This window comes from Papaver somniferum, chromosome 11, assembly GCF_003573695.1.
Source record: "Papaver somniferum cultivar HN1 chromosome 11, ASM357369v1, whole genome shotgun sequence".
Taxonomy (NCBI): Eukaryota; Viridiplantae; Streptophyta; class Magnoliopsida; order Ranunculales; family Papaveraceae; genus Papaver; species Papaver somniferum.
The window spans coordinates 100,646,780-100,718,868 of NC_039368.1; the positions used below are offsets into that span (position 1 = coordinate 100,646,780).

Here is a 72,089-nt window from a genome sequence, read left to right on the forward strand (position 1 = left end):
TACTAGTTTATCGTAGTTGTGTGATCTGATCTTGTTGTTTCTATCGTACGAGTACAATTGTAATAATTGGCTTGATATTTCCATCTCCGATAGGCAAGATAAAAAGTAATCACAAACATCTTCGTCTCATCGTTTGTGATTCCACAATATCTTTTTTCGCTGCGTCGATTAAGACTATTGTGAGGTGATTGATAATACTAGGTTGTTGTTCGGGAATATAAGTCTTGTTTATCAATTGGTTCCTGTTCACCTTGATTTATCAAAAGACAGAACAAAACTCGTAGGTATATTCGTGGGAGACAGATTTATTTATTACCATAGACTTTTCTGTGTGATACAGATTTGTATATTAAAGTCTTCGACTTTGGGTCGTAGAAACTCTTAGTTGTGGGTGAGATCAGCTAAGGGAATCAAGTACGTAGTATTCTGCTGGGATCAGAGAGGTAGGAGCATAACTGTACCTTGGATCAGTGTGAGATTGGTTGGGGTTCAACTATATTCCAGTCCGAAGTTAACTTGGAGTAAGCTAGTGTCTGTAGCGGCTTAATACAGTGTGGTGTTAAAATCTAGACTAGGTCTCGGGGTTTTTACTCATTTGCGGTTTCCTCGTTAACAAAATTCTGGTGTATGTGTTATTTCTTTTCCGCATTATATTTTGTTATATAATTGAAATATCACAGGTTGTGCGTTGTTCAATCAATTAGAATATCCCACCTTTTGGTTGATTTAAATTGATTGACACTTGGATATTGGTCTTTGGTACCATCCAAGTTATCTCTCTTTGATAAAGACTCGCAGATTTCTATTTGCTTGAGTATAGATCAAATCGAGAGAATGAGATATTAACTCTTTGATATACTTTTTATCTAGATTGAGTCTGATTGTCTAGTTGATTCTCTAGAAAGTATATTGGAGTTTTTCTATACAGATTGCTAAGCGAAATATTGGGTGTGGTTGTTAAACCCCCACTTTTTCACGAATCCACCCTCCAAGCGATTCAGTTACAGTCGCACTCCTTATGTCTCTTGAAACTCGCAAGGCGCTACACAGTTTATTCCCTTATTTGATATCATTTACAACATAAGAGTTTCTTCAGCGGAAGTGTAGACTTTTGATACCAATCTTCCTCTAACAGATAAGCCTATTTGGTTTTTGTTTAGATCAAAAATCAAGGTGAGGAAATCTGTTTGCAATAGACAAATCTAGCAAACCTCACAAATACAGAACTTACGACTCCCGAAGAGCAGCCTAGATTCTTAACCACCTCCCGAGAGCAATCTTCAAAAGATCAATTAAGATCAGTTTTCAGATATCTATCTTGAGGAATCACAAAGTCTGAGACAAATAGAAATTTGTGATTACTATCAATCTTGCCTGAAAGATATTACGAGAACCTCGATAACAGAAAAGCAAGATCAGGATTCACGAACTATCAAGGTAAAGATAGTCGGACACGAATCCCCAAAGTGAAGTCTTTTAATCATATACATAATTATGTTTCTTAGAGGAAACTTAGGTCTATAGAGGATGACTCTAGAATCAACTTAGAAACAAAGTATCGGGGATTGATTTTCCCATTCGAAAGAGCATCTCTATTTATAGTTTTCAAAGACCAAGGGTTGCTTATAATTCAAGCTAAGATAACTACAGAATCAAGCAAACACTTCTAGTTCTTGAAAAATACAATAAAAGAATATATACTATGAACCGGTTCTAAAATTGTGTATGATGATTGTTCGGTTTGGAAAGTATGCCAAAAAAAAACTAAAGTAATTTGATGTTCATTTAAATACCTAAGAATTTAATCATGATGCACACACATAAGTGTTTGAGTAACCAGTGAAGTCTCAGAAGTGTTTGGAAAGGGTAGAATGCTAAACATATTTAAAAAATAAGTCTTTGAGTATCTGCTAAAATATTAAACTGGGACGGCTGATACAATGGTTCGTAAACCTTAGGTTCGTTTACGAGTCAGGGTACAACGGTTCGTGAAACGAGGTCGCCAACCCTACAAGACTACCAAACTCATTTGACCACTGTTGGTGAACCGGGTTCGTCAACTGCTATCTTATAATTCCAACTCTAGTAATTCAGTTCACAGAGGTTCGCAAATTGTTCCCAACTTATGTCACGTTTTCGAACTGGTTCACGAACCTTCTTGTATTTCTGAAACTCAAATATCCAATCAGTCATGAGGAGAAATATCAGATAGTTCAATATTTCTCTCTTATGATGTATGAAACATTCCTACGTGATAAAATCACTTGCACGGGAAATTTTCAATTGATCCACAAATTAATTCACACAATAAATTGCTTAAAATCAATGTTGTTAAGGATCGTTGAACATCTTTGATAGAATCATATTTCGAGATTTTTAACAAGACAATCTTGACTCGAACTTTTTTCTTTGTAAATCTACTAGAAGTCATGCGACATCGTCTCAAGTGAAAAAACGGGGGTACCCAAATACACCACAATCTTTTATTATCAACCTAGAGGTCCAGTATCTTAAGTGATCATCTATGGACAGAGTCGAGACAATAAAACTTAAGTCATATACCTTGTGTGATTGTTTATGTACGAGGTCGAGACAATACGACAACAAGATATTTACTTGACAATAGTTACAGTAATAACTGATTGACTATTTGTTAAAGCACTTCTCGGTCGAACTCGCAAGCGTTGATATCTCAAGCTTGTTGTCAAGTTTAGTTGCCAAAACTATAAGTCTTGATTTCTAGTCTACTTATAGCTATGTCTCGGATTGGGATAGAAAGTGTAGTTGAGCATTAAACTTCATCGCGTTCATCGATTGAAGGAAAAAAACTACTAAAGGGAGCTTGTGGAAATTCATCAACAAAAGGTATGTTGAGACTTGAACTCATCTATCACTCAAACATCTATCTACTCTATATCCTATTTGAGAAAAAAGTCGTATAGCTATATAGAGTTCAATTATACACATTTGATATTCCGAGATGAGTTTAACTCGCTTAGATATTTCTAGAAATATGTGTTGGTAAGATTTTTATTTAACCAAGTTCATCTTATATTCTTGACGAAAGTCAAAAGATGATCGTGTGAAAATCGCCTGGTAACATCTTACATGATTTGTGTGAGACTGTCATTTGATGTAGACTCTGAATGTTTCTTATTGATCATTCAATCACTTGAAAATTGCTTTGAAGCTAATAGTTTGTGTAAGACAACTATTCCCATTTTCTAATAATGTTTCAATTGTTGAAATGAGAGTTTAGAACAATTGGATTTAAGCATAGTGTGCGTACTTGCATATATGTAATCCATGTCCGGGAACCATGGTATGCATACCCGTATGCGTACTGGTTGGTTTGAAAAGTCGGGGAACCTGGTACGCGTACCGGCATAAGGTTCAGGTCCGTAAATTTCTGCTGAGTTTGGATGGTATACGTACCAGTTCGCGTACTGGCGAAACCCAAACTTGGTCTGGTTACTTAGGTACGCGAACCCGTATGCATACCTAAGTGGATGATGTTCTAAAATCGGTTTGTTCATGAACTAATACATTAATATAATAAGGAATGTTATCTTTTTCAAACCGTAGCTATAATGTTCATGACTTGATTTGAGTGAATCAAAATCGATTTTGCTTCAATTGTATCTTGTATATTTCTATGAGAATATAAACAATTGAACAACTATATAACTAGTTTTATTTGAGTCATTTGAACTATTTATGGTTAAGATGAATAAGGTTGATATGACAGTGTTCATATGACTAACTTCGGTTAACTATTGTTGAGACAAAAAGGTGTACATGTTTAGGTACGGTTACTCATATCTAAATGAAGGTACATTTCACTTGCGTATAAAAAGCTAAGTTCGATCTAACGGTTGAAAGATATTAGCTTGAGTCTAATCAAGTTTTCATCTAACGGTGAATATTGAATGCTTTGTTACCAAGGTAACATTGATTGCAAATCCTGATTTGGAGATTATATAAAGGAGAACTCTAACAACTGGGAAACCTAATCCCCACACCTCCTGTGTGACATTAGTTTCGACTAGAGTCGATTTCCTTTAACCTTAGATTTTTCACGAAACCCTTTAGGTTAACGACTTAAATACTTCTTTGGGATTATGAAGCCAGACCGAACTATTTTATCTGTAGTTGCGTGATTTGATCTTGTATCTTTTATCGTATTGAGTACTATCTTCTTTAAGATTGACTCGAGATTTATTCTCCGATAGGCAAGATAAAAAGTAATCACAAACATCTTCGTTTCATCGTTTGTGATTCCACAATATCTTGCTTCGCTACCATACGATTAAGATTATTGTGAGGTGATTGATATTTCTAGGTTGTTCTTCGGGAATATAAGTCCAGTATATCAATTGGTTCATGTTCACCTTGATTTATAAAAATACGGAACAAAACTCATAGGTTTATTGATGGGAGACAGATTTATCTATACAATAGACTTTTCTGTGTGATACAGATTTGTTTATCAAGTCTTCGACTTTGGGTCGTAACAACTCTTAGTTGTGGGTGAGATCAGCTAAGGGAATCAAGTGCGCAGAGTCCTGTTGGGATTCAGAGACGTAAGGAGCGCAATTGTACCTTGATCAGTGTGAGATTGGTTAGGACTCAACTATATTCCAGTCCGAAGTTAACTTGGAGTAGGCTAGTGTCTGTAGCGGCTTAATACAGTGTGGTGTTCAAATCTGGACTAGGTCTCGGAGTTTTTACGCATTTGCGGTTTCCTCGTTAACAAAATTTCTGGTGTCTGTGTTATTTCTTTTCAGCATTATATTTTGTTATATGATAGAAATATCATAGGTTGTGCATAGTTCAATCAATTAGAGAATCCAACCTTTGGTTGTTGATTATATCGATTGACACTTGAACATTGGTCTTTGGTACCGTTCAAGTTTTTTCACATAATAATCAGGCTCACAGATTTCTATTTTCTTGATTTGTTGATTACATTGTGAAACAAAGATACAACTCTTGGATATATTTCCATTGATTGAGTCTGACTGTCTAGTTGATTCTCTTGGAATTATATTGGAGTTTGTCCATACATATTGTTAAGCGAAATATTGGGTGTGGTTGTTAGACCCCCGCTTTTTCAAATGGCATCATAGCAGGCAAATACATTTAAGACCTCATAAGTCTGTGTTTGTAGCGATCTGACTCTATGTACTGAAGTGTTATCTCAATAAATGCACCACCAGATCCAGGGATTTCAGAATTCTCTTCCATGACTGATTTAGTAAAATCTGTAGAATAGATTCTATATAAACCTCCATCAGGTTTAAAATCTAGTGTTTCCAGGGCTTGAGAAAAGATTTGAGAGCTTGTCTTTTGATGTTGAGTTATATGTACAAAAAGAGCAAGAATCTCTTGATAGGCTAAATCAAGTTACGATGAATAATCTTCATGTTAAGGTTGATGTTGATCTTCGTATCAGTGAGGGTATTCCCCCTGTCACTTGTGTCTCTGATAATTTGGGTATAATACAAGAAGTATCTAAACCCCATCTATCAGTTAGTTCCACCTATGAACTTAAATATGATCATCAGTCAAACCCTGATACACCTTCTCAAGATAATGATACTGCCCTCTTTCATGAGAAAGTCATGATATCTCTTTTTATAAAAAGAGTTTACCTGTGCAGTACCGGACATTATCTGCAGAGACTATGTGTTACAAGTTGGAAACAAAGAAATCAAGAATGCAATGTTTTTTGTATTCTTCTTAAATTTTTTGAAAACTTGTAAAGATTGTTCTTTAGGTTTCACTCAATACTGGAGGTTGTAAGAGTTGTTGGAAATAAACTCTCTCTTGGTGCAATGGTGAGAAAAGTGTTTTTCTTGTGAGTCGTTGGATATATATAATATTGTTGAGCTCCGCTCCAATCCTTCTTATTGTTTATAATAGTTCACAAAAAAAACGAACCCTTACTTCACACGTACAGTTCAAGTATCTTGAACTCATGTGAGTGGATCTCGTTCCAGTTCGAACATATTCGGTTCGGGTACCACCACTGGTCACTTAAAAAAGGAGAAAGTTTTTCTTCGTTCACTTCACCTTTCTTCCTCAGTTCGAGTACGCTAGAGAAACTCAACTATTCATGTACTAATCCTTCTTTCCTATTTCGTTTCTTAACCAATTTATGTTTGGTTTGCACCATTAAAATCAGAGGAAGATTTTGCACGTTGGGCCGAGAACCTTTTTCGTTTTCATCATCATTTTGGAATTTCACCATTAATGACAATTTGTGTACCAAGTAAGTTTCTTAAGTCTTCTTTGTGTATTAGTTATACACTATGAGTTCTAGGAAGAGGCCTAGTAGTGGAGAAAGTTCAGGTACTCAAAATCGTGGAGATACTTTTTATGACCCAAGCCTGAGAATTAGGTTCGTTGACACTAAGGCTCATGATTACTATGTGGAATATAGTACGAAGAGACCTATTATTGAAAGGATCTATAAACCCTCTGAACTTAGAGTCGAAGGTCTTTATAGGTTCTTTGAGAATCATGAATGTGAATTGTTCATCGTCCCATGGGACATCCTATATTGAGTTGACAGCTCAATTTTATACAAACCTGCATGAGCCGGATACTGTAAACTGCACCTTCAAAACCATTGTTGAAGGAAGAGTTCTTCTTGTGAATCGACAAGTCATTGCTGAACTGCTAAACTTGTCTCGTGATGGTGATTTTCTATTACCACCCTCTGAGCATTTGAGACCTTCTCCGAATATGCTCTCAAACTTCCTTCTTGCAAAGAATGTCACCTGGTGTGAAGGTAAAATTGATGTTGATGTTGCTGCTTTGTTTCTCAAAGTTCCTGGAAAGATACTGGTGGCCAACTTGATGCCCAGCAGAATTGATACATAATTATGGACCAGACCTCTTGCTGAACTGGTTTACTACGTTGTTGAAGAGAGGAAGATTGACTTTTGTGGCCTTATTATTCGTCAGATGATAAGTGTCAGAAAAATTTCAAATAAGGCTCTTGGCTTTCCTTGTCACATCTCAAGTATTTGTAGTCAATTTAGTATTGTTGCTATTGGAACCAATATTGGAGGGCCAAAGGTCCTGACCATGAAAAGCATTGGAAAAATGTCCAGAGCCCCCGCAACATCCAACTTTGAACTCATCCGTCTCCAGCAAGAAGTTGAGGTTTTGAAAGAGCATGTGGATTATGCCAAGACAGCTTATCCTAATCCGGGTAAGAAGATTTATGAAATTTCTAGGGATTCTTATGAGTTGAGTGATTAGTTTCTGTATCTGCAACTTTACTTAACTTCTCTGTTGAACTTCTTATGTTGAGCTTATTAAAAATGTTATTTTTGATGGTTGTAATGAATTTAATGGTTTTTTAGCCTTGAATGATTCAATGCTAAATATATTAAATACATGAGAAGTTCAGCTATTTATATGTCAAAAATTAAGTCTTTCGTATGTCATTATGCAAATACTGATGAAAGATTTTTGACAACAAAAGTTAAGCCTGTAATACCCCGATATTCGGCAGTGGTTGTCCGAATGGAATATAAGTAATGGTTTGTCCTTTCCTAACACCGAGGCTTGATGGGTTCACTTGACTGAGTTGTGGGAAAAATTTCTTAGTTAAGCGTGCTCGGCCGGGAGTAGTCACATGATGCGTGACCTCTCGGGAAGCTGTTGTTGGATAACCGCAGTAGTGCCGTTAAAAATCCCACACTGCTGGATAACCGCAGTGGGTAAGTGGGAACAATATCGGTGGAGGGACAAGTCGTTACAAATGGTATCATAGCCGACAACGGTCACCTGCCCAAGGTGGGAAGGTACGCTGGCGGGATTGGTCCAGGTACGCTGGTGGGATTGGTCTAGGTACTTCTCATGAAGGGCAGGGAACGTCGGAGATTTGGGTTTGACGATATATTTAGGAGCCGAGGACGGCTCCAATTTAAGGTGGTGGTATTGTAATACCCCGATATTCAACAGTGGCTGGTCGATTGGAATATAAGAACGGCTTGTGTTTTCCTAACACCGAGGCTTGATGGGTTCACTTGACTGAATTGTGGGAAAATTCGACAGTGGCTGGTCGATTGGAATATAAGAACAGCTTGTCTTTTCCTAACACCGAGGCTTGATGGGTTCACTTGACTGAATTGTGGGAAAAACTTCTGAGTTAATCGTGCTCGGTTGGGAGTAGTCACAGGATGGGTGACCTCTCGGGAAGCTGCTACTAGATAACCGCAGTTATGCCGTTAAAAACCCCATACTGCTGGATAACCGCAATGGGTAAGTGGGAACAATATCGGTGTTAGTTGGGATACAACTAGGGGTCGCTCGCTTGTGCTCGGGTGGGAGAGTATGCTGGGGGATTATACCAGATACTGCTCTCATAGGAAACAAGGAACATTTACATCATACCGAGGCCTTTTCAGCACAATTGGCTCCAGAGTTGTCAGAAAAATCTGCAGTTAAGCGTGCTCGGGCGGGAACAATCCAGGGATGGGTGACCATCTGGGAAGTTTCTGCTGGATTACCGCAGTGATGCCCGTTCAAAACCCCATACTGTCAGATATCCGCAGTGGCTAAGTGGGGACAATATCGGTGGAGGGACGGGTCGTTGCAAAGCCTATTATGTCATTATGCAAATATTTATGGAAGATAGGATGAACCTTTGTTTACAAAGATTAAGTCTATCATATCTCTATGCAAATAGTGATGAAGAATAGAATGAATCTTTGTTTATTCCACAGTATTGATCTTCCCTGATCCACATCTTTGTGTAAATAATGTGCGGCTCTGTAAGTTCTCTTATGTGTGCATTTCCGATTAGATTAATCATGGGTTCTCTTGTGGTTAATTTAATTGATTATTTTGGATACAAATTCATGTTTCATGTGATTTGTTAATGTCCAAAGAAATCCTTTTTTTCTTGTGAAAGTAAGGTCGCTCTTGTTGTTCTTTCGGGAATGACATTTTATGGGGAAGAGTTCTTAATTGAACTTGTGCTTAATTAATTGCCAAATCTTTGTGGGGAGTGCGGCTGTGGAATATTGTAGGGATTACCTTGTATCTTTATAATCTCTTTGATGAATGCATTTAGTTTTGGCTATATGATGGCATCTAAACAAGTTGATATTTTGTTCTCTTTTGGTCATGAAGTATCTCTATGAAAATTTCATTAGGATCCCACTAGTTTTCGTGCCTTTGCCAATTTTTAGCTGACAAAAAGGGGGGGAATTAATGTGTAGTTCACGCTACAAATACATATGGTTTACGGATCATTATGTAAGTGGGAGTGGGTTTCATGTGAGATAAAGTATTGACTAGGGGGGGGGGGGGGTGATACATATCACCATAGTATTGTTGTTAAAGTTGTGATACAATTGAACTTTTATGTTGTGTAATAAGTACTATGACACTGTATAATAATGATTGAGAGCAACTGTTTTCTCATTGTTATAGCAACAACTATGATGCTGAGTTGAACACATTGAGAATCATTGGAGTACTTGGAAGTGACGAAGATTTTGACTAATGTTGAAGAACCGAGGAAATCAAGCATTTGGATTGAGAGATACAAAGTTTATCTATTTTGTATTCCATGTGTATTGATAGTTTTGTCAATAAAATTGACAAAGGGGGAGATTGTTAGAGCACTACTCGGTCGAACTCGTAAGCGTTGCAATCTCAAGCTTGTGGTCAATTTTAGTTGCCAAAACTATAAGTCTTGATTTCTAGTATACATATAGCTATGTCTCGGATTAGGATAGAAAGTGTAGTTGAGCATTAGACTTCACGGCGTTCATCGATTGAAGACGAAGAACTACTAAGGGGATCTTGTGGAACTTCATCAACAAAAGGTATATGGAGACTTGAACTCATTTATCACTCAAAAGTCTATCCACTCTATATCCTATTTGAGACAAAAGTCGTATAAGTATATAGACTTTAATTATACACATTTGATATTTCGAGCTGAGTTTTACTCGCTTACATATTTCATCTTATATTCTTGAAGAAAGTCAAAAGATGATCATGTGAAAATCGCCTGGTAACATCTTACATGATTTATGTGAGACAGTCGTTTGATGTAGACTCAGAATGTTTCGTATTGATCATTCAATCACTTGAAAATTGCTTTAAAGCTAATAGTTTGTGTAAGACAGTTATTCCCATCTTCTAAGAATGTTTCAATTGTTGAAATGAGAGTTTGGAACAATTGAATTTAAGCATAGTGTGCGTACTTGCATATATGTAATCCATGTCCGGGAACCATGGTATGCATACCCGTATGCGTACTGGTTGGTTTGAGAAGTCAGGGAACCTGGTATGCGAACTGGCGTAAGGTTCATGTCCGGAAATTTTTGCTGAGTTTGGATGGTATGCGTACCAGTTCGCATACTGGCGAAACCCAAACTTGTTCAGGCTACTTAGGTTCGCGTACCCGTATGCATACCTAAGTGGATGATTTTCTAAAATCGGTTTGTTCATGATATGCATACCCATATTGAGTACCATCTTCACGAAACCCCGTGGGTTAACGACTTAAAGACTTCATTGGGATTGTGAAGCCAGACCCAACTATTTTCTCTGTAGTTGCGTGATCTGATCTTGCATCTTCTATCGTATCGAGTACTATCTTCTTTAATATAATGCGGTTCATATTTCCAAAAAGCTAAGTTCAAATAAGAACTCTTCCCCAGTTTGTTGTCATCCTCTTGCAAGAACAAAAGAACAACAACAAGAGCAATCTTTAGTAGAGAAAGATTGAATCGGTTTTAACTAATGCGCGCGAATAGCAAATGTTTAAACCCGAAACATATATGTTACGCTAAACGCAACTCATGTGAACATAAATTGATTATCAACATATTGTGACTTTCACATATGAGTTTCAATTGGAACACCTTATGATCCTTTGATAAAATATACCAACAAGGGTTAGAACTTAATCCCGATAAATAAAAAGGCCATATAAATCATAAGGGTTATACAATATAAGATCAAATAACTAGGTTAATAAAAACCTAAACCAGCATCTCATAACCGAAAGCAGATATCATAAAATATATTCACACAACATGCTAAGCAATTGGAAACTACCAAATAATGAAACAAAGATTATAAAATAAAATTTTATTCATTCATAAATAGATAATTTTATTAAAATAGACCTTATACAGAATATCGAAATAAATCAACAAATTAATGTTCATTCCTAGATCAAGTATTTTAGCATATGACTTAATCCATATGGGTGCCCTGATTGATACCTGAGGTGTCTTCGGTGTCAGACTCTTGAGTTTCCTCTTTTATTTCAATTGATTGAATCGCCTCTTCAAAAGATTCAGATCCACAATTATCTTCAGAATTTTTGATTCAAGTCATTCCTCATTCTTTACAGAATCTTCGAATTGTTCACGCGCAATTTCAAAGTCTCGCATTAGCATAAACATGAGCTCAAGAGATAGTTGATTTCTCTTATGTTCCTCTAAAAAATAACACTTAATTTCAGATGGAAGATAAGTTTCAAGCTTCTATAATTGAGAGCTGATATTAATAGTATTTTCACCCATCTTGAACCGTAATTTAATTGTTGGGAAGGAATCGATTTTTTAAGATGCTTTTATATATCAAATAAAACTTGATTTCCAAGTTTCGAAGAAACCCCAAAATGTATTTTATTTGATATTTAAGACTGGTGAGAATATGCTTAAATCCGGTAAATCAAGGAATATTTTCCCGAAACATTGATATCAAGAGATTCCAAAGATATCTTGTACAATTTTTTCGTGAAATTTCTTACTATGGACCGAAAATATTACTCCAAAAAGTGAATATGATTCTTTTTTTTAGAAAATACTCATATTGTTCATGACTCATATGTTCCCTTGTACTCTTTGAAAAATTCCTCATCATTTATTTAAGTTGAGCACGATTGTGAGGAAGTTCCAATCAACAACACTAATTGTTGAATTGAGCTTTCAATCGCTACAAAATCAAGTAACTAAATACAAGTATTACGTCGATGTCACATTTACGAAGTTCCAAAAGATAAGTGTTTATACTTCGGAATTGAATAAATTCTTTGACACTTTGATCATAATGATATGACCAAGTCTAATAACTAGAGTATTATATATACAATTTCGCATGTTATATTTTCAATATAATCCGACTTGAAAGATACATTAGGAATGGAAACAAGATCAAGTCAATATTACTAACCTCAAGTGGAAGGATGATGTCCTCGTTGTAGTCGTTACCTCTTCACATTCTTCAGGTCTTCGGAGTAATATATATGTATCAACATTCCTAAACTTTCTAGTCTTAACCTAAATGAACTTGAATCTAGTATTTAATCAAGCGACACTAGATGAGTTTTGATACTAAAATATGACAACAAAACTTGACATACCAACACTTGGTGGGTTCAACCGAGCTATACTATAACATCAAGAAGATAGAATGGTAAGATATTGTGTAAAATAGAATGGTTCAGTCTTCACATACCTGATCCAGAAGTTTTCTAAATGTCTTCATTGATCTTTAGTCTTCGAGGGTGAAGTCTGATACTTAACTACCAAATTCTAACGTAGTCCGATACTTGACTTAGTTGACTAAAGATCAAGATATAGTTTTGATCATCTGATATTGATAACAAGCTTGAGATAGCAAAACTTGTGGGTTCAACCGAGCATTGCTCTAACAATGTTCTTTATACCTAACCCTAAAAATATCTTTGGTCGTACATGAATATTAATCTTTGGATGTGCATTTTGAACGATTATTTTATTAGCCTTTAACATTAAACTTACACGTACATTCATATATATCCACATGCATGCTTAAATTCAAATTTATAGGTGGTTTCAAGATAGCAAACACGTAAATGATTTGACTAAGGAAGGATAACCGATGTTAACCGACAGTAACAGTTTGATTATTTTACCTCCTTGACTAACAGGTTAATGACCCAAATACTAAAACTACTAAAACAAATAAACTTACTACACAAGCTCAAAGAGATACCAAAATCTACGACCCAAACACTAATTTACCCTTCTATTAATGACATCATCAGTATAGTTCAGTTATGTAAAAAAAATAATGACTGAACATCCTCATGCTTTTGAAAGCTAGGCAATATAGATGTTAATGCAACTAAGGTATCTTTAGTACCTAAAAATTAATCATTGGAAAACCAATGCACCGCTGAGATACTTTCTTTAGGTTTGAAAACCAAAATCGTACAAGAGCTAAACCAAGAAAATGGATATTTCGTCTTGATTCAGTTATAAAGAGAGAATATGTGTTGATTTTAGGGGAGGGAAGCAGAGAAAGTTGAGAAAATCAGTAGTGATGAATTTTGTGTGTAAAGTGGTCGAACTGTGGAAAATCAGAGTTTAGAATGGTAAGCTTGTCCTATTCTGATTTCTGAATAGAAAAAGGAGTCTATTTGTAGTTGTTGTAGCCACACATTGTTTTCATCGTAAGCTATGGAGGTCGTGAAGAGATTGAGAGATAGAGATTGTGGAGGTAATGGTAAAGTCGTGCCCTTTATTGCTAGGGAAATCTCTGGAAACTTACAGACCATCACTGCATCACCTCTTCAACCGCTCTTAACCGTCACCATTACTTGTCACTTTCTCATCACGGGGTATTTCCAGCTATATGTTTCTATAAAACACCATACTAATACCCTATGAAGAATGTCCACATGTGGCATGTTTTGATGTTTCGTAAGAATTAGTGGAGTCATGGACTACCTCTTGTCTTGGTCAAGCCACGGATATGATGTGCTTTAACCAAATATCAACTATGACTAGTGTCATTTCTCATTATAGTGACACCGAGTCTCTGAATGACTCATATTCTTAGTGAATCTAAGAATAACCATATTGTTATGACTAGAGCATTGAGTTTTTCTATGAGTGAACTGATACTCAAAGATGTCAATATGACAATTGTTATGGCGATGATCCTGTGATAATGGCCAAGGCATTAGAGGCCACAGACTAGTGGACATGGCCAAAATAAGAGAGGTGCAAAAGATTTCATGACAGTGTAGTCACGATCATGTAACAGAGGCCATGACACTGCGACCGTGATTATGGCAAAGCAAGGAGCCATGACCAAGCAATAGAGGCCATGGTGTTGTGGCCATGACAATATGTCCATGGAAGAGCCGTAGAGGCTACAAAACCGTGGACGTGTCTATGGACAAGAGAGGGCCATGGCAGCGTGGTCATGGCCAAGTAGCAAAGGCCACGACACCATTGCCATGGACATGACAATGGACGCCATGACTCATGGATATGACCAAGCAACATATGTAAAAGAGACCACGACACCGCGATGTGGCCGTAGCCAAGTTGGCATCCCATGTACAAAAAGAGTTTAAATCCACGGCCACGACGTGGCTAGCATGATGGGGACATGGCATGGTCATGGATGAGAATTTAGGGAAGGCCATGGTGCTGAGAAGTTATAGAGAATCCACAACACCGTAGACGTGGCCGAGAGCTTATGGGAAGGCCGCATAATCGTGGTCGTGGACAATCTGTGATGGCCATGAACGAGATTTTAGAGAGTCCATGGTACCGTTGTCGTGTCTAGGCTAGTACGAGAGAAGCCATGGCCAAGATCACGAGAGAGGCCACGACACCATGGAGATGCTATTTTGGCGACGAGCATGTCATGGCGCCATGGAGATGTCATTTTAGTGCTGGGGCTTGTTATGGATTGGCACCATGAAGATGCCATTTTGGCCATGGGGCATGTCATGACACCGTGACCATGACCAAGATTGGAGATGCCACGACATCATGGTCGTGGCCAAGCTAGTAAAAGAAATACCATGTGGTATCGTGGCCAAACTAGTAAAGGACACGACAGCGTGGCTATGGCCAAGCTAGTGTTAGCACTGGTATTCGATTGGCATTATGTTTGGCCATGATGGTACCTTGGTGTTGCTTTCATTGTGAAGCCAATAGAAAATAAATATTGCTCAGATAAGGATCTAAACATAGAGTGCATATAACAAGTCCAAAGAATTCAATCGCGGAAGTTTGCGACTTGAGACCATGTTCAATACAACTCTTGTTGCTACGGATTTACCAGCATCGTGGAGAGAGGATCCAAGATGGATGGAGGTTCCATTGATATGTATACTGAACAAGTTCAAGGAATTCAGTCGTAGAAGTTTGGCGACTTGAGACAAGTTCAATATTACTCAATGGGAGTTTAAATATTGATACTAGAATTAATGTAGCTTCAATACATGGCGAGTACAATATAAACACTAGGATGCTCTGTAATACTAAGAGTTTAGCTGGGTGAATCCCTAACATATATATTTTTATAGACATGTCATTGAGGTCAGTTAAAAACTCCAATGACTATTGATAGGGCATATGAGCATAGACTCGTGTCATTGATACAGTTCATACACGAGTTTAAAAGTTTTTTTTTTACGCAAGAAGGGAAAAATTAATTAAAAGAACAACTGAACCACAAGGAAAGTGGATCAGATGAGCAAAAGAGAATGCAATAGACGTACATGAAAGAAAAGATTGAAGTGGGGGATGACTTTTAATTAAGTCTTAATGAGTTTTATAGTTTAAATTTAAGATTGAAGTGGGGTGTAGCAGTAAACACTCTTGATGGAACTCACCTATCTGAATGAGGAAGTGGGTCACTTCCAATGAGAATGGAGCCGATTCTCTAAAGCATTTTGAGAAACAGGATATGTCCAGGGCCAGAATGGACAAAACGACACAAACTTAGCAACACTTGGAAGATATCATGCATGGATGTTATTAGAATTACACCAAACGCTAGGAGTTCAAGACATAGTTCACTGTCTAGCTAGTTGTTCCGGTAACTTCTCTCTAAGCAAGGTTCAATACCTCATGGACACCTTTGCCTAAATGGTATTTTCCGTACTCTGATTTTTCGTTTTTTACCGAGATTTCATTCATGTGGGGGATTATTGGAGAAAATGAGTTATTTAATAAATGATTTTTTGGTCTTGGTGTGGTTTGATCTCATGACCTAAGGGTCTAAGGATACTCACTCATTTTTGAGTGAATGAAATGGAACCTTTAGTCCCACATTGTGGAAAACTAAAGAGGTGCTCCACTATATTACCATGTTCTCATGGATATGTTGTAAAACAATGTGGGTGGAGCGGGTGGGGCGAAAAATACATGTTTCGACCCATGCCCATGCGCGTGTACCAAGCACCAAGTCCGTGTCTACTTGAAATTATTTTTTGCAAGTTTTTAACTTGATAAATAATTTATTTAAGAGTTTTATTTATGGAAAAAATTCCTTTTTTGTGTTTAATTGTTTTACAAGAAACAAAACTCGTTTTATAAGAAAAAACCTAAACCTAACTTGATTTGCAAGTTAATTTTCCTATAAATACAACTCGAAAATCTCTTTTCAAAACACACAAGCATCGACCATCTCTAGGTATACTTTTCTTCATCTTCTTGCTTTTATTTTCGTGCGACGTTTTACTTTCATCCCCGTTGCTGAGTTTAAGAGTGGGTAACTTGTATTGTGCTAATACAAGTTATATCGGGCAGTCTTATCCTGGACACATCTTCGCACGTTGGGGTTTTACTTTAGAGTATACCCGCGAACTAATGTGTTAAGGACAACTTGTTGAACCTGTGATTCTGTCCTCATCACTTTGTTCGTGGTAGAGTTGTTTGATACGGTTCTTTATATTTATTGTTTGATACATCTGACGTTTCTTTTATTGTTGCAAGACTCCAATAGTACTTTATGGTTCCATAAAACTTTGTCAGGAAAAGATAATAATCCCTCCTCTTCAAGATGTTTGTAACAACGCGACACACACACACAAAAAAAATAATCCGCCTGCCATATACATGTATCATCATTACTGTTTCTAGTATCAAGCTCATATAATGAAGAAAGGAATTGGGTAACAACCTAGATTTCGTCCACTTTGAGAGCTCTAGAAAAATTAAAATTTCAAGCCCTATTATTTCCTGACATAGACCCCATTTCACTAACAATAGCATCCTTACCTTTTGAGATATTATAGTGCTGGAAAAGAGATTTGATTAACAAGTTTTTCCTTGTCATAAAACACCATCAACATATACATGTAATAATTATGTATGATCTTATTATTGATCGGTACATAATAATTTTTATTTTGTAAGGGAGACTGCAAACAATGTTTTTACCGTTTATCATATTCCATGTTTGGTAAAAATGTATTTGATGATGGAGTTAATGAAACATGGTTTCTTTATGTAGAAGTGGTATCCACCAAAATAATAAGTGGATGGCAAGGCCAGACCATGTTATTCTGCACGAGGGTGGGCTTGTACAAGGTGAAAAGTGGTTATTCAAAAATCAGCTGTTATTCAACCGGTCAAAAATTCCCTCAAACAACTGCTGAAAAACAAAACATCATTTTCATTCGATATCTCCTAATAAAGTCCCAAACACTGATTTTGAATCACCAAAAGAACCAGTGATATGATAAAACCTTCAATTATTAGTAGAAGTTACTACAGTAATTCATGGAATATCCAGTTGAGAGAAGTAGCAAAAGATGGATGTTTCAAAGAAGGTATAGAAATATACCGCCAAATGCTCCGTCATGGAGATTCTCCAGATTCTTTTAGCTTCCCATTTGCTTTGAAATCTTGTGCTTCACTTTCATTACCCATCTCTGGTTCACAATTGCATTCTCACGTTATCAAAACTGGATGTGAACCTGACCTGTTTGTACAAACTTCTTTGATTTCCATGTACAGTAAATGTTCGCTAATCGATAATGCACGTAGGGTATTCGATGAAAACGTGCACTCGAGAAGATTGACTGTTTGTTATAATGCTTTACTTGCTGGGTATACTCATAATTCTCAGCCACTGAAAGCTATGTTGCTGTTCCAGAAAATGTTTTCTTCCGATGTTCCTTTTAACAACATTACAATGCTTGGGGTGATTCCTGCCTGTGTGTTACCGGAAAATATTAGATTTGGTATGTCTCTTCATGGCTGTAATGTTAAGTGTGGAACGGATTGTGATTCATTTGTTGTGAATTCTCTTCTTACGATGTATGTTAAGTGTGGGTCGATTGAATTAGCTCGGAAACTTTTTGATGAGATTCCTCAGAAAGGATTGATATCTTGGAATGCAATGATATCAGGGTATGCACAGAACGGACTTGCTACTCAAGTATTGGATCTTTATGGTGAGATGAAAAAAATTGGAGTAGAACCTGATCCTGTTACCTTTGTTGGTGTTCTCTCTTCCTGTGCTCATCTTGGTGCCCAACGAATAGGTTTTGAAATTGAGCAACGCATTGCACGCAGTAACTTCGGTGCTAATACTTATCTAACGAATGCCTTGATAAATATGTACGCTCGTTGTGGAAATCTAACTCGAGCTCGGAAATTCTTTGATGAGATGGTTGAGAAAAATATTGTCTCATGGACAGCTATGATTGCAGGTTATGGAATGCACGGGCATGGTGATATTGCAATTGAACTTTTTAATGAAATGAAACTAACCGGTATTCGGCCCGATGGAACAGCATATGTAAGTGTATTGTCTGCTTGTAGCCATGCTGGATTGACTGATAAGGGCTTAGGGTACTTCAAAGAAATGGAGAGGGATTATGGGACTCGACCGGGTCATGAACATTATGCATGTTTGGTGGATCTTCTTGGTAGGGCTGGTAGGCTTCAGGAAGCTCAAGAGTTGATTGATTCAATGCCTGTGAAACCTGATGGTGCAGTTTGGGGGACTCTTTTGGGAGCGTGCAAGATTCATGGTGATGTTAAGATAGCAGAATTGGCTTTCGAGAGGGTTATCGAGCTTGAACCAACGAACGTGGGGTATTATGTGTTGTTATCAAATATATATACAAATGCAGAAAACATGGAAGGAGTAGCAAGGGTTCGAGTGATGATAAGAGAACGAAAACTGAGGAAGGAACCTGGCTGTAGTTATGTCGAGCTTAAGGGAAGAGTTCATTTATTTATGGCCGGGGATCGAAATCACCCTCGGACCAATGAGATATATGAGATGTTGATTAGGTTGGAGGAATTAATAGAGGAAAGTTATGGGACTGAAGGGAAGAATGAAAAACTAAGGAGAAGTGAAGAGACTACTAGTACAAGTGCAGGAGTGCATAGCGAGAAGTTGGCTGTTGCATTTGGGCTTTTGAATACAACAGCAGATACAGAGATTGTTATCATCAAGAACTTGAGAATCTGTGGAGACTGTCATTTGTTCATGAAGGTGGTCAGCAAAGTAGTGAATCGTGGGATCTTGGTTAGAGATGCTAGTCGGTTCCACCATTTTAAAGATGGAACTTGTTCATGCAATGACTACTGGTGATGGTTAGCAAGTCCACTGAAAGTTAATTATTTTGGATATGAGTTTCGGTAAATTCAGGAGGAAATCCGTGAAGCATCACTTTGAGTCTTCACTATGTTAAGCACAGATTTTCCAACTACGTTGGTTGATTAGTCGTCACGGTTTGAAGTGGGTAGAAAAGATTAACTGGCTGGAAAAGATTAACAACTGGCTGGAGTTTTGTTTTAAAAATTATATTGTATGAAATACCACTACCATACCGGGGACCGGAACAGCAAAAAGTAGAAAAAACATAGATACCCGATTATAGATCAGGAGGAACAGCGACAGATACACAGTGAAACTCAACCAAATTGAAGCAACTATTCTTACACGGGCTATCATCAGCACCCTCGTATCCAAGGCAAGTCCAAGATAAATTTAACACGATGCACATTCGACAACAAACATTTAGATAGGCTATCAGCACTCTCATTTAGCTTAGCTAGTAAAGAGTAGACAGATTATATTGAGACACAAATCATACTACACTGAATTGGATAAAAAGATTGCAGAATGTATTTACTCATGAGATTAATATATATATTTCAGATTTCAATCCATAAAATTATGAAACATCTGATCGTGTACAACGAAGAAAATCCAAGTTTAAAGTACATCATCTAAAACCCAATCAACAACAAAGCACAATGCCTAAACTCCCTCCCATAACTCCCATAACAAGCTGAACACCAATATAGACTTAACACCCAATGACTCGCATTTAGCATCAAAAAAGGTTTAATGTGTCTTCAAAGAAGAATCGTTGACTGTTGAGCTGCAAAAGAAAACCACATTCTACAAGTTGAAATGCACTATAAATTAAGGATGTATGTGGAGTTTCCCGGATAACATGGTACTGAAAACACATGAATCAGAATGGCCACAGATTAGATATCGCAACCCAAGCCATCATCTCAAGAAGAACCAATGTCAATCTTCCCGAATTGGTAATGGGTGCAATTTTTTCACAATTAAATAAAAACTACATGAAAATAATAGCGCTCAGACAGCCAAGGGTTTGTCGTCAAATTAGGGTGAAGAGCCCCAATCAGAAACTCTAGTCCACAATAGTGTCATCACCGCAAGCCATTATTTCAAGAAGAACCAATGTTAATCTAAATTCCCTAGGATTGAAACAATGAAACTTAACAATTGCAAAAATAACAATTTATAGGGCAAAAATGCTCAGACAGCCAAGGGTTTGTCATCAAACTAGGGTGAAGAACCCCAATCAGAAACTCTAGTCCACAATAGTGTCATCACCGCAGCATTCCTCATGTGGAAAAATTGCAATGTTCAGATTAAGAAATAGCAGATGGAAGTGCATGTTAAATAGTCATCATCTTTATATAGAATAGATGGGTAACAAATCTTCCTTTCTCTCAAAACCATAACACAGTATCAATTTAAGTGAAACAAAATTATAGAAGAATGTAACCCTTCATGGAAAAAAGAAAGTAGTTTAATTTTGAATCAGACGAGAATGTAGTCAATCACCATCTAGCATCAGTGATGCATGTAAGAGCAGCAACGACATACAAATCATCATATTTTGTCCTAGAGTTGATTAGGACAAAATATCTTAAGCAGCAAATGTAAGCAGGGATTAAGTAACAAGTAGATAACATTTTTTGAATCCCCTGTGTCGCAAGACCTGTTTAACGTCACCCAATTTCTGCCATCTAAACGAGACACCCAGCTATAATTAGTCTAAGCATCAGATACCTCAGGCAAAGAACACTCGGAACCATACACAACAAAGCAGAAATCAGCTACACAAGATCATGATACCAACTCTGTATATGTTTTTCACAAAAGAAAAGGACATATCTTCAAAATCCAATCAAATACGTTATACTTCAAAATCCAATCAAATACGTTATATGATGATGGATGTAAAGAGCAATCAGAGAACTTTGAAGACCATTAGGTTTGTAGATGATTCAACACAAATTTCAGATACATAATCTCATGATTTTGCTCGGCTTGGAAGATGCAAAAAATAAAAAATTAGTGAATTGTGTTATAATGTAAGCAGGGATTTAGTAACAAGTGGACGACAATTTTTTGAATCCCCCGTGTCGCAAGACCTGTTTAATCTTTCTCAATTTTTGCCATCAAAACGAGACGCCCAGCTATAATTAGTCAGAGCATCAGATACCTCAGGCAAAAAAATTCATTACAGAAATAAAAATCAATTAAACAAAATAGCTAGTTGAGATGTACAACCTCAGTCGAAAGATGGTGATATTTGTTTAATAATCACTGATATCTCAGGAAATAGGACAATAATTCATCACTGATTGTACAAATCACGAACTAGAAATTTGAAGTATTAAATTTAAAAAAAAAAATCTATTGGAACAAAAAAGGAACCCTAAGGAAACTTAAAACCAGAAAAAAAAACGGACTAATCTGATAGGCTATAGAGATCAGATGGTAGTGCATGTAAAATGATCATCATTCTGTTTTACAGAAGTAAAATGGGTTACAAATCTTCACTTCTCTATGCCTTTCCAGATATAATAACTAAAATCAAAAAAGTATGAAACATATGGAATCAGATCGATAACAATAGTCAATCACCATTAAGCATTATATGCTTGTAAGACTGGGGCGACAATCAGTGATCATCACGTTCCAAAAGTTCACACAAAAACGAGATTTGACAAACTGGATTAAAGTTTACCTCAGGTTTCCTCGCCGGAAACTTATGCTCCGTGGAAGATGTTGAGGAGAGAGATGATTACTCTATGGAAGAATTTTTGGAGGATTTTTTAGAGGTTTTTCTACATCTCAGTTGATACATATTTCTGGAGGCGCCGATAGAGATGTTCTTATAGAGAAAAAAAGGAGATACCCAAGATAGGGTTTCAAATATTAGGGTTTAGGGTTTAGGATTGTAACGGTGGAAATTTGTTAAGCGCACACACGGGTTTTTGCCAGGGTTGTTGGGTTTGGAATCTGGATACCGACTGACCATGTATTCGGGTTTTATCGAAATTTGCTAACATCAGGTGGTATAGGTTCTAATCTATTTTTGTGTTAAATTGTTTTCCGTTCAATCCTTACCAAGTGAAAAGACTTATCAACGGAGGAAAGACTTTCACATAATAAAATACCAATTTTTTATTAAAGTGACCCAATTTTGAATTAGGGTAAAAAAAATGCCTCCGTTTTTTTTGCACTTTTCTAAACCGTCCCATTTTTTTCAAATAACGTTTTCCATCCCGTTAAATGCAAGGTGGCAGTTATCTCACCTGTTAAAAAGTCATATTTACCCCTGAACTATGTCGTGAACTATGAAGCCTAACCATGAACCATGAACCCCTAACCCTGAACTATATCGTGAACCCTGAACCATGAACAACGAAGCCTGGACTATGAACCCAAAACCCTGAACCCTAAACTATATCGTGAACCATGAACCCAGAACCATGAACTTTGAACCCTGAACCTTAAACCCCTAACCCTGAACCCCGAACCCTAAATCTATGAACCGAGCTCGACGAACCTGGAAAAATGAAGTAGAAGATAAACGTGACAAGTAAAGGGTAAATAAGTAAAAAAATGGATGGAAAACTAAATTAAATGGAAAAGTTAACAGTGAGGGCAGTTTTGAAAAGTTGAAAAAAAACGGAGACAAATTATTAAACCAAAATTAAGAGTGGGGCAGTTTATCAATATTCCCTTACTTATTTTATAGCTTCCTTAACTATTTTAGAAACTTCCTACAACGATACTTAACATTACAAAAACCAAAATTAAAAGTATTAAACAAACGGAGATAGTATCTGATGGAGTTCTGGGCTTCCCAAGGTAAATTACTTTTCGCATTTATGTCTTCATTCATCATGTTAACTAAGCTTTGGCAGTCACTTAGAATATCGCAAAAAACCAGTTGAATATCTTTTACCGATTTGAAAGCTTCAACGCAAGCTTTTGTCTCTGCATTTAATGGGCATCCCGAACCTACTTTGATGTATCTCCTTTGACCCGGATTATCATAAATTACAAAAGTGAAACCCATAAAGTAGTTTGTATCACTGAATGAGGCATCAAACTGAATTCTCCAAACTGACTGTGTATCAAAATTCTCTTAAGAAGCATGAGTTGCATGAGTTTTAACTATGTGCCTTCCAACAGGTTTATTCACTTGGTAAAACTAAACCAGTTTTCCGCTTTCTTTGGGCTTGAGAATTCCTTGTTGAGATTCTGTTTTTTTACAACTCAACCAGTCATATATATCATGATATTTAGGGATACCTGCTATGGAATCTGTAAGATTGCAAATTTGTTACACAAATGATAGAATTGGTTACTTGCATCATCACTTCTCCAACAATTAAAACCCACTTTCACCTTTATATGACATCTTTTAACATGCTTCTGCCACCACTCAAGAAGTATTTATCTGAGAGTTCTTTCACATCATTATGATATAACACGGTTAGAACATGATTGCATCGTATACCTTTAAATGGAAACTTTTGACAAGTACACTGAATATCACAATCTTCGGGGTTACATGTAAAAAGGTTATCTTTTTATAATAATCATCCTCAATCCGTACGTCCTGCTGGACGTTAGAGATTTTACCGACAGGTATCACCTCGATCTTAATGAAATTGCAATAAATCATCACCAATCTAAATTTTGAGTTAGTACACATTTTACGAACATGTTTTTCTATTGGGAAAGTAGTTACAATGGGAATACTTTTTAGAGGCGTGATGGCATCCGCTTCCTTCTCTTTTTCCACCTTCTTTTTTAGTGAAAATTCATACTGCTCCACAAAATGTTCTAGTGTGGTCCTTGCATAGATATCCATCAAAGAATGCATTTATACCTTCACTTCTTTGATTACTTGACATCCCAGCCCAAAAATTCATTGGTAGTAGGCTAGTGTCTGTAACGGCTTAATACATTGTGGTGTTCAAAACGGGACTAGGTCCCGGGATTTTTATGCACTTGCGGTTTCCTCGTTAACAAAACTTATGGTGTCTGTGTTATTTTTTTTCCGCATTATATTTTATTATATAATTGAAATATCACAGGTTGTGCGTTGAATCGATCAATTGGGAAATCCAACCTTTGGTTGTTGATTGAAATTGATTGATCCTTGAATATTAGTCTTTGGTACCGTTCAAGTTATACCTGTTATATTCAACTGGGCTCGCAAATTCCTATTTGTTGATTGCGGATTGAATTGAGAGATTGAGATATAAAACTCTCGGATATACTTTTCTCTAGATTGAGTCTGACTGACTATTTTGTTGAAAGGATATTGGAGTTTGTCTATTCAGATTGCCAAACGAAATATTGGGTGTGGTTGTTAGACCCCCGCTTTTTCAATTGGTATCAAAGCAGGGAAACATATTTAAGACATAATAAGCTTGTGTTTGTAGCGATCTGAATATGGATAGAAGTGCTATCTTTATAAACGTACCACCCGTCTTCGATAGCTCAAATTACTTATGGTGGAAAATTGCTATGCGTGCCTTTCTTCAAGCGCGTAATTTTCAATCATGGGTTTATGTGGTTAATGGCTATGATCCTCCGAAAGTTACAGAAGGTGATGTAACATTTCCAAAGGATATTGGTAAATATAATGCTGCCGAGATTCTTGTTGCAAAGCAAAATTATGACGGATTAAATGCTATCATCCATGCCATTACCCCATAGCTCCATCATCATGTGACTACTTGCACAAAGTCTAAAGATGCTTGGGATATCTTAGAAACCGTATTTGAAGGGAATACCTATGAAAAGAAAGCTAGGCTTCAAAACCTAAATTATGATTAGAAAACCTTCGTATGGCAGATGAAGATTCATTTGATAAATTTAATCACAAAGTGTCTGAAATTGTTAATGCATTTTTTGCATTGGGTAAGACTATTCCTGAAATGGACATTGTGATGAAAATTCTCAGATCGCTGCCATCTAGATACGACTCTAAGAAGCATGCCATCCTTGAAGGAAATAACCTTGCAACTCTCCCTATAAATACTCTGGTTGGGAAGTTAAAGATCTTTGATCATGAGTATACATCCAAATCCTGAAAGGATGTTGCTTTCAAAGTACAAAAGAACACTAATTTACTTGACAAAAGTAAAAGTGTTTGCATCTCTGAAGATGATCTTTCTGAGGCTGATTCATCAGATGAAGATCTTGACAAGTCAGTCTCCTTGATCACAAGACAGTTTAGGGATCTTCTTTTGAAGAGAAGTAAACGATTTTCAGAGATAAACCCAGGTCATCAATTAAACCTCAGAATCGTGTTCCTCCTAAAAACAAGGATATTGATGAAACTGATGACGAGGATATGCCACAGTGCTTTTAGTGTAAAGGTTTTGGTCATTTTGCAAATGTGTGTCCGAATCGTAAGAAATACACTGGGAACAAAGGTCTAGCTGCAACTCTTGATGAAATGTCTGACAACTATGATTCTAATGAAGACGAAAAGTCAAGTGTTGCACTTCTTTGTGAAAATATTGATTTTGATAATTGTAGCAATACATACATCAATCTTGATATTCTTTCAAAAGAAATCTCAACCGATCTGGAATAAAAAATGGATCTATCTGTTTCTGTTGGAAACTTTCCTTCTGATATTTTAGGTTCCACTATGTGTCTAGCTTCTTACACATCTCGGCTGTCTAGAACATCTTCCAAGTTGACGTGCTCTTATTGTTCTCTCAAGTTCATGAACTCTCAAAGTGTTTCAAGTACAAACACAAAATAAGATACGTCAACAAACTTCAATGAAAAGCAAATCGATTAGATAACAAGCTCAAACTTGTTCAAAAATCATCAGAGCTATGTAAACTCATCTCTTCTTCGAATAAGTTATTTTCCAAAAAAAAGACTAGACCACTAGAGAAAAAATTATGGTCTAAACATTCTGTGAAACAGGGCTCCATGAATTCCTTTCGAAATGGTTATGGTGGACAAATTATTGTTCACCCCAGTACAACTTGATTGTGTTAGTTGGTGCATCTTGTCTCATGTGCTTGATAAAAAGAGACAAGATTTTGCACACCTCAGGCTTTACAAAAGAGAATTCTTTTTAGATTGTTTTGATTTTCTCTTTTAGTATTGCTATGCTTTGCAAGTCTGGAATTCGTTCCTCTTTTCATATCTAATTGATATTGGAAGGGACCTCCCTGTTTAATCAATAAAAGAGGGTTATTCTCGACAATTCTACCCTCTTTAGGGTTGAGGGTTGTGTGTACGTGAAATTGTGTGTTTAAAAGTTCCATAACCCTACATTCCTTTTTCCTTCTCTGAAAAAATATTTTTTATCACAATATTGCTTGTTGAGTCTGACCTGTGAATTCCTCCCACAATCTCATACGTGTATGGATATTCAAAGTATTATGTCTTCTGATGGAAAAGATGTTAATATAATTGTTAAGCCATCAATCATGAAGGAAAAAGATAAATATCCTGTATCTTCAACTTTGAAAAGAAAAATTAGGAATGTAAGAAAACAAGAGCTGTTCCGTTTAATCAACAGAAGTTCTATGGGATTTTTGAAGAGTAAAAGGAAACAAGAAAAGAGATTCGGGAAATAACGGCATTTGTTTTTAGGACTCTCAAAATTCAGAAGGCCCTGGTTCGACATCAGTCTAAAAGGTTTGTTGGAATTAACTCCTTGCTTCATGAACCTTATGTTCCTATGGCTGTGGACGACAAGGAGTTCGGGGACGATGAAGAATTTTTTAGAGGTCTTAATATCTAGGAAACTTCTTATGAGAATTTATTCTTGTGTTCTTAAGAAGGATAACCATGGTTTGGAATAGCCATTATTGTGAGTATAGATAGCTATTGCCACATCTTGCAATGTTTTTAGATTTATTTGTTTAAATTCTAAAGTTTATTTGGAAGATGAATTTTTGCAGTATTAATCTTTATGGTTTTATATATTACAGATTGTTATGGGATATGTTGTTTACATCCGTGAACCTTGACTGTCCCATATTTGTTCAAAAGTTAACTCTATATGTGTCGGTATGAAGTATTGATAAAAGATAGAATGAACTTTTGACTACAAAAGTTAAGTCTTTTATGTCATTATGTAAATATTGATAGAAGAAAGGATAAACTTTTGTTTACAAAGATTAAGTCTATTAAATGTCACTGTGCAAATAGTGATGACAAATAGAATGAATCTTTGATTATTATGCAATATTGGTCTTTCCCTGATCCACATCTTTGTGTACATACTGTGCGGCAGACAGATTTTATGTTCCAATAGACTTTTCTGTATGAGACAAATTTGTTTATCAAGTTTTCGACTTTGGGTCGTAGCAACTCTTGGTTGTGGGTGAGATCAGCTAAGGGAATCAAGTGCGTAGAATCCTGTTGGGGTTCAGAGATGTAAGGAGCGCAACTGTACCTTGATCAGTGTGAGATTGATTAGGGCTCAACTACATTCCAGTACGAAGTTCATTGGTAGTAGGCTAGTGTCTGTAGCGGCTTAATACAGTGTGGTGTTCAAAACAATATTAGGTCCCGGGTTTTTTCTACATTTCCGGTTTCCTCGTTAGCAAAACTTCTAGTGTCTGTGTTATTTCTTTTCCGCATTATATTTTGTTATATAATTGAAATATCACAGGTTGTGCGTTGAATCGATCAATTGGAAAATCCAACCTTTGGTTATTGATTGAAATTGATTGATCCTTGAACATTGGTATTTGGTACCTGTAGTTACCTAAAATCTGAGAGGGGCTAGAAGTGGGATTCTAGGGTTTCTGAAAGTGAGTTACGGGAGGTTGAGCACAAACAGTCTTCGCCTAAACCACGCACAATGGACATTCAAAGGCTGCTTAAGTCACAGGAAATAAGGATTAGGGCTGGTCTTAGGGAGGGAAGAAGATGAAGAGAGAGATCAGAGAACAAGTTATTGCTCTGAGAGGTTATGAGAAAGATGATCGTAGCTTGGAAAATAGATGACTTATTTATAGCTGATTTATCTAATCTCAAGTCGGTGAAGATAAGGATTGCTTTCCGTGCCGTGCGGAAAAATTCTCTCGTCTCTTCAGGAATAAGGATAAACTAGGTTGAGTTTATCTCATTATTCCACCGCTTTTATTCTCTTATGCGGTGAGAAATAAACCGGGTATTTCTCACACGTGTCATAGACCACCAGACCAAAACCCTAATTGATATCCCCCCATTTGTGTGAAGCTGAGTCTATCTTTGTGATGATGTGTTGAGAGAGAGAGAAATATTCTCTTTAGCCGAGTTGGCCAACATAGAGAGATATTTTCTGTTTTGTGAGAATGACTAGGATGAGTCACGTGAAAAGGCATGGAATTCCCCGGGAATCGTGTGAAGAGTGTGAGAAGAGCTGAGGCTGATCTCCCTCTCTCCATGGCCGGTTACATATGTCATGTGAAGACCGTATTATCGTTCGTGGTTGCTTTTGTTGAGAATGCGGATCTCAAGAGAGCTTATCCACATTTTGGATAAATATGTATAGTTCAGGCTCAATTTTACTAGCTGCGAATGTGTTTGAGAGGCTGAGAAATAGGCTTGAGCACTAGGTAAGGCGTGTGCCATCATGTGAATCTATCTAAGATTTTGAGGAGAGATTTTGTAGAGAGATTTGAATCTCTCGGAGATTTTTTACGGACGGCTCAAAAATCCCTCTGTGACTTTTGCAGAGAGATTTGAATATCTTAGAGATTTTTGCGGATGGCTCAAAAATCCCTCTGTGATTTTTATAGAGAGATTTGAATCTCTCTGAGATTTTTGCGGACGGCTCAAAAATCCCTCTGTGATTTTTGTAATGAGATTTGAACCTCTCCGAGATTTTTGCGGACGGATCAAAATCTCTTCGAAGATTTTCTTAATGGATCTTTATCTCTCTGCGGTCAGCTGGGACTCGGCCTGGAGAGAAAGAAAAGGCTTTGTTCACCCTAATGTCTCTGCGAGACTTTGGCTCACTTGTCTTTGACCAGCGTATCTTGCAGAGATGTGATAGGAATCAATGTGTGTGTCCATATGATGAGCCACCAAGACCAGTGTATCTCGAAAGGATGTCCTAGAAGTCTGTTGTAAGGCTCAGAGGTAGAATAACCAGCGTATCTCGCGGGGATGTCCTAGGAGTTATCCGGAAACCTCAGTAAGTCGAGTCAGAGCCTCGAGCAGACATGACCAGTGTATCTCGCGATGATATACTAGGAATCAGTCTTTGATCTCAAATAGGGTGAGTCGTGCTTACAGGAGAAATGCAAATCTCCGCTCTGGGTCATAAGTCCGCCGAGGATGTTTTTACGCATCTACAGAGCCTACATGACCAACAACATCTCGTTGAGGATGTATACTAGGAATCATGGCATCACAATCAGCTACGTCTCGTGAAGACATGCTGGAATTGTGGCTGTTCTGGTTCATAAGTCTGTCGGGGATGTTTTACGCTCTACAAAATCTACGTGACCAGCAGTATCTTATTGAGGATGTGCATTAGGAGCCACGACATCACGACCAGCAGTGTCTCGCGGAGACGTATACTAGAAATCGTGGCTAAGGATGCCTTGAAGGCCAATGGCTTAATCTCTCTCGTGAGAGTTGAATTTTGTCTACGGTATTAAGATGACGCTTCTGCCCCTTTTCCAAATTTCACCATCTACGTTAATTCCCCTACTCAGAGTAGAACCTTGATTTTTCTATGATGAGTATATAGATGGATGCGTATCGTTCAGGCACGAATTTACAACTTTGTGCGGAGTCCCCGATGCTTAGTCCTTTCTTCTCCGATTCCGAACTTCGAATTTTTACTCTAGACTTGGGAGATTTCTGGAATTTTGTATTAGGAGACATTACTATTACGACACTTGAGCCTTGATCCAGTAAAATTTCCGTTTTCTTGAGAGATCATACTTGCGAATTAGGGTTTCTTTGACCAAAACCCTAATTTCTCTCTTGTTCGCGTCTAACTCCTTCAGACATTCTGGATAGGCTTGACGAGGCTTGGAAGGTGTGAATCTATCTTTTGGGGTTCGCGCCTTGTATGAGGAGAACTGGTTCAATCCCTTATACAAATCAGACACTCATTTTCAAGAGAAAATACCTATCTTTGAAACCCAAGGGTATTTTCATCAAAAGCTTAATATGAGCATGATTTTTCTGACATGAAAGACTTCGTGAGACTCTCTAGGCATGGTCACGGTTTGACAGAGGGAGAGAGGATCATGTTTGGTCTTGGTTTTGAAAATTGTGAACTCCAACTTCCCTGTTTTAGCTAAACTCCCTCTATTTTCTCTGACATTCTGCTTTTCTGGATTCCGCTTCAATCCCGTTCTTCTTTGAACATTTGGAGAACTCAATATTCACGTGTATGAGGCTCTTGAAACAAGTAGATGAGATCTTGGTTGGTCTCTAGCTGCATTAAGGCTTTCTTCTTTGAAAAATACTCAAAACTACAATATAAGGGTATTTTGGTCAAAATTCCTTATGAGCTCGTTTTTGTTGAAGAAAAATGATCTAAAAGGGATTGAAATAGGTTTATATAATCTTCCAAGAGAATGGGGAGAGTCTCGGTCCTTTCTCTTTTAGAATAATCCCTTTTCCCACCAAATTCTTGAGATTATGGTTATTTTCGTCAAAACCCTAATTCTCTTCGACTTTGATCCCTCTGAAAAAGTTTCGAGAGAATAAATCACGTCCCACTGGCCTAGGAGAACATCCACACGCATGAAAAGGGGTTGTCCACGGTTTGGAGGAATATTTAGAAGAAATAAACCCCTCAGTTTCCTTATTTGATTCAAATTCCTCTAATTTCCTCTTTTAGCTCCAACTCCTTTTCCTTTTTATTGATGGCTTACCTTTTGATCTAGGATTGAAAATAAAACTGTTTTCCATATATTTTGGGCGTGACATAGTTATGGAGGTCGTTCTTCCCTTCTTCAACTCGTTCTGTTTGTATCAGGACTATCCGTTTGGGTGTTCGTCAGAAAATATCAGTTTTGAGAGACTTGCGTAGAATGGATGTAAAATCTTCATACCATGTTGGATTTGAGATCCCAACCCCAATTTGAAAATATAAAATACTTATCTATTCAACACCAAAAGAATGACCCAATTTAGAGTTGTTTAGGTCGGTCAACCAGTCACGTACTTTTATCAACAGGAATCCCGTATAGAATTTCAGAAGCGTTTCAGATTGCGCTTACTTCGATGTTGGGACAATATATCATAGATCGCTTGTCCGTTTGAGGCACCCTTTGGATATGTTGTATAATATATACTGATAAACATATTTTCTCAAGACAATACCCCAAATTTCCTTACGAATTTCCGTCAGTTAGCGCGTTTTCTCATGGTAGTGTACAGAAATCCTGATTGTAAGAGGATTCCCATATTCCTTGATCCTTTGCATGTTGTGACGCCTTCAGTATGACTCCTGGGGTATCATGAATTTACTGGCTTCCTTATATTAGCATAAGACGTGGCCTTTGTCTCCATGAACTCTAATCCCACCTATGAAGCAAATTTGGTCGCCAAACCTAAATTTCCTTTTTACTTCCATATCTCAATATACCTTGTTTGATTCCATTTTCTTTTGTAGACTCATGACGTGGGAATGACTCAAGATTACTTAATGAAAATACAACACAAATATCCTCTCTTGATAATGCTTCAGCTACCCATCATTCCATAGGTTCTAGTGATTCTCGTGTCGAAGAAACCCGAAGAGATGAAGCACAGTCATCGAATATCGCTGAATATCCTACTGCAGGTCTTGATTTTGTTGACCCTAGTGCAACCATGGGCTCAAATGAAATACTCGTAGGGGATTCGGTGTTTCTACCAAATATGCCAAACTGTACCAGTCGATTTGGCAAAGATATGGCCACATTGCTACAATGGGGATAATAACTTAAGTTGTTCATCCTATGATCGAAATAGTTAACGACTTGCTGGAGGCACTCGATGTCGTACGGGACTTGACTCTGAACAACATTCTTTCTGGTTACTTCATAGATCTTGGAAATCTCGTGACCACTTGTGAAAATCTTCGCTTTAACGTGAGATGTTTCTGAGAATGGCTCAACAATATCCAAGCCGAATTTGAAAAGTTGTTGCACTATGGCCCTCGTTTTTCAAGAGATGCTCTTCATGGTGAGAATGATTTCGCCCTTGATAGTATGTTGATGGGGCGATCTTCGACAATTTTAGAGGACTTTAAGAAATAGATTCGGAGTTCAGAGACAACTGACCGGCATGAGGGTGATTTCCTGGGATCCATATCTTGACTTCAGATGAGACACTTGCCGAAGAATTTAATATCATGAGAATGATAACTCTGAACAGTCTTGCTTCTGATAATATTGTAAACCTGGGAAGCTTGGTGAAATCCCGCGAGAATCTTTTCTTTCAATGTGAGGTGGTTGCGAGAGGCTCAATTCTGTCAGGATACGTCGGGGTGAGTTGAGTTCAGGTCCTCGTATTTTTAGAGAGTTTCTTAATCTGGAATGAAACACGGTAGATGAAGGGATGGAACATGCTAAACAGTCGGCCCGAGCTGCAGAGACCAAAGTGAAGCAGATGAACATGAAGCAAGAGATTTTCTTTAGGGGTCTCTGTTCTTCAGTGTTGATATTTTCCCTTTCTGGACCTTTTCTGTACGCATCTTGTAAAGGAAGAAGGCCCTCATGAGTTATTAATTTTTGCAAACCCTAGATGGCTCTGCTGCTGTGTGAATGGATGAAAACCCTAAGTAAAATTCGTAGCAGGAGTTCCTTCCTTGCGCGATCTTCACTCTGGATATTGTAGAAACTCCGTTTGACGTCTGATTTCAGTGGTTGACCCTAACTATCGAACATAAGAGACTCAACTTTCATATAGTAGTGACAAATATAGATTTATAGCTTCTTTAGTTAGTAGTAAGCACATGTGAAGTTGAACTCGGGCATCTAGAGATTCAAAAACAATTCCTTCAAGTGTTTTGATAATATCTCTTGGATCGTATTTTGAAACAACATGTCATTTTAACACGTGATAGGAGAGACATAAATGTGTATTTCTTATCAAGGGTGTGTTGTCGAATTATCTACCCATTTTCCTAGTTCGTCGAGTTATGTGGATAAAGTATGAGCCACGCCTGAGTAGAGTGGAAGCTGTAGAATCCTCTTTAAACCCATTGCAAACCCTAGTCCCGGTGCGCGTGTATAAAACCCTAAAACATATGAAAATATTCAGATTTGAATCTTCGTATCTTTAGTCAGGATCCGTAACATAGTCGCCTGATTGCAGAGAGCATGCTAACTGTGAAAGATTCAATGAAACTGAGAAGAGGGGAGACTTTGATATATCGAGTCAAAGATAAGTTTCGTTCACGATTTTGAAGGCCGATATCTAGTCTCCTATTCCCTAAGTTATAACTTGTCATGATGTGGGTTTGAGGATTTGAATGGTCCTGATGTGTCATAATATTTAGAGACTCTTGTATTGATTGTTTCTAAATCTTTATCCGGAACAAACTGGATGTCAGGGTCACCTCTTGTTGGTCATGCAAAGGTGTGTAGTACGGTTTCCCGTTAGTCCCTAGTTTGATTCATGACTAGGGATTCTTATCGACTCGAGATGCTTGGAAAAATGAATTAAAACCATCGTAGCATAAGAGATTGAGTCTTAAAGGCGAGAAAGAGATACTCCACGGGTTGGAGACGTATGTGGAGATTCGTGTAGAGTTTATGGCCGCATGGGTCTTCCTAGAAAAGATGAAGTTGTTGTCCCGCCTCTACTAGGTGTCTTGACAGAGATTCATGTGAACTTTTTTAGCCAAATCATTTATCGAGATCTATATTTCTTCTGGGAGATGGTAAACCAAAATTAATATAAGTAGACACGTCATATGACCAATACAACAATGAACGTATTATAGCGCTATTAATGCAAAAGACGTGCTTTAAGGATAACAGAAATCTGGTTTGTTGCTGATGATGGAGTTCTTCGAAAGTCCCCATGGTACTTCCTAACTTGGGAAGTGGTTTTCTGATTTGGGGAGCCATAAGTGGTCGTCGCATCTTGTTATTCGGTCGTTACGTCTGACTTTGACACATGAGGCAACTTGTTGAGCCATTTTTTTAGAGAGAATAAGTTTTAATTGCGGGAACTGCTACGAGCTTCTGGATGAGTAACTTATGTTATGGAGATGCGGTCTCGAATCCATCCCCTTTTTACCTCAGTGACAATATTTGATTATGATTGCATGTAGAGTAATGAAGTTTTATCCGAATTGTTGGCCTCACGAGTATCACTTCATATTTATTTTCCCTTGATAGGTTCGAGTGCGAAGATGTTCTCCTTCTCCATCTTGGGTGAATTGAGGTCCCATCGGAAAATGATATTGGATACTCGTTGGTGTAGCTGAGATGGATGCTCATCGAGACTTGGTCGTAACTCCTAGGTCTAGTTCCTCTTCTTTCTGACAGAACGGGTGTTGAGGTAGCATATCGACTAGCAGCTTTGCATTTTCAGATAAATCTGAGTTTCGGTTGAGCCTCGTCTTGGGGTCTAGTTTCGCCTCATACTTTGTCGTGTTCTTGTCACGATCCTCTGGAGCAGGAAGGGAGACAACATGTATCTTTTTTGGCGGTTTATAACCCTACGTGTCTCTGCAACGCTTTTGACTAGGTCACGAATTTCTTGGAGCCTTTCCAAGCTTCTGCTAAGTTTATCCTGTAGACGATGAAAAGACAAATCCGACGGAAAAAGAACTAGGTCAATCGGATACAGAATGAAAGAGTTATAAATAAAATATTAAAGTGAAGTAAACTTCCCGAGTCCCCTGTGATCAGGTTGAGGGCCCTTGACCTAAACGAATTTTGGAACAAATATTCGTCAGAATCTTCAAGTTTAGAGCGTCATCTGGTCCTTGAGGTCCTTGAGAGTGATAAGGTCGGCTGGATGGTTGCTCCGCCGCGTTCGTAATGAGCTTTATCTTCTCCGGTGAGGTCGATTGCAGGCAAGATCCCATCAGTGCTATTCTCAGCAGTTTTAGTACTCCTTCTTTAGGAAACGTGTACTCGATCTAGATTTATTGGATCTATCCCTATTGGTAACTCTAAAGGTGTTTTTAGATAAGTATGGATGTCGATCTGAGATTTTGCAAGATTCTGTTGAGTCCCCAGGAGCTCGCGTTGGTGCTTACCCATCGTTTTCAAGGATTAACAGTATATTTTCATGAAAAAATCTACTCGGGTGTTTTTTCATGCAGGGAGAGATCCATGTGATCCGGGATGCACTAACATATTTACTAAGGTCAAGCTCGAAAGAGAGAGAAAGTGCTAGTAGGGATAAATCTCTCGGCTAAGTCCGTAATGGATTTACAAAGACTGAATCAAAGGAACGTTTTTGTGTTTGGATTGTTGGAATCGTCTTCCTTCCCAAGAGACCTTGATTGATATCTGTAACTGAGTGAACAACCTCCCACTGTGATCGCCAAAATGTAGTTACCTAAAATCTGAGATCAGCTAAGGGAATCAAGTGCGTAGAATCCTGTTGGGGTTCAGAGATGTAAGGAGCGCAACTGTACCTTGATCAGTGTGAGATTGATTAGGGCTCAACTACATTCCAGTACGAAGTTCATTGGTAGTAGGCTAGTGTCTGTAGCGGCTTAATACAGTGTGGTGTTCAAAACAATATTAGGTCCCGGGTTTTTTCTACATTTCCGGTTTCCTCGTTAGCAAAACTTCTAGTGTCTGTGTTATTTCTTTTCCGCATTATATTTTGTTATATAATTGAAATATCACAGGTTGTGCGTTGAATCGATCAATTGGAAAATCCAACCTTTGGTTATTGATTGAAATTGATTGATCCTTGAACATTGGTATTTGGTACCTGTAGTTACCTAAAATCTGAGAGGGGCTAGAAGTGGGATTCTAGGGTTTCTGAAAGTGAGTTACGGGAGGTTGAGCACAAACAGTCTTCGCCTAAACCACGCACAATGGACATTCAAAGGCTGCTTAAGTCACAGGAAATAAGGATTAGGGCTGGTCTTAGGGAGGGAAGAAGATGAAGAGAGAGATCAGAGAACAAGTTATTGCTCTGAGAGGTTATGAGAAAGATGATCGTAGCTTGGAAAATAGATGACTTATTTATAGCTGATTTATCTAATCTCAAGTCGGTGAAGATAAAGATTGCTTTCCGTGCCGTGCGGAAAAATTCTCTCGTCTCTTCAGGAATAAGGATAAACTAGGTTGAGTTTATCTCATTATTCCACCGCTTTTATTCTCTTATGCGGTGAGAAATAAACCGGGTATTTCTCACACGTGTCATAGACCACCAGACCAAAACCCTAATTGATATCCCCCCATTTGTGTGAAGCTGAGTCTATCTTTGTGATGATGTGTTGAGAGAGAGAGAAATATTCTCTTTAGCCGAGTTGGCCAACATAGAGAGATATTTTCTGTTTTGTGAGAATGACTAGGATGAGTCACGTGAAAAGGCATGGAATTCCCCGGGAATCGTGTGCAGAGTTTGAGAAGAGCTGAGGCTGATCTCCCTCTCTCCATGTCCGGTCACATATGTCATGTGAATACCGTATTATCGGTTGTGGTTCCTTTTGTTGAGCATGTGGATCTCAAGAGAGCTTATCCACATTTTGGATAAATATGTATAGTTCAGGCTCAATTTACTAGCTGTGAGTGTATTTGAGAGGATGAGAAATAGGCTTGAGCACTAGGTAAGGCGTGTGTCTATCATGTGAATCTATCCAAGATTTTGAGGAGAGATTTTGTAGAGAGATTTGAATCTCTCAGAGATTTTTTACGGACGGCTCAAAAATCCCTATGTGATTTTTGCAGAGAGATTTGAATCTCTCAGAGATTTTTGCGGACGGCTCAAATATCCCTCTGTTATTTTTGTAGAGAGATTTGAATCTCTCGGAGATTTTTGCGGATGGCTCAAAAATCCCTCTGTGATTTTTGTAGAGAGATTTGGATCTTTCCGAGATTTTTGCGGACGGATCAAAATCTCTCAGAAGATTTTCTTAACAGATCTGTATCTCTCTACGGTCAGCTGGGACTCGGCCTGGAGAGAAAGAAAAGGCTTTGTTTGCCCGATTAATGTCTCTCCAAGACTTTGGATCATTTGTCTTTGACTAGCGTATCTTGCAGAGATGTGATAAGAATCAATGTGTGTGTCCATATGATGAGCCAACAAGACCAGTGTATCTCGAAAGGATGTCCTAGGAGTCTGTTGAAAGGCTCAGAGGTAGAATAACCAGCGTATCTCGCGGGGATGTCCTAGGAGTTATCCAGAAACCTCAGTAAGTCGAGTCAGAGCCTAGAGCATACATGACCAGTGTATCTCGCGATGATGTACTAGAATCAGTATTTGATCTCAAATAGGGTGAGTCGTGCTTACAGGAGATATGCAAATCTCCTCTCTGGGTCATAAGTCCGCCGAGGACGTTTTTACGCATATACAGAGCCTACATGACCAGCAGCATCTCGTTGAGGATGTATACTAGGAATCATGGCATCACAATCAGCTGAATCTCGCGAAGACATGCTGGAATTGTGGCTGTTCTGGTTCATAAGTATGCCGGGGACGTTTTACGCTATACATAACCTACGTGACCAACAGTATCTCGTTGAGGATGTGCGCTAGGAGCCACGGCATCACGACCAGCAGTGTCTCGCGGGGACGTATACTAGAAATCGTGGCTAAGGATGCCTTGAAGGCCAATGGCTTAATCTCTCTCGTGAGAGTTGAATTTTGTCTACGGTATTGAGATGACGCTTCTGCCCCTTTTCCAAATTTCACCATCTACAGTACCATTCAAGTTATTTCTCTTATATTCAATTGGGCTCGCAAATTCCTATTTGTTAATTGCGGATTGAATTGAGAGATTGAGATATAAAACTCTGTAGATAGTGGATTTTCAACAAAGGGCAAAAACCGTAAAATCATGAGGCATGTTTTTGACACGGATTCCAGGCATGCAACGATTCATATTTTACGAAGCCATGATGAATATGTTTTCGAAAAGCCTCCACCAGCTGAGCATTCGATCCCCGACATTTCGTCGTGACCTCTATGCAGAGTATTTGGGAGGTTCTTCGCAGATTGAGAGCTTAACGCCTTCAGGACATCGGTGATACTCACTGTTCCCTGACTGCAGGAGAGAGACCCACCTCCATATAGAAGAATAGTTGGGCGGCGGATGCCTTCAGGACGTCGGTGACACTCACCGTTCCCTGATTATGTGGAGAGACTGTGCATAGATTCAGGCGGTTCTCCATAGATTGAGAAAACTAACGCCTTCAGGTCGTAAACAACATCGTGACTCCCTGACTATGCACCATTCAGAATAGATGTGACGCTTTAACTGTCTAATATCTTTTCTGCAATAGATTAATCCTGCCGTGACATTCATTACTGAATTTCCAGAATAATCTATTATTGCTCCTATTCCATGGTCGAATCCACGTCCTGATCCCATGGAATGGCAATAAAAATTGCTCATATTCCATGGTCGAATCCACGGCCTGATCCCATGGAATGGCAATAACAATTGATCCTATTCCATGGTCGAATCCACGACTTGATCTCATAGAATGGCAATAAAACAACTGTGCTATCTCATTACTCCGATTTCATGATCGAATCCACTGATCTCATGAAATAGTAATAGATAATCTTAATTACTCCGATTTTATGGTTGATACCACGATCCTATAGGATGGTAATGCTTGTTTTATTACTCTGAATTTGTAGTCGAATCCACAGCTGATCTTGCAAATTAATAATGAACAACTATTCATTTTTATTACTCAGTTTCATGGATTATTCTCCCCTGAATTCATAGATTAGTAATAGATACTCAAAACAACCGGACATCTGGACCATCACTGAGTAAGCCCCACAAAAATGGTGCGAGTGTACTCGACAATGATGCACGACTGAGCACCCGGATGCACGAACGAGTGTCCAAAAATATGAAATAATGAGGAATCCTTCGCAAAACAAGAGAAAACAATAAATATTAATAAAATAATAAGAGACGCCCAGGGCCGGGCTCACCATCCGGCCGTGCCTTAGCCATGGTTGGTCCATGCCTCTCCCATTATTTCCTTATTTTTTGTTATTTCGTGAACTCATGAAAACTCCTTGGTTTTAGCAACTTTCCTTGTTTTTGCAAAACTCGTGAATTCTCCATAACTTGGTGGATTCACAAAATAATATTATAAAACAAAGAGAGGTGTGCGGGACCGGGCAACCTAACCGTCCGACCATGCCTAAGCCGTGGCCGGTCCCACACCTCACAATCCTTAGCTTTTTATAATTATTATTCCCTAATCTCACGAAACTCCTCCGTTTCAACAAAAACTCGTGGATTCTCCATAACTTCAAGGATTCTCCATAACTTTAAAGATTCATAAAAAAATAATAAAATAGGAAAAGGTGTGCGGGACTGGGCAACCTAGCCGTCCGGTCATGCCCTAGCCATGGACGGTCCCATACCTTGCATCCCTAATCTTTCATAATTATTATTTTCCTTAATTCATGAAACTCCTGGGGTTTGAGAAAAATTCATGATTTCTCCATATTTTCTCGAATATTGCTCAAATCACGAAAAACCAAAAGCCAACATAGTCACACGGCTGGCTAGCCTCTCACGGAAATTTTAAATATTAAAACACTTTTATTTTAATATTCTCAAAATATTGATGAATTGAGCATACATGCTCATTCCAACAAAAATCGAGAATTCTCAGTCAAGATGAAACTCTTCTGAAAATTCACTATGTTGCTCGAACGCGCATCAGAAAATACTGAAACTCTCAGTATGGAAACACGGACACCACGGAAACATGTGCATGCCTTCATGACCGACCAGAGTCATTTCTAGGTCTTGCACAAATCCGGTCTCACATGTTTTCATAATTTTGACCTAATTTGCTCAATTGCTCATACTGGGCCCGAACTCTCTCCAACCAACTGGGGGATTCTCCAAATGACCAACAACTGGTCCGGTAACCACCAAGAGTCGGTCCCGTGCTATCTTGGTCGGTCCTCATCTCTCATACCTAGGCTTTATCACCTAATGCTGAATCCAGCAATATTTCAATAAATGATGAAACCTGCATTTAATCATCGTTCTTTCACCAACTCTCAAACTGAGAACCCTGGTGCATGCTCACTCGAGCACTAGGCACCCATGGACGCTCATCATCCCATGTGTTCGGTCCCTACTCACTCATGACCAATTTTCAGCAATTCACCAGTTGATGAAGGATTGATAAAAATTAGGGTTTCGAACAAACGCTCCACGAATCACCATTCTGAGCAAGTTCAAACACAAAATAATGTTGATTCAGCAATCAACATCCAAATTAATAATATTTGGTAATTCACCAATATTTTTGATTAATATTTTATTGAGCCACAACACTAGTAAATAATTCGTCGAATTGAGCAATACTTGCTCAGTTGCTCGAATATTGATCCAACCATCAATGTTCAGTAATTCATCAGTAGTTTGTTGAATTGAGCAACACTTGCTCAGTTACACGCCAAAATTATCAAATTCGTCGAATTGAGCAATACTTGCTCAATTGCTCGACAAACTCTTAATATTCAGCAATTCGTCGAGTTGAGCAGTACTTGCTCAGTCGATCTAGTCAGTAATTCATTGACATCTCAGAGAACTACATGTTCAATCCATGAATCACTGAGCATTCAACACTTATGCTTGATTCAACAAAACTAGACTCACAGTCTAAATCAGTCAACAACTGACTAACTAATACACGTCTGCCTTGCAGACTCCACGATTCGTGAAATATCAATCACGTCACAAATGGGGCGATATCACTTGGGGTTTTCTGGCGGTCTACGGCACGTGGATTCATCCACAACGAGAAATGTGCGTAAGTCGTGTAAACGGTTGAAGGAGGTAGAAAAGTAGTGGGTGCATGATCAGTCAAGTCTCCGCACGACATGGAACTGACTTTACCACGATCTCCCACTTTCCCACTCTTTCACTCAAGAAACCGTCACACTTGCAGGGATCAGTGGTACATCATTCTGGCAATATAAATAAGTCTAAATCGAGGACATCAGGATATCATCAATCATCGATTATCATCATTATCCGTCAACAACTCGATATAAACTTATTCACAGAACTCAACTTCAGCATTCAGCAATATTGCAGAAACCTTCAACACACCTACAATCCTTGATCATCACTGATCCCACACAACTCTCAACTTCCCTCCTACAGATCAACCCATCTCCCTCTTTGTGACCGAATTGACTCTGGAACGGCCATTGTCTTGGTTTAGGCCGGAGTCATACAGATTGATTTCCCGAATCTAAGCACCCCCTTTGCAGCGGTGCATCTGTGTGAGGTTCAACAGTTCGCTCGGTTGAGGAGTCTCGACAGCACGCTCGACTCTCCACTTTCCTAGAAAACCATCAAATCGTTTTTCGCCATCTACAAACTCTTTGATATACTTTTCTTTAGATTGAGTCTGACTGTATAGTTGATTCTCTTGAAAGTATATTGGAGTTTGTCTATTCAGGTTGCCAAACGAAATATTGGATGTGGTTGTTAGACCCCCGCCTTTTCAAGTTTAGAGAACTTTCCTGCAGAATTTGTAAATACGAACAGTCCTGAAATCCTAAGTTTATATAGTTATAATACTTAGAATTAGATGAAACTTTAATATGAGTAACCCATTTAATTCATGAACATGTTATATAAATTTCAAGTCAAACCAAATTCAGAAGGTACCCAAACAATAAATGTTTTGTAGTTACGCCTGTTATAATTCAGACAGGTTGAGAAACTAGAACATATCACAATTCGATATTCAACCATTATCTTTCCTTGAAATTCCTATAGAATGTTTTTGATATTGATGCGATTGCGTGGTGAAAATTTCGTTATGATCAGATTAGTACACATGGTGTATTTGATAGGTACAACATAATTATACACTTGTGCTTGCAGGGTAAATTATTAAATTGACCTAGTATGTGGTTGAAGTTTGAGTTGATTTGTGTGTATGCTTTTGAGACTTAATATGTGTTGAATTTTAATATGATTTAAATGGTATTGTATGTGTGGGAGTATTATTAAGATATAAATCCTTATTTGGCGGTTCATTATGCTTGGATACTTATTCTTGTTTATCTACTTTTTAAGAGGTAAGGTCTGTAAAGTTATCAGGCTTGTGAGAACCGATGAGCAGTAGACGTGTATGTTGATATGTGTGTATTGAAATTTATGTGTTGAGATCAGGTATCATAATATTTATCGCGCTTATGAATACTGGTGTGGCCACAATAGCTATCATGCTTATGAGCGTGCACCTGATAAGGGGTTGTGATTGAGTTTTCCGAGTTTAGGGATATCATTATTCAAATAGTGCATGTCGCGGTGGGAAGTAGAGGAAATTCTTAAAATGTGTATATGTGTGTGATTCTATGAATGACTCATGATAAGCGTTATATTATTTTATTTTGAAATTTAGACTCCTGGTCTTCATATTGTCATAGTTAAGATGTTTAGTATCACTTGATACTTTTGTTGCTCATATGCTTATCAGTGTATATGATGGATTCAGAGAGAACTTGCGATTCAAGGCTATGACCTTGTGTTGATTTTTCCCTTTCAGGTAGCAAAATAAGTAAGTGGATTAATTGTGGGGTTTTCTTGAGTTTCTGTTGCAGTATCTGGGAAGAAGCCGAATCTCTTCCTTGATGTAGTTTTTTGTTGGATTTGTTTTCCCTTAATCTCAACAAGGTTATCACATAGTTATTTAATTTACTTTTTTTATTATTTAATTTTCAAATTAGAACCATTTAAAGTGTTTATCTATTTAATAATATTTATTAGATTTTTTTTAGTAATACTAAATTATTCTTAATTTAAAAAGAAAAGTCTGGACCTATGATAGTGGTACCGCGAGATCCTGGACTCAGTTTTAGTGCCAGAATTAGCGGGGTGTCACAAAACCCTAGTATATCTATAATCTGCATTCATGGTCATTTAGCAGCGCTCCTAAACCAACAATCATGCAATCATACATGACGATAATAATATGAAGTACCTTGTTTTTGATATCTAAATACATCCTTAATCAATATGAAGTGTTGAGCTACTCATGCATTTCTCAAAATCCATGTAAAAATAATATGAAGAAAAAAAAGCAAACCTTATGCTCAATCGTGATGATCAAACACCAAAATCAGCAAACACTAACTCATCTCATTCTCTTCTTGTGTGTAAAACTAATGGTTAGATGATCAAATAGAAGTAGAATTATCTCTTAAATAGGGTTCCTAAATTAGAAGTACCTTTGCCGTCAATCCCGTGCAGAACCGGTTGCCAAAACACACCAAACTCACCTAAGTATGTCATTTGCCAAGCTGGCTTTGAATAGAATGGCTAATTCAGCCGTTGGACTCGTAAAAGACAAAGAAGTCCAGCACATTATCATGGTTCATAAACGGTCAGTTCTCTGAAACTGAAAGTGCAAGCTATCCAACAATCCCAACTACTCTTCCACATACACACATATATCCGTGAGTATTTATTCCTTCTGGATTTTCACTTCTCCGGCACTACGCCACGATCACTAGATTATCCGTGCAAAATTAAACTCCCTGAGTTAGTTATTTTCTTTTTTTGTTTTGCTTAGACATAGGCATGTCTATGAAAATTATTTTTATCTGAGTTTCTCAAACTCTTGAACTCCCTGACTGCTATCTCCCACTATTAAACAAAACCAACTACTACAGTTCCATGGAAATCACCAATAGTTATTGATGAGTGCCTAATAATGTATATATTTATCCCTTTTTGTTGGCATTTAACTCATCTTTTGTGCAGTAATTCTACATTTTATCCCATATTATGTATTTTCATTGTTTTCAAGAATAAATATTTTTCTTACTTAATTTTGCATTTTTAGGTAATAAATAAAGTCTGGATGACTTGCGGAGCGGAAAAGAGCTGAAGAGTAGTGAGAAGCCGGAAGAAATTACGCAAGGAAGCCGCAAAGAATGGAGCGCACGTCCAAAAAGCTAGGAATGGGCTCAAGAAGGAAGAATTGTTCTTAAAGAAGATATGGGCTTGGCATACCCAAGACCCAAAACCCTTACACAAACCCATTTTCTATATCCATACCCGCCTCCATTTTCAGCCGTCGGATTGGATCCATCTCATCATCCGATGGTCGCTCCTTCATCGCGCATCAAAATCTGAAGCTTCTGCAAAACACCATAGTGCCTAAATTCCAAGCCTTCAGATTAGATCACATTTAGATCCAGCGGTCGCTTCTTTGCCAGATCATCAAACTCGATATTTCCGCTTAACACTACAACACCTAACTCCATCTGGCGTCGTTGATTTTGTTGTATTATATAATCCAGCGGTCGCTACAAGCTTCACTCCATCTCGCCGTCAGATTGTTCTATCAACTCCACATCTCACGGCTCAGCGTCGCAGATCATCAAACTCGATACGCCCGCTTAACACCATAGTACCAGAAACATATAACCCAAACAAACTACCCCTTCTTCTTTCTTCCATCGAGCTCTTCTTCACCACCATACACTGTTTGCAGAACCAACTCCACTGCCACCACCGCCGTACCTCCATGTCCGCTACCACCAACTCTCCACCTGCTCAACCACCGAAACCCCTATCACTCTAACATGCCTCTCACTTCTTTTCACTGTTTTCCCCTAGTCTAGGGTTTTGAAAATAGAGAAAAAGCATTGATAGACATGGTAGAGAATTAGGTGAAGCTAGAAAAGAAATCAAGGTATGGGAAAGGCACCAGGAGAGTCAGAGGAAGAATGGGTCGAGTTTAATTTGATGTTGCTACATCAAATTAGGTAAAAAAATCAAACCCTAGGTCTGTAAAATTAGGGTTTTTAATTTAGGGTTCATAGGTCCCTTTTTGTATAAATTGAACACAAGGGTGTCGAATAGAGGGTGTTCTTGGACTAGCCAAGTTACCAATTAGGTTTAATTTTAGTTCGTAAAATTTTAATTTTAATTTCAATTTATGCCTGTTACTGTTTTAATTTAGTGTTAATTTCTTGTTTGCATGTTGTTTTAATCCCACTGACAATTCCATGTTAATGTCTACTCTTAATTTCTTTTGATTTTCAATTTCACTGTCTTTATCAATTTCACTGTCTTATGTCAGTTTAATTTTAATTGTTTTGATTTTTTTTGCAAATGTTATGTTAGTATCCTGTTTAGGTTAATTTTGTTCATTGTTAATGTTTGTCCCCTGTTAATGATAATCCTGTTAGTGTTAACTCTGTTTAATGTGCCTTTGTTAGTTTAAATGCTCAACTTGCTCAACTGTTGTTTTAATTCACTGTTAGTTTAATGGAATGTTAGGCTAGAAGCTTTGAAGCATTGTTTTGATTGAGCAGTGGGGAGAAACTAGTGCTCACTAGTGACTGTGAGCAATCTGGTTTTCTTCCCACTCTAATTGTATGCTTAGGATGCGTTGTGTTGATTGAGCATTGGGAGAAATTAGTGCTCATAGCAAGCTAATTCTCTTCCCATTCTATTTGTATGCCTAGAGCCACTGCCTTGGCCTTGCATTGTCACCATTTCACTTTCACCATCTCCCCTGCCCTTGGCTTAGGCCTTGGTTCATTTGCATTGTTCTCTGCTTGTTTAGTCATTGTCTTGTAAATTTTCTCCATTGTCTTTGCTTCACTGCCATCTCTGTTTTCTTCCTCTTGCCTTGTTTTGCCCTGTTGTTGCCTCCCTTCCACTGCTGTGCAGTACTGCTGCTGCTGCTGCTTTCTTTGCCTTGTGCTGTGCACTGCTTCTGCTACTGCAGCTGCTGCTGCAACCCTTGCTGTTGTGCACTTTCCCTTTGCACTGCTGCATTGCTTTCCTTCCCCTTCTGCTGCCCCTGTTGCTGTCACTGCTGCTGCTGCAACTGAGCTTGGCTCACAGCAATCCAAAAGCCCAAAGCTCAAGTTCAGTTCATTGAAACCAAAGGCTAAAAGCCCAGGTTCAAAGCCCACTCACTGGTAATTCCATAGTCCACTGAGCCCAAGCCTAAGTTTAAGACCAAAGCCCAAGTTCATTATTAAGGCCCAGTTCAATTCATTTTAAGACCAACTGAGTCTAAGGCTCAGTTCAATTCAAAGGCCCAAGGCCTAAAGCACTTCATCATTACAAACAAACCCACTAAGCCCAAAGCAAATTTAGAGCCCAATAGCAATTTAGAGCCCAAATAGCTAAACACTACAAAACACTCCCAATCTCTGTGGATCGACCCGTACTTGCACGAGCTACAACCGACGACCGTGCACTTGCGGTATTACTGTAGGCCCGCGTTTTTATTGCGCTCAATTTTATACACGTTCCCGGGCCCACCAGTTATCTCTACTGATATGAATGGATTGAGCAGCAGCCACCTACTCCGATCACCATCTATCTATAGCTTCATGACCGATCGTCATCACTGCCATTAATAACATCAACTAATATCGATTTTAAACTTCAATTCCACCACAGGTTCAACCAACAACTCAGCTACAATTAGGATATGGGCATCCAACTCAAAACCAATTGGAAATGAATGGAGTGGCTATAAGGATTATAAACTGCATGACCTTAGATATCCCAGACAATGTACGACTAATAATCTCAACACGCCCCCTCATGTATAACCTCGTCGGGTATAACACGTGGACAACAAATCGGGTAATGCGGAGTAAAGGTGCGGTCAAACGACTCGACAAAAATAGCTCTGATACCATACTATAAAAAGGGCATTCAACTTAAAAGAAATTGGCTATGAGTGGAGTGGTCCTTCCATATTATATTTAAGTTAATTATGTGGAAACTAGCGATGTGAGACTATTGTTCTTCTGCACGCCCTGTCACGTGGAAGGCCAGTAACTCGACCTTACATGTGGACCTACGTACGAGTGACCAAAATCGGTCACGGGTGTACTTGTGATATTCGGTCATGGTGAAAAAGCGGGGGTAAACCACACCCAATATTTCGATTAGAAATCTGTATGGACAAACTCCAATATACTTTCTAGAGAATCAACTAGACAGGCAGACTCAATCTAGATAAAAGTATATCAAAGAGTTTGTATCTCAATCTCTCGATTTGATCTCTACTCAAGAAAATAGAAATCTACGAGTCTAGAGAGATAACTTGGATGGTACCAAAGACCAATATCCAAGTGTCAATCAATTTAATTCAACAACCCAAAAGGTCGGACGTTCTAATTAATTGAACAACGTACAACCTGTGATATTTCAATTATATAACAAAATATAACGCGGAATAGAAATAACATAGACACCAGAATTTTGTTAACGAGGAAACCGAAAATGCAGAAAAACCCCGGGACCTAGTCCGGATTGAACACACACTGTATTAATCCGCTACAAACACTAGCCTACTACAAACTAACTTTGGCCTGGACTGTAGTTGAACCCCAACCAATCTCACACTGATCCAAGGTACAGTTATGCTCCTACGTCTCTGATCCCAGCAGGATGCTACGTACTTGATTCCCTTAGCTGATCTCACCCACAACTAAGAGTTGCTACGACCCAAATTCGAAGACTTTGATAAAAAAATCGATATCACACAGAAAAGTCTACGGTCATAGATAAATCCATCTCCCACGAATATACCTATGAGTTTTGTTCCGTCTTTTGATAAATCAAGGTGAACAGGAACCAATTGATAATCCATACTTATATTCTCGAAGAACATCCTAATATTATCAATCACCTCACAACAATCTTAATCGTATGGTAGCGATACAAGATGTTGCGGAATCACAAACGATGAGACAAAGATGTTTGTGATTGCTTTTTATCTTGCCTATCGGAGATAGAAATCTCAATCCAATTATTACAATTGTACTCGTACGATAGAAACAACAAGATCAGATCACACAACTACAAGAAAGTAGTATCGGTATGGCTTCACAATCCCAATGAAGTCTTTAAGTCGTTAACCCGGTTTGAGAAAAGAAAACCAAAGGTTAAATGAGAATCGACTCTAGCTTACAACTAGTATCACACGTAAGGTGTGGGGATTAGGTTTCCCAGTTGCTAGAGTTCTCCCTTATGTAGTCTTTCAGATCAGGGTTTGCAATCAATGTTAGCTTAGTAACAAAGCATTCAACATTCACCGTTAGATGAAAACCTTATTAGATTCAAGCTAATATTTATCAACCGTTAGACAAAAAATATAGCTTGTTATACACAAGTGAAATGCACGTCTCTAGGCTCGTGTAACCGTACCCAAAATTGTACATTAGTTGGTTCAACAATAGTTAACCAAATGGTTAGCCATATGATCATTTTCATGTCAACCAAATTCTTCTTCACCATAACTAGGTAAAATGACTCAAATGAACTAGTTAGAGAGTTGTTCAATTGCTTAGATATTATGTAACTTCACAAGACACAATCGAAGCAAAAACGATTTGATTCACTCGAATCGGTTCATGAACTTTATAGCCACGGTTTGCAAAAGCATTCCTTAACCAATATAAAGATGTGTTCAAGAACAATCGTTTTTAGATATAACCTACTCAAGTTCGCGGACTGGGTTCGCGGACTTAAGTTCCCGGAAAGAGTTTTCAGACTCCAACAGATATTCTCGAGTCGAGAACTATCGTCAGTTCGCGGACTGGGTTCGCGGACTGTGTTTGCTGAGTGAGTTCTCAAAATCCAACAGATATTCTAGGGTTGAGAACTTCCGCCAGTTCGGGGACTGAGTTCGCAAACTGTGCAAACTTCCGGTTCTCTTGATCAACAAAGTTCGCAAACTTTGGTTCAAGGAATAAGACTTATACATATATGTGTTTCCACAACAATGCTTATATCCACCAATGGTTATATAATCTAAACTCTCATTTCAATCATTGAAACATTCTCAGAGAACGATATATAGTTGTTATTCACAAACTATTTTTCGTTAGAGCAATTTTCAAAGTGGTTGAAACATAACATGACTTTCGTCACTAGGTAAAGATGAACTTGGTTAAAGCGAAAGCAACACATATTTCTAGAAATATATAGGCGAGATAAACTCGGCTCGAAATATCAAATGTGTATAATCTAAGTCTATATAGCAAAACGACTTTTGTCTCAAGATAGGATATAAATAGACTTTTGAGTTATAGATAAGTTCAAGTCTCCATATACCTTTTAGTCGATGATTTTTCCACCGGTTCTTTGAGTAGTTCTTCGTCTTGTATGATGATCACCATGGAGTTCTTGAGCTCAACTACACTTTCTATCTTAGTCCGAGACCTTAGCTATAGTAGACTAGAAATCAAGACTTATAGTTTTGATCACTAACATTGACAAACATGCTTGAGATAGCAACGCATGCGAGTTCGACCAAGCAATGCTCTAACAATGTCTCCCTTTGTCAACTTTAGTGGCAAAACTATTAATGCATGTGGAGTACAAAAAAGATAAATACATTTTTGAAGCTCCTATTCCACATGCCTAATCTTCAACATTACTCGAAATCTTCGTCACTTCTAAGTAGTCCAATGATCCCAAAGGTTGTAAGTTTAGCATCATCGTTGTTGAAAATCCGTAGCTATAACAATGAGAAAACAGAGTTCTCGATCATTGTTATACAGTGACATAGTATCATTACCCAGTATCAAAGTTCAATTGTATTACAACTTTGACAACAATACTATGGTGATATGTATCACTCCCCCTTAGTCAATACTCTATCTCACATAGAAACCACTCCCCCTTACATAATGATCTGAAAACCATATGTATTGTAGTGTGAACTACATACTAATTCTCTCCCTTTTTGTCAATAAAATTGGCAAAGGTACAAGAACGGGATCCTAATGAAATTTCCGAAAGAGACATTTCATGACCAAAAGAAAGCATATATCAACTTGTTCTTTAGATGCAATCATAAAGCCTAAGCTAAATTTATTCATCAAGGATTTTAAAGATACAAGATAACCCCTATAATATTCCACAGCCGCACTCCCCAAAAAGATATAGCAATTAAGCGCAAGTTCAAAAGAACTCTCCCCCATAAAATGTCATTCCCGAAAGAACAACAAGAGAGACCTTAATTTCAAAATAAAAGAAGGATTTCTTTGGACACTACACACAAAGGACTTTTGACAGAAAAATCAACCCTACTGAAACAAGTACAGAATTGAAGTAAACACTTACTGGAGTTTCAAACTCGATTACCCAAAAGATTGATAAAAGCACAGGGGCTAGAGTCATATAAACAATTAATGAACCAAGACAACACCAATAGAATGCCGAAAGTGTTGAACGTAGCAGTGTCTAGTGGTTTGGCGAGAATATCAGCCAATTGTTATTCGGAAGGCACAAATTTCACACTTATGATACCATTTTCATAGAGATCTCGAATAAAATGGTACCTTATATTAATGTGCTTAGTTCTTGAGTGCTCAACAGGATTCTCAGTGATTCGAATCGCACTTGAGTTATCACAAAAGATCTTCATTATTCCAATATCAATTCCATAATTAGCTAGCATTTGTTTCATCCATAGAAGTTGAGTACAACATGAACCAGCAGCAATATACTCTGCTTCACATGTAAACAGGGATTGTGAATTCTGCTTCTTGCTATGCCAAGCCACAAGATTCAGTCCTACATAGGAGAAACCCTCTGATGTACTTTTTCTGTCTTCTACACATCCTGCCCAATCATCATCTGAATAAGCAGAAAGGTCAGTGTTAGTATCAAAAGTGTAAGATAGACCATACCCGACAGTGTGATTGATATGTCATATGATCCATGTTGCAGTTGCAAGATGAGATTCCTTTGGATTAGCCTGAAACCTAACACAACAACCAACACTAAAAGAAATATCAGGTCTAGTGGCTGTAAGATATAAAAGGCTACCAATAATAGATCGATACAAATTTTGATCCGCTTTTACTCCTTTCTCATCTCTATGTAGTTTACCAGTAGTGGGCATAGGTGTCAGTTTTGGAGTTGACTTATCCATACCGAATTTTGACGCAAGATCCCTTGCATACTTTTCCTGGGATAAGTAAATTCCATCATTATGTTGTTTAATTTGTAATCCTAAGAAGAATTTTAGTTCACCAACATTGCTCATTTCAAATTCTTTAGCAAGTGAGACTTGGAAGTCCTTTGCAATTTTCTCAGAAGTTGAACCATAAATGATATAATCAATGTAGACTTGAGCAATAACAACATCTTTCCCACTCCATTTGGTAAACAACGTTTTATCAGCTCCGCCTCTTGAAAAACCTTTTCTAATAAGAGAAGTGGTAAGTTTTTCAAACCAGGCTCTAGGTGCTTATTTTAACCCATATAAGGCCTTCTTGAGTTTAAGAACATGATCTGGAAAATCACGATTTTCAAACCCTTAGGTTGAGCGACATAGACTTCCTCCTTCAATATCCCGTTTAGGAATGCGGATTTTATATCCATTTGAAACAGCTTAACCTTAAGAAAACAAGCACGAGCTAATAAAAGTCGAATGGACTCAAGGCGTGCCACAAGAGCAAATGTTTCGTCAAAGTCAATACCTTCAATCTGTGAATATCCTTGAGCGACAAGTCTGGATTTATTTCTGACAATTGTTCCGAATTCATCAGACTTATTCTTGAATATCCATTTAGTACCAAAAATATTAATATTGGAAGGACAAGGTACAAGTTCCCATGCGTCTTGTCTTTGAAATTGATTTAACTCTTCATGCATTGCATTCACCCAAAAGGGATCGCTCGGAACTTCATCAATATTCCTTGGTTCTACTTATGAAAGATAACAACCATAAAAGAAATATTTTGAAGTTGTCATCTTGTCTTAGCTGTAGAATCTCTTCCTTCAATAATACTATTGGGATCATGATTCCTTTGAATCCAGAGGTGTCGTGGAGGGACACGTTCTTGTTCAACAGGAGTAGCTTGATCATTACTCTTCTCCTCGTCACTAGAAATATCAGGGTCAGTGATAGTTGGGATAACTTCGAATGAATCTGGAATTTCTTTGACTTTCTCAATTGTCTCAGTTGGAGGAAATTCAGCAAGAGGATTATCATGATGAAAATTACTGATATCATCGATGATAACATTAGCAGATTCCATCATGACTTGGGTTCCGAGATTAAACACTCGAAAACCACGACTATCAGAAGCATAGCCAAGAAAGATACCTTCATCACTTTTGGTATCAAATTTCCCTCTCTGTTCTCAATCTTTTAGAATGTAGCACTTACTTCCGAACACTCTGAGATAGTGTAAGTTGGATCGACCCGTACTTGCACGAGCTACAACCGACGACCGTGCACTTGCGGTATTACTGTAGGCCCGCGTTTTTATTGCGCTCAATTTTATACACGTTCCCGGGCCCACCAGTTATCTCTACTGATATGAATGGATTGAGCAGCAGCCACCTACTCCGATCACCATCTATCTATAGCTTCATGACCGATCGTCATCACTGCCATTAATAACATCAACTAATATCGATTTTAAACTTCAATTCCACCACAGGTTCAACCAACAACTCAGCTACAATTAGGATATGGGCATCCAACTCAAAACCAATTGGAAATGAATGGAGTGGCTATAAGGATTATAAACTGCATGACCTTAGATATCCCAGACAATGTACGACTAATAATCTCAACACGCCCCCTCATGTATAACCTCGTCGGGTATAACACGTGGACAACAAATCGGGTAATGCGGAGTAAAGGTGCGGTCAAACGACTCGACAAAAATAGCTCTGATACCATACTATAAAAAGGGCATTCAACTTAAAAGAAATTGGCTATGAGTGGAGTGGTCCTTCCATATTATATTTAAGTTAATTATGTGGAAACTAGCGATGTGAGACTATTGTTCTTCTGCACGCCCTGTCACGTGGAAGGCCAGTAACTCGACCTTACATGTGGACCTACGTACGAGTGACCAAAATCGGTCACGGGTGTACTTGTGATATTCGGTCATGGTGAAAAAGCGGGGGTAAACCACACCCAATATTTCGATTAGAAATCTGTATGGACAAACTCCAATATACTTTCTAGAGAATCAACTAGACAGGCAGACTCAATCTAGATAAAAGTATATCAAAGAGTTTGTATCTCAATCTCTCGATTTGATCTCTACTCAAGAAAATAGAAATCTACGAGTCTAGAGAGATAACTTGGATGGTACCAAAGACCAATATCCAAGTGTCAATCAATTTAATTCAACAACCCAAAAGGTCGGACGTTCTAATTAATTGAACAACGTACAACCTGTGATATTTCAATTATATAACAAAATATAACGCGGAATAGAAATAACATAGACACCAGAATTTTGTTAACGAGGAAACCGAAAATGCAGAAAAACCCCGGGACCTAGTCCGGATTGAACACACACTGTATTAATCCGCTACAAACACTAGCCTACTACAAACTAACTTTGGCCTGGACTGTAGTTGAACCCCAACCAATCTCACACTGATCCAAGGTACAGTTATGCTCCTACGTCTCTGATCCCAGCAGGATGCTACGTACTTGATTCCCTTAGCTGATCTCACCCACAACTAAGAGTTGCTACGACCCAAATTCGAAGACTTTGATAAAAAAATCGATATCACACAGAAAAGTCTACGGTCATAGATAAATCCATCTCCCACGAATATACCTATGAGTTTTGTTCCGTCTTTTGATAAATCAAGGTGAACAGGAACCAATTGATAATCCATACTTATATTCTCGAAGAACATCCTAATATTATCAATCACCTCACAACAATCTTAATCGTATGGTAGCGATACAAGATGTTGCGGAATCACAAACGATGAGACAAAGATGTTTGTGATTGCTTTTTATCTTGCCTATCGGAGATAGAAATCTCAATCCAATTATTACAATTGTACTCGTACGATAGAAACAACAAGATCAGATCACACAACTACAAGAAAGTAGTATCGGTATGGCTTCACAATCCCAATGAAGTCTTTAAGTCGTTAACCCGGTTTGAGAAAAGAAAACCAAAGGTTAAATGAGAATCGACTCTAGCTTACAACTAGTATCACACGTAAGGTGTGGGGATTAGGTTTCCCAGTTGCTAGAGTTCTCCCTTATGTAGTCTTTCAGATCAGGGTTTGCAATCAATGTTAGCTTAGTAACAAAGCATTCAACATTCACCGTTAGATGAAAACCTTATTAGATTCAAGCTAATATTTATCAACCGTTAGACAAAAAATATAGCTTGTTATACACAAGTGAAATGCACGTCTCTAGGCTCGTGTAACCGTACCCAAAATTGTACATTAGTTGGTTCAACAATAGTTAACCAAATGGTTAGCCATATGATCATTTTCATGTCAACCAAATTCTTCTTCACCATAACTAGGTAAAATGACTCAAATGAACTAGTTAGAGAGTTGTTCAATTGCTTAGATATTATGTAACTTCACAAGACACAATCGAAGCAAAAACGATTTGATTCACTCGAATCGGTTCATGAACTTTATAGCCACGGTTTGCAAAAGCATTCCTTAACCAATATAAAGATGTGTTCAAGAACAATCGTTTTTAGATATAACCTACTCAAGTTCGCGGACTGGGTTCGCGGACTTAAGTTCCCGGAAAGAGTTTTCAGACTCCAACAGATATTCTCGAGTCGAGAACTATCGTCAGTTCGCGGACTGGGTTCGCGGACTGTGTTTGCTGAGTGAGTTCTCAAAATCCAACAGATATTCTAGGGTTGAGAACTTCCGCCAGTTCGGGGACTGAGTTCGCAAACTGTGCAAACTTCCGGTTCTCTTGATCAACAAAGTTCGCAAACTTTGGTTCAAGGAATAAGACTTATACATATATGTGTTTCCACAACAATGCTTATATCCACCAATGGTTATATAATCTAAACTCTCATTTCAATCATTGAAACATTCTCAGAGAACGATATATAGTTGTTATTCACAAACTATTTTTCGTTAGAGCAATTTTCAAAGTGGTTGAAACATAACATGACTTTCGTCACTAGGTAAAGATGAACTTGGTTAAAGCGAAAGCAACACATATTTCTAGAAATATATAGGCGAGATAAACTCGGCTCGAAATATCAAATGTGTATAATCTAAGTCTATATAGCAAAACGACTTTTGTCTCAAGATAGGATATAAATAGACTTTTGAGTTATAGATAAGTTCAAGTCTCCATATACCTTTTAGTCGATGATTTTTCCACCGGTTCTTTGAGTAGTTCTTCGTCTTGTATGATGATCACCATGGAGTTCTTGAGCTCAACTACACTTTCTATCTTAGTCCGAGACCTTAGCTATAGTAGACTAGAAATCAAGACTTATAGTTTTGATCACTAACATTGACAAACATGCTTGAGATAGCAACGCATGCGAGTTCGACCAAGCAATGCTCTAACAATGTCTCCCTTTGTCAACTTTAGTGGCAAAACTATTAATGCATGTGGAGTACAAAAAAGATAAATACATTTTTGAAGCTCCTATTCCACATGCCTAATCTTCAACATTACTCGAAATCTTCGTCACTTCTAAGTAGTCCAATGATCCCAAAGGTTGTAAGTTTAGCATCATCGTTGTTGAAAATCCGTAGCTATAACAATGAGAAAACAGAGTTCTCGATCATTGTTATACAGTGACATAGTATCATTACCCAGTATCAAAGTTCAATTGTATTACAACTTTGACAACAATACTATGGTGATATGTATCACTCCCCCTTAGTCAATACTCTATCTCACATAGAAACCACTCCCCCTTACATAATGATCTGAAAACCATATGTATTGTAGTGTGAACTACATACTAATTCTCTCCCTTTTTGTCAATAAAATTGGCAAAGGTACAAGAACGGGATCCTAATGAAATTTCCGAAAGAGACATTTCATGACCAAAAGAAAGCATATATCAACTTGTTCTTTAGATGCAATCATAAAGCCTAAGCTAAATTTATTCATCAAGGATTTTAAAGATACAAGATAACCCCTATAATATTCCACAGCCGCACTCCCCAAAAAGATATAGCAATTAAGCGCAAGTTCAAAAGAACTCTCCCCCATAAAATGTCATTCCCGAAAGAACAACAAGAGAGACCTTAATTTCAAAATAAAAGAAGGATTTCTTTGGACACTACACACAAAGGACTTTTGACAGAAAAATCAACCCTACTGAAACAAGTACAGAATTGAAGTAAACACTTACTGGAGTTTCAAACTCGATTACCCAAAAGATTGATAAAAGCACAGGGGCTAGAGTCATATAAACAATTAATGAACCAAGACAACACCAATAGAATGCCGAAAGTGTTGAACGTAGCAGTGTCTAGTGGTTTGGCGAGAATATCAGCCAATTGTTATTCGGAAGGCACAAATTTCACACTTATGATACCATTTTCATAGAGATCTCGAATAAAATGGTACCTTATATTAATGTGCTTAGTTCTTGAGTGCTCAACAGGATTCTCAGTGATTCGAATCGCACTTGAGTTATCACAAAAGATCTTCATTATTCCAATATCAATTCCATAATTAGCTAGCATTTGTTTCATCCATAGAAGTTGAGTACAACATGAACCAGCAGCAATATACTCTGCTTCACATGTAAACAGGGATTGTGAATTCTGCTTCTTGCTATGCCAAGCCACAAGATTCAGTCCTACATAGGAGAAACCCTCTGATGTACTTTTTCTGTCTTCTACACATCCTGCCCAATCATCATCTGAATAAGCAGAAAGGTCAGTGTTAGTATCAAAAGTGTAAGATAGACCATACCCGACAGTGTGATTGATATGTCATATGATCCATGTTGCAGTTGCAAGATGAGATTCCTTTGGATTAGCCTGAAACCTAACACAACAACCAACACTAAAAGAAATATCAGGTCTAGTGGCTGTAAGATATAAAAGGCTACCAATAATAGATCGATACAAATTTTGATCCGCTTTTACTCCTTTCTCATCTCTATGTAGTTTACCAGTAGTGGGCATAGGTGTCAGTTTTGGAGTTGACTTATCCATACCGAATTTTGACGCAAGATCCCTTGCATACTTTTCCTGGGATAAGTAAATTCCATCATTATGTTGTTTAATTTGTAATCCTAAGAAGAATTTTAGTTCACCAACATTGCTCATTTCAAATTCTTTAGCAAGTGAGACTTGGAAGTCCTTTGCAATTTTCTCAGAAGTTGAACCATAAATGATATAATCAATGTAGACTTGAGCAATAACAACATCTTTCCCACTCCATTTGGTAAACAACGTTTTATCAGCTCCGCCTCTTGAAAAACCTTTTCTAATAAGAGAAGTGGTAAGTTTTTCAAACCAGGCTCTAGGTGCTTATTTTAACCCATATAAGGCCTTCTTGAGTTTAAGAACATGATCTGGAAAATCACGATTTTCAAACCCTTAGGTTGAGCGACATAGACTTCCTCCTTCAATATCCCGTTTAGGAATGCGGATTTTATATCCATTTGAAACAGCTTAACCTTAAGAAAACAAGCACGAGCTAATAAAAGTCGAATGGACTCAAGGCGTGCCACAAGAGCAAATGTTTCTTCAAAGTCAATACCTTCAATCTGTGAATATCCTTGAGCGACAAGTCTGGATTTATTTCTGACAATTGTTCCGAATTCATCAGACTTATTCTTGAATATCCATTTAGTACCAAAAATATTAATATTGGAAGGACAAGGTACAAGTTCCCATGCGTCTTGTCTTTGAAATTGATTTAACTCTTCATGCATTGCATTCACCCAAAAGGGATCGCTCGGAACTTCATCAATATTCCTTGGTTCTACTTATGAAAGATAACAACCATAAAAGAAATATTTTGAAGTTGTCATCTTGTCTTAGCTGTAGAATCTCTTCCTTCAATAATACTATTGGGATCATGATTCCTTTGAATCCAGAGGTGTCGTGGAGGGACACGTTCTTGTTCAACAGGAGTAGCTTGATCATTACTCTTCTCCTCGTCACTAGAAATATCAGGGTCAGTGATAGTTGGGATAACTTCGAATGAATCTGGAATTTCTTTGACTTTCTCAATTGTCTCAGTTGGAGGCAATTCAGCAAGAGGATTATCATGATGAAAATTACTGATATCATCGATGATAACATTAGCAGATTCCATCATGACTTGGGTTCCGAGATTAAACACTCGAAAACCACGACTATCAGAAGCATAGCCAAGAAAGATACCTTCATCACTTTTGGTATCAAATTTCCCTCTCTGTTCTCAATCTTTTAGAATGTAGCACTTACTTCCGAACACTCTGAGATAGTGTAAGTTGGGTTTTCTTCCGTATCACAACTCACAAGGAGTATTTAGGGCTTTAGACCGTAAGTAAACACGGTTGATCAAATAACATGCTGTAAAAACAGCTTCTCCCCAAAACCTTAATGGAAGGTTTTTGTTATGGAGCATTACCCAGGCCATTTCCTGAATGTTCCTATTTTTCTTTCTATAACTCCATTAGCTTGAGGAGTAATGGGTGGTGAGTATTGTTGAATAATCCCCAGTTCGTCACAAAATTAAAACACCTTAGTGTCTTTGAATTCAGTTCCACGGTCGCTTCTAATCTTCTTTAGTTTGCGACCTTGTTCGTTCTGGATCCTTTTAACAATAATCTTGAATTCACCAAGGGTTTCATTCTTATGAGACAGAAATGCAACCCAAGTGAATCTGGTGTAATCATCTACCATAACTAAAGCATACTTCTTACCAGCAACCGTGGGTTGTTGAATTGGTCCGAAGAGATCCATATGAATTAAATCAAGTGGAGATTTAGTGAGAATATCTCGTGATGATTTATGGTAAACTTTCGTTTGTTTACCCTTTTGACAGGCACCACATACACCTTCAATCTTTGCATTGGTTTTGGGAATGCCTCTAACAAGTTCTTTATTAATGATCTTAGTTAGGAGACGATAATTGATGTGACCAAAACGCTCATGCCAAAGATGTGTAGATTCCGCCTTAGTCAAATTGCAACAGTTGCTGAACTGAGTATCGAGAAGATAACAGTTGTTTTTACCACGAGTTCCTTGCAAACTGACTTTCCCAGTTTTGTCAACAATGTCACATCCATTTGCATTGAAGACAACTCGAAGGCCTTTGTTACAAATTTGACTAATAGAAAGAAGATTTGCAGTCATACCTTTTACGTATACTACATCATGGATTTCAGGTACGCCGAGTAGTTTGATCGTCCCCTTCTTGCTTATGTAGCAACAACTCACATCTCCAAATGTTACTGTTCCACCTTCATAGTTGTCATAAGAAACAAACCATGTGAGATCACCTGTCATATGTCTACTACATCCACTGTCAAGAAACCATTGAAAGGGTGATGTTGATTTTAAAGCAAAATCTCCCATACTATCAGTACTTTTCAGTTTAGGATTTCATGATAGTTTTGTACGCCTTTTTAGAGAAGTGATATGTTGTTTAAGTTTCTTATGAAGATTACTTGCAACTTTCAGACTCTTTTGAAAAGACATACAAACATGTTGAAGGTGATTGGAGGAATCGCAAGACAACCATGGGCCAACACCTTTAAGATCTTATGAGAAGTTTCGAGTTATATCAATTTTCCCGACATATGATTGATGTTTATTATCTGACTTACGACTATTCTTCATAGAGGAATAACTGAATTACTCAGATCCATCAAAGGATTTTTAAAGGCTTCCAAATACTTAAGTATTGCAATTTCTGCAACAAAATCAGAATTGATCCGGATTTGTTCATCCAAACTTTTTTGTAGAATACACAGTTTATTAGAAACTTCTTCTACGATTGGTTTTTAAACCCGGTGAAGCATTACTTGAGACTTTATCGTCCATATAATCAGATCGCTACAAACACCGACTTGTAAGGTCAACGTGTTTGCCTGCTCTGATACCAATTTAAAAAGCAGGGGTATAAAAACCACACCCAATATTTCGATTAGAAATCTGTATGGACAAACTCCAATATACTTTCTAGAGAATCAACTAGACAGTCAGACTCAATCTAGATAAAAGTATATCAAAGAGTTTATATCTCAATCTCTCGATTTGATCTACACTCAAGCAAATAGATCAAAGAGAGATAACTTGGATAGTACCAAAGACCAATATCCAAGTGTCAATCAATTTAAATCAACAACCCAAAAGGTCGGGTGTTCTAATTGATTGAACAACACACAACCTGTGATATTTCAATTATATAACAAAATATAATGCGGAATAGAAATAACACAGAAACTAGAATTTTGTTAACGAGGAAACCGCAAATGTAGAAAAACCCCGGGACCTAGTCCAAATTGAACTCAAACTGTATTAAGCCGCTACAGACACTAACCTACTACAAACTAACTTCGGTCTGGACTGTAGTTGAACCAAAACCAATTTCACACTGATCCAAGGTACAGTTATGATCCTACGTCTCTGATCCCAGCAGGATGCTACGTACTTGATTCCCTTAGCTGATCTCACCCATAAATAAGAGTTGCTACGACCCAAAGTCGAAGACTTTAATTAACAAATCTGTATCACACAGAAAAGTCTAGGTGATTGATAAATCTGTCTCCCAAGAATATACCTATGAGTTTTGTTACGTCTTTTGATAAATCAAGGTGAACAGGAACCAATTGATAATCTGGACTTATATTCCCGAAGAACAACCTAGTATTATCAATCACCTCACAACAATCTTAATCGTATGGTAGCGAAACAAGATGTTGCGGAATCACAAATGATGAGACGAAGATGTTTGCGATTAATTTTTATCTTGCCTATCGGAGATAGAAATCTCAAGTCAATTATTACAATTGTACTCGTACGATAGAAACAACAAGATCAGATAACACAACTACAAGAAAGTAGTATCGGTCTGGCTTCACAATCCCAATGAAGTTTTTAAGTCGTTAACCTAGTTTGAGAAAAGAAAACCAGAGGTTAAAGGAGAATCGACTCTAGCTTACAACTAGTATCACACGTAAGGTGTGGGGATTAGGTTTCCCAGTTGCTATAGTTTTCTATTATATGGTCTTTCAAATCAGGGTTTGCAATCAATGTTAGCTTAGTAACAAAGCATTCATTATTCACTGTTAGATGAAAACCTGATTAGATTCAAGCTAATATTTATCAACCGTTAGATCGAAAATATAACTTGTTATACACAAGTGAAATGCATATTTCTAGGCTCGTGTAACCGTATCCAAACTTGTACATTAGTTGGTTCAACAATAGTTAACCAAATGGTTAGACATATGATCACTTTCATATCAACCATATTATTCTTCACCATAACTAGTTCAAATGACTTAAATGAACTAGTTACAGAGTTGTTCAATTGCTTAGATCTTGTGTAACTTCACAAGACACAATCGAAGCAAAAACGATTTGATTCACTCGAATCGGTTCATGAACTTTATATCCACGGTTTTCAAAAGCGTTCCTTGATCAATATAAAGATGAGTTCAAGAACAATCGTTTTTAGATATAACCTACTCAAGTTCGCGGACTGGGTTCGCGGACTTAAGTTCCCGGAAAGAGTTTTCAAACTCCAGCAGATATTCTCGGGACGAGAACTATCGTCAGTTCGCGGACTGAGTTTTCTGAGTGAGTTCTCAAACTTCAACAGATATTCTCGGGTGGAGAACTTCCGCCAGTTCGCGGACTGAGTTCACAAACTGTGCAAACTTCCGGTTCTCTTGATCAACAAAGTTCGCAAACTTTGGTTCAAGGAATAAGACTTATACATATATGTGTTTCGACAACGATGCTTATATCCACCAATGGTTACATAATCTAAATTCTCATTTCAATCAGTGAAACATTCTCAGAGAACGTTATATAGTTGTTATTCACAAACTATTTTTCGTCAGAGCAATTTTCAAAGTGATTGAAACATAACATGACTTTCGTCACTAGGTAAAGATGAACTTGGTTAAAGTGAAAGCTTACCAACATATATTTCGAGAAATAGATAGGAGAGATAAACTCGGCTCGAACTATCAAATGTGTATAATCTAAGTCTATATAGCAAAACGACTTTTGTTTCGAGATAGGAGATAGAGTGGATAGACTTTTGAGTGACAGATAAGTTCAAGTCTCCACATACCTTTTAGTCGATGAAGTTCCACCAGTTCCTTGAGTAGTTCTTCGTCTTTGTATGATGATCTCCATGGAATCTTGAGCTCAACTACACTTTCTATCCTAGTCCGAGAATTAGCTATAAGTAGACTAGAAATCAAGACTTATAGTTTTGATCACTAACATTGACAAACATGCTTGAAATAGCAATCGCATGCGAGTTCGATTGAGCAATGATCTAACACATGGTAGCCTATAATCTGGCTTACTCCCCACGTACGGGCCTAGCTCTGATACCATATTAAAGTATGTGGTAATCCAACTCAAAACCAATTGGAAATGAGTGGAATGGACCTTCCATATTATATTCAAATTAACTATACAGAAACTAGTCATGTGAGACTATTGTCCTCCCACATGCCCCTTCACGTGTAAGGCCAGTAACTCAACTTAACACGTGGACCTACGTATGAGTGACCAAAGTCGGATCATGGGTGTACAGGTGGCAGTCAATCATGGTGGCATATAATTCGGCCTACACCCCGCGTGCGGACCTAGATTTGATACCAAGTTAAAATATGGGCATGCAATTCAAAACCAATTGTAAATGAGTGGAGTGGTTCTAAGGATTATAAACTGTAGGATCTTAAACAACCAGACAATGTGGGATTAATAATCTCAACAACTATAGATCCAAGCTCGAGTTACTCACAGTCACAACACTATCAACCATCGACATGATGATCCGTCTGTGACCAAAATAGCAGGAGGAACTCTTCCATGTCCAACTCGATATTTCCAACAACAGCATCCCTATCTAAGTTCTCGACAATGGTAGCAACTGTGGAAACAACTCAACATTACCACCGGTTTCTTCTTTCCCTAATTCTCGGCTAAAGTACAACCCCCATGACCATCTCGAATTGCATATACTACTTCCTTCTTGGTCTTGAGTCCTAACCCATGTCTTATAATTTCTTCTTCGATGATAAAAACATCACCTTAATCACCGACAACATCATCATTATGATTACCGCCATCACTGCCTACATTCATCGCCATAAACTTCATAAACCAACAACAACTTCATCATCTCTGGCTCGAGCTGATCTTCATCAGTTCCGTCTTCTTGCCATCAATACTACTCAACAGCTCCACCCTATACAACAATCAATCTAACTCCATGGCTCAACCTCGTACAACTGAAATTTTGATTTTTAATTTGGTGAAGATCCGGGCATTCCCTAGACAAAGTAGTGGTGCTTTTATAAATCGACCAACTACCAATCTTTGAAGACTGACAATTTAATTTCTAAAAACTGCATTCGTTCCCATAGTAAAAGACGTGAATGCCTTTATCAATTCTGTGCATTCTCCAACTTTCGCAACTTTGTCTTGCTTAAATTTGGGTAACTTTCTCATATGAAGTCCGAATGACCTCAGTCTTTCGCCGTTTCCTTCGTCTTTTTGTCCTTTTCAAGATGGTGTGAAGAAATCCCAGATCTGAACGAGTGCCACTTCCTTTTGTTTAAGAAAATCGCAAACACCTAAGGAACTCAAAACAAACAAAATCAAAGCATAATGAAATGAAAACTATTAAAAAAGCAAAGTATGTGAGTACCAAACTAATGCAAATAATGCACATATCATCTCTTAGTAAGGGATTTACTCTTAGTACTTTGACTGTGCCAGGGATGGAAACTTTGAAAGATTACATGTACCAACTAGGTTCAACCGACCATCGTTCTTCATATATTATAATAATGAATTACGAATCCTGATACGCTCATCACCGAGAATCATGCTCAATCGATATGCTAAGACTCACAGTTTATCTAGGTTAACAAATTGACCAATACACGTTTGCTTAGCAAACTTCACATGAGACATAAATCATGTTAGATTAGGGAGGGGGTATACATTGGTGTTTAGGTCTGGTGGCCTACAAGAAGTGCAATGTAGTAACACATCCACGACGAGAAAATGAGACAGTCATGCTGGCAATTGAAGGAGTAAATGGATTCTTGTACTGACAATCAACCAAATCTTCCTAGCAAAGTGGAACTGGTTCAGCCACGATTTCCCACTTATTTACTCTTCCACTCCTCTTCAACCGTCACTACTTACTAGACATTAATGTATTAACTACCTCTGCTACAAATAGGTTACTCAACCTGCGATACAACTAACTTACGACAATCTGTCATTATCAACCATAAGAGCTTTATCTCGGTATAACACAGATAAATCATCTTCAAAGCATTTCAACATGTCAACCACAATCAATTACCACTAATCTCAATACATTATCAGCTTCCCTCAGTACATATCGACCATTCTCCTTCATGTTGACCGAATTGAATCCGGAAAGACCATCTTTTGGTTTAGTCCAGAGCAATGTAGTCAATATCGGTCGTATCGGCCGATATATCGGGGAAATATCGGATATCGGCCTTGGAGCGGTAGGATAAGCATTATATCGGCGATACGATATCTTGGCGATAATATCGTCCGATATTAGACGAAACGATATTTCCTCCGATAATCCGGTACCGGTTACTCTAGTAGTTTTAGGTAAAGAATAAGGGCATTTTAGGTTTTTCATGGAAGGGAAGGGATAAATCCCTAAACTCGATCCAAAATTTAGTTCTTCAGTCGAAAAAAAGCATCAGTGAACTGAAGTGAAAGAAAAAAAGATTGTGTTCTTCATCAGTTCTTCTTCTCAATCATGTGCTTCTTCTCAATCTCATCAGTGAGAATCTCAATCTAAAGAAGGAACTTTTGATTACATCTAAATTTCAGAGATCGTTGGCTTACAGAAGGTTAGGGTTTTGAAACTTTTGATAATTAATTACTCCCTTTGTTTGCTTTGATTATGATTTTTTTGTGTGATTAATGGTTGTTTTGGTATGGGTAACATGTCTTTCCTATACATGCAGTTTGTAGGGTTTAGTTTGCATGTCTCTCTTAATACAAAAATTTGGGTTTTTTATTCAAGTACTTGTTCAGAATTTCCCATCAAATTGTAAAATGTCATCAATTTGTTTCGAAAAACTATAGGAAATACCATCAATTTGTATTTTACTTAAAGCATAACATAGTTTGTATGTTATCAGGGAAGCATAACATTTTAAAATGTCATCAATTTTTACTTAATCAGGTGGGTTTTAGTTGATTGGTTAATTCCTCTGTTTTTATAATTGGTTGGAAGTCTGAAACAACAGATTGGTTGGAAGTCGGAACTTGGAAGTCTGAAACAACAGATTTGAAAAAAGTTGAAATGTGTGAATAACCATAACATAGTTACTGATTCAAATTTTGTTTTTTTGTTTTAGGTTTTGATTATGGATTCTTCTAGTGCATCCAATGCAAACACCACAAACTCTACATGTGGTTCATTGCCTTCTTCTACGCAAACTAGAGACCCATCATGGGAATGATGGTAGCTATAAAATTATAGTCTCTAAATTTGGAACCGATATTTAAACGATAATATCCCCGATATAAAGTCGTACCAGTGTATCGGTCCTGGCCGATATGAACCGATATCCGATATTAACTACATTGGGCCAGAGTCATATAGATTGATCTCTCGAACTCAAAGCACTCCTGTGAAGTACGTCTGTTTAAAGGTTTTAGTTGATTTGCTTCATCTAGCATCTGCCTACTCCACCACTATACACTTTAACCAATAAATCGTTTTTACCTCTCAACAATATCACAGTTTTCTCTTTTTCTTCTTCTTGTTCTTTTCTTTTTTATTTCAAGTGTTTTTGTAGATATTCAGTTGAAAAAGTAATTAGCTCATACCACACATTGTAGATCTACAACAGTCAAATGGTTGTGCTTGAGTATTATTTATATTTAAACTTATATTTACATTTAAAAAAAACATATATAATTGTTGATTTATAATTTTTTTGTTTTTGTACTTATAATTGTTTGATCCATAAAGTTAATAATTTTACAAAATTAGATGGGTATAAGTACATTTCACATAGATCTCAACTACAAAAACACAAACATCAACCAGCTGAAATGGGTTATATTAAATTGTATGATGAACTTTTCAATTTTTGTCTCATTTAGCTAGCTAGTAGGGTAAAGGTTTAATGTGTCGGACCACATAGATTTGGTATTATTAATTAATACTTACAAGGCTTTGTCTTCTAATGTTGTATAGATAATTGGCTCAATTATGTTTTAATATAACTTTACTTCTCTACAAGAGATACAAAATGTTAAGATATATACCATATTTTAGTTTTATCGGGATGCCAATTGAAAAATGGTTGCTCAATGATGAACTGTCCTTATTTTATATCTGGAATGTGCATGAAAATATGATGGAGTGTTACTAATTTCAATTTCTTGTTATGGGTTTCAATCCAAAGATATTTAAAACTTATGATGGAAAAATGGGATGGAACACAAATGTAGGTTTTCTCTGGCCTTATTAATGTATGAGAAGGTCTTTGCATTGCATATAATTAGTATATGAGAAAGTCTTTGTATTGCATATAGTTGTGTGTGTGTGAGACGAGGGGTGGGGTAAACCAATATGGCTCTTTAAAGTTTTCTCTCTTTATTTTTTCTAAGAAAATACACCAATTAACTTAATAATAATATGTGATTTAAAAAGAAAACTAAATAATTTGTAGTATACAAACACATCTGTTAGAACAACCGCTAAGTAATGTTATAATGAAATAAGAGTAGAAGCTAAAGAAGAAAAACAATAAAATAAAAGAAAACTAAAGAGAACGATCGAAGTCCTCTATTGATCCATTGAGATCAATAATCAACAACATTACAAAATTAAAAGCTAGCTAGGTATATATATTATACTTTCTTCTTCTTCTTTACTTCAAGTACTTTTTTTGTAGACATTCAGTTGAAAAAGTAGCTCGGTCATACCATACACAGTAGATTTGTATCAGTCAAAGGGTTTTGCTTGAGTCTTGCTTGGATTTTGAGCTTACATTTCACATGAAAAAAATATATTGCAATTTATTTTTTTCTTTTGTTTTTGTTTTTATATTTACACTTGTTTGATCCATAAAGTTAACAATTTTATCAAAATTAGATAAGTATAAGCATATCTAACTACAAAAACACAAACAACAATCATCAACTAGCTGAAATGGGAAATATTAAAAAATTTGATCAACTTTTTAAATCCTAGTCCTTTGAAAAGGAGTGAGCTAGTGAGGTAAATGTTTAATTCGTTGGAACACGTAGAATTGGTGTTATTAATTAATTCTTACAAGGATTTTTATTCCAATGTTATATAGATTATTGTCTTAATTATGTTTTAAGATAACTTTACTTATTTACTAGATATGCAAAATATTAAGATGTGTTCCACATTTTAGTTTTACCGGTGTAGTAATAGAAAAAAGGTGGTTCGATGATCAATTATCTTTGTTTCATATCTGTAGTGTGTGTGAAAATATGTTAGAGTATTACTAATTTGAGTTTCTTGTTATGGTTTTCAATCTGAAGACATTAAGACTTAAGATGGCAAGATGGGATAAAATACAAATGTAGGTTTTCTCTTTTCTTATTAGCATATGAGAAGGTCTTCATATTGCATATAATTAGTATAAGAGAAGGTTTTAGTATTTGCATATAATTAGTGGAAGGTGAAACCAAGATGGCTCTTTAAATTTTTTTATTTATTTTTTTTAAATGAAAACTTAAGTCTACATCAATTAACTTAATAGTAATTTGTGCTTCAAAAAGAGAACTAAATAATTTGTAATACACATACCCTATGTCAGAACAACTATTAATTAATGTTATAATGAAAAGGTTATTGTATTCCATATAATTGTGTGTGTGGCGGGGGAGGGGTTAAACCAAAATGACTCTTTAAAGTTTTCTCTTTCTTTTCTTAAAAAAATCAAGTTTACTCCCATTAACATAACAATACTTTGTGCTTCGAAAAGAAAACCAATTAGTTTGTAATATATATGCCCAAAAATCAAAAAAACTAATGTATTTAGAAACAAGTTATTTCAATCTCCCCCAAAACCCCTCTCCAAACCTCTCTCCCAGAACCTCTTACGAAGACTCTTTCAGTCTGAATCTCTACTGCTCAGATCGGCTCCTAAAAGGGACGATCCGAGCAGATCATTAACAACCCATGATCTCTTGCTATTTGTTTTCTCTAATATGATATTTTGATACTCATTTTACTTTTCGGTTTAGGATAATTTTAGGCGCAGTCATTGCAATTTTTATGGCTCTGCTCACTGGATCTAAGGATGTTGTGGTTTGTGACCTATGGATGAATAGAAATCAGAACATATCTTCTTTCTTTGTTCTGATCTATGAACACCTTGAAGCAATATCTAAAGCTCAAGCAACTGCATCATCTCTACCAAGTCCGACCAGATCTGAATATTTCTTGGATTTCGATGGAGATGGGAATATTTTTCTCTTGTTTTAGTTGTATGTGAATTTTTTGCTTTTGTTTTAGTGTGTAGTGTTAATGGATTTGTACTTGTGATGGTATGCAGTGATCTTTGTGTACTATTTCATGTTTCCTTTTTATGTTTTTTTTAGATATGTTTGTAGTTCATGTTAATGGCTTGTTTAGCTTATCTAAGAGGATAAAGTTTATTATCAAGATCCCGACAAGATCAAATTCATCATCAACTTCACCAGCTCCAAAAACTGTTACTCAAACTCCCACGCCGATTCAGTACGACTCAGCATGTTCCAGACACTTTGATACCGATTCAAAAGACTCCACAGACCTATGTTCCTGTTACTTTGAAACTGTTAATTACCGTTATTCTAATAATCTTAGTTGCTATAACTTTGATTTACTTATTCTTTGCAAAACTCGATTGAATATAACCATGATCTCATTGCTGCTATGTGCAGTGATGCAAATTAGCCTTATTTGGCTAGTTTGGCCAACTGATGTGGTTATTGCTTTTAAAAAAACTTGGCTGAATCTTATTAAGATCCCTCCGCTGTTATGTGCAGTACTGCAAACTAGGCTTGATTGGATAGTTTGGACGTCTGATGTGGTTTGTTCTTTGATGAACTTTGAATTGGTAGAAACGTTTGAAGGCTAGGGGTTGATTTGTTGGTCAAGAATTAGAGGAGATATCATAGATTCGATGGATGTAATATGAACTTGAAAAATTCTGTAAGGTTTTCCGACTACCAAATCGGTTTGAATGAATGAATTTACTGTAGAGGATTTTTCTTATTTTTATGAAAATAAAAATAGAAAAACTAATGTATTTAGTAATATTATAATGAAAACAAGAATAAAGGCTAAAGGAAAAAAAAAACAATAAAGTAAAAGAAACTAAAATGAATGACCCAAATTCTCCATTGATCCATTGGCATCAACGATCAACACAATTAGAAGCTACCTAGGTATATATCACAGTTTTTTTGTTCTCTTTTTCTTAGTTTAGGTGCTTAATTTTGTAGATATTCAGTTGAAAAAGTAGCTAGTTTATACCACACATAGTAGATTACATCCAAATGGTAGTGCTTGAGTCTTACTTATATTTTAAGCTTACATTTAAAAAAATAAAAATACAGTTGTTGATTATAAATTTTTTTTCTTTGATCCATAAAGTTAACAATTTTATCAAAATTAAATGAGTATAAGTACGTTTAACATAAATCTCAACTACAAAAACATAAACAATAAATGTGTACCAACTGAAATGGGTTATATTAAGATCAAGTCTTATGGTGGAAAAATTTCATCTTCCATGGCGTTAAAACGTTTAACGCTAGTCTGATTACCGTTTATTTGGATTTCATACACCATTTCACAAAATCATGGAACATGGTTTGGAAAAAATATGGATGACACCAACTTGGAATCCATTAGATTTGACATTCCACACCTTTTTCAAGTTTGGAATATGTTGTATTCCACCATAACACTTTTCTCTAAACCTTTTGATGAACTTTTCAATTTATTTCTTTTGAAATGAGACAATTTTAAAAGGATTGAGCTAGTGGGATAAGGTTTAATTTGTCAGAACAGATAGATTTAGTGTTATTAATTAATTTTTACAAGGCGTTGTCTTCTAATACTGTATACATGATTGGCTTATTTATGTTTTATAATAAATTTACTTCTTTATTAGAGATTCAAGATGTTAAGAGATGTGCCATATTTTAGTTTTGCTATGGTGGTAACAAAAAAATGATGGCTCAGTGATCAATTTTCTTTATTTTATATATATATATATATATGTATGGAATGTGCATGAAATTATGGTGGAGTGTTACTAATTTGAATTTCTTATTATGGCTTTCAAGCCGAAGATATTAAGAACTAAGATGGCAAAAAGTGGATGAAACACAAATAGATTTTCTCCCTTCATATTTCATATAATTAGTATGTGGGAAGGTCTTCATATAATTAGTTGGGGTAACCAAAATGATCTTTAAAGTTTTTCTTTTTTAAAATAATTAAGTCTAAACCAATTAACTTAATAATAATTTGTGCTTCAAAAAGAACAACAACTAAATAATGTGTATAATACAAACCCAGAACATCTATTAAGTGATGTATTGATGGTGGTTTTTAGCTTAGAGTTAAAATCGTAAAACCTTGCATCTGATGTGACGTCACTCTGCAGGGAAACGGTGCCGTGGGTGCTAATCTCTCCACCGGCATATTTATTGGGCCATTCAATATATCTACATGAAATATTATCCAGACTGGCGAATGTAGCAACCATTCCAAACACTCTGTAAATTTCGGCACCTCGCCAATACAAGACTCACTGAGTACTTTCTTGTGTTATGTTCCCTGGAAGAACCCCTATTATCAGTATGACATGACGGATTTATGTTCACTCGCAGTGGAGTAGCATGAACCTCCAAGTACCAAAGTTAAGGCCATCACACGAAATGCTCAAACGGAAAGCACACTGCATTTTGTAGATAAGGATTTTTGTAGCAGCATACAAAATCCAGCCAATTATTGTGATAACTCACAAAAAACTCATAAACCCGACTAATTTGCAAAATCAGGGTTTCGCGCCCCGCGCAATACACTAGACCCCGTTGGTCGAAAAACTATGCTTAGCCAAACTAGGCGATTAAATCCTCCACATCGCATTGGAAGTGTGGCCACGCCCTAGTTTTCCGGTCCCACTTCCCATCGACCAATAAGGTCGCTCTAAAACCGCCACACTCACACAGAAGTGTAGCCACGCCCATGCCTGACCGATCCTCTTACATTAACCAATCAGGTTGCTTTAAACTCGCCACAATATTGAAAAGAAGGAAACTACGCCAGATGGACGCAAAGCCAATTGGCTTCCCAAGAACGCGCCAACATGCCAAACATGCCAAACGCGCATGCCGAACGCGCCAAACGCGCACATGCCAAAAATGCATACCAGACGCGCATGCCAGGCGCACATACCACATGCGATATGCCATATATACTAATTAGGGTTTCGACATGCCAAACCCTAATTTAGACATAATTTACACACCAACGTGCCAGTGGCCATGGCTACGCCAGGCGCCACCGTGCCAATGGCATGCGCGAACCGTGCCAGCCATG

At 37.4% G+C, this 72,089-nt stretch overlaps 1 protein-coding gene and 8 non-coding genes across 10 annotated transcripts; 1 reads left to right on the forward strand and 8 right to left on the reverse strand.

Annotated features, from left to right (window-relative positions):
* The first annotated feature begins 17,446 nt into the window (after nucleotides 1–17,446).
* Nucleotides 17,447–19,972, forward strand: LOC113323571 (putative pentatricopeptide repeat-containing protein At3g11460, mitochondrial). 2 transcript variants are annotated; one of them, XM_026571893.1, is made up of 2 exons: nucleotides 17,447–18,028; nucleotides 18,197–19,972. In XM_026571893.1, exons 1-2 carry the CDS (start codon nucleotides 17,521–17,523, stop codon nucleotides 19,390–19,392), a joined length of 1,704 nt encoding a protein of 567 aa, XP_026427678.1. In that variant the 5' UTR covers nucleotides 17,447–17,520; the 3' UTR covers nucleotides 19,393–19,972. The 2 variants fall into 2 exon arrangements, with proteins under 2 accessions (XP_026427678.1, XP_026427677.1); XM_026571892.1 differs by having other exon boundaries at nucleotides 17,447–19,972.
* A 264-nt stretch (nucleotides 19,973–20,236) lies between these two features.
* Nucleotides 20,237–20,362, reverse strand: LOC113325628. The gene has a single exon (XR_003348085.1). It is a non-coding gene; the product is annotated as a small nucleolar RNA snoR80 (small nucleolar RNA).
* A 47-nt stretch (nucleotides 20,363–20,409) lies between these two features.
* Nucleotides 20,410–20,502, reverse strand: LOC113325614. The gene has a single exon (XR_003348075.1). It is a non-coding gene; the product is annotated as a small nucleolar RNA Z157/R69/R10 (small nucleolar RNA).
* Nucleotides 20,503–20,590: 88 nt separating this feature from the next.
* LOC113325612 lies at nucleotides 20,591–20,685 on the reverse strand. The gene has a single exon (XR_003348073.1). It is a non-coding gene; the product is annotated as a small nucleolar RNA Z157/R69/R10 (small nucleolar RNA).
* Nucleotides 20,686–20,883: 198 nt separating this feature from the next.
* On the reverse strand, nucleotides 20,884–20,966 carry LOC113325636. Its single transcript, XR_003348092.1, has one exon. It is a non-coding gene; the product is annotated as a small nucleolar RNA U31b (small nucleolar RNA).
* A 348-nt stretch (nucleotides 20,967–21,314) lies between these two features.
* On the reverse strand, nucleotides 21,315–21,395 carry LOC113325607. Its single transcript, XR_003348069.1, has one exon. It is a non-coding gene; the product is annotated as a small nucleolar RNA R160 (small nucleolar RNA).
* A 241-nt stretch (nucleotides 21,396–21,636) lies between these two features.
* Nucleotides 21,637–21,721, reverse strand: LOC113325601. Its single transcript, XR_003348063.1, has one exon. It is a non-coding gene; the product is annotated as a small nucleolar RNA Z196/R39/R59 family (small nucleolar RNA).
* A 118-nt stretch (nucleotides 21,722–21,839) lies between these two features.
* On the reverse strand, nucleotides 21,840–21,922 carry LOC113325599. Its single transcript, XR_003348062.1, has one exon. It is a non-coding gene; the product is annotated as a small nucleolar RNA Z195/SNORD33/SNORD32 family (small nucleolar RNA).
* Nucleotides 21,923–21,970: 48 nt separating this feature from the next.
* Nucleotides 21,971–22,054, reverse strand: LOC113325633. Its single transcript, XR_003348089.1, has one exon. It is a non-coding gene; the product is annotated as a small nucleolar RNA U31b (small nucleolar RNA).
* Between the last annotated feature and the right edge of the window lie 50,035 nt (nucleotides 22,055–72,089).

What these genes read in the sequence shown, in the direction of transcription:
- LOC113323571 (XM_026571892.1), top strand. Translation starts at nt 17,521, where the DNA reads ATGATAAAACCTTCAATTATTAGTAGAAGTTACTACAGTAATTCATGG.